This window comes from Vigna umbellata, chromosome 8, assembly GCF_029865625.1.
Source record: "Vigna umbellata cultivar VRB3 chromosome 8, Vumbellata_1.0, whole genome shotgun sequence".
In the NCBI taxonomy this organism is placed as follows: domain Eukaryota; kingdom Viridiplantae; phylum Streptophyta; class Magnoliopsida; order Fabales; family Fabaceae; genus Vigna; species Vigna umbellata.
The window spans coordinates 45,439,082-45,509,512 of record NC_142172.1 but is presented as its reverse complement, the minus strand read 5'-3'; the positions used below and the strand labels follow the sequence as shown (position 1 = coordinate 45,509,512).

General features: G+C 32.0%; 8 protein-coding genes and 1 non-coding gene across 14 annotated transcripts in view; 5 read left to right on the top strand and 4 right to left on the bottom strand.

The window, feature by feature from the left end:
* CYCD3;1 (CYCLIN D3;1) overlaps positions 1-353 on the top strand; it is a 2,211-nt gene extending 1,858 nt beyond the window's left edge. Inside the window, exon 4 of the mRNA XM_047317548.2 lies at positions 1-353. This exon is cut by the window's left edge and continues 290 nt beyond it. The gene's annotated coding sequence lies outside the window, so the exon portion shown is untranslated.
* A 10,536-nt stretch (positions 354-10,889) lies between these two features.
* Positions 10,890-15,096, bottom strand: LOC124841295 (cyclase-like protein 2). 3 transcript variants are annotated; one of them, XM_047317543.2, is made up of 7 exons: positions 14,631-15,096; positions 14,183-14,227; positions 13,986-14,058; positions 13,366-13,463; positions 12,943-13,013; positions 11,786-11,915; positions 10,890-11,300 (listed from the first exon to the last, which is right to left on the bottom strand). In XM_047317543.2, the coding sequence occupies exons 1-6, from the start codon at positions 14,980-14,982 to the stop codon at positions 11,787-11,789; spliced, it is 768 nt and encodes a 255-aa protein (XP_047173499.1). In that variant the 5' UTR covers positions 14,983-15,096; the 3' UTR covers positions 10,890-11,300; position 11,786. The 3 variants fall into 3 exon arrangements, with proteins under 3 accessions (XP_047173499.1, XP_047173497.1, XP_087952877.1); XM_047317541.2 differs by having other exon boundaries at positions 10,890-11,420; positions 14,631-15,095; XM_088096751.1 differs by lacking the exon at positions 14,183-14,227 and having other exon boundaries at positions 10,890-11,420.
* Positions 15,097-16,819: 1,723 nt separating this feature from the next.
* Positions 16,820-21,944, bottom strand: LOC124841297 (cyclase-like protein 2). Its single transcript, XM_088097614.1, has 7 exons — positions 21,454-21,944; positions 21,187-21,231; positions 20,515-20,587; positions 19,442-19,539; positions 18,097-18,167; positions 17,070-17,241; positions 16,820-16,990 (listed from the first exon to the last, which is right to left on the bottom strand). The coding sequence occupies exons 1-6, from the start codon at positions 21,872-21,874 to the stop codon at positions 17,116-17,118; spliced, it is 834 nt and encodes a 277-aa protein (XP_087953740.1). The 5' UTR covers positions 21,875-21,944; the 3' UTR covers positions 16,820-16,990; positions 17,070-17,115.
* Positions 21,945-31,856: 9,912 nt separating this feature from the next.
* Positions 31,857-33,539, top strand: LOC124841293 (Leucine-rich repeat (LRR) family protein). The gene has a single exon (XM_047317539.2). The coding sequence runs from the start codon at positions 32,218-32,220 to the stop codon at positions 33,418-33,420; it is 1,203 nt and encodes a 400-aa protein (XP_047173495.1). The 5' UTR covers positions 31,857-32,217; the 3' UTR covers positions 33,421-33,539.
* A 7,941-nt stretch (positions 33,540-41,480) lies between these two features.
* Positions 41,481-41,553, bottom strand: TRNAE-CUC (transfer RNA glutamic acid (anticodon CUC)). The gene has a single exon. It is a non-coding gene; the product is annotated as a tRNA-Glu (tRNA).
* A 704-nt stretch (positions 41,554-42,257) lies between these two features.
* LOC124841284 (ribosome biogenesis protein) lies at positions 42,258-44,406 on the top strand. The gene is made up of 5 exons (XM_088097434.1): positions 42,258-42,412; positions 42,505-42,557; positions 42,757-42,806; positions 43,626-43,774; positions 43,868-44,406. The coding sequence occupies exons 1-5, from the start codon at positions 42,399-42,401 to the stop codon at positions 44,064-44,066; spliced, it is 465 nt and encodes a 154-aa protein (XP_087953560.1). The 5' UTR covers positions 42,258-42,398; the 3' UTR covers positions 44,067-44,406.
* A 2,641-nt stretch (positions 44,407-47,047) lies between these two features.
* On the bottom strand, positions 47,048-49,399 carry LOC124841300 (stress enhanced protein 1). 2 transcript variants are annotated; one of them, XM_047317549.2, is made up of 4 exons: positions 49,241-49,399; positions 49,055-49,156; positions 47,929-48,104; positions 47,048-47,388 (listed from the first exon to the last, which is right to left on the bottom strand). In XM_047317549.2, exons 1-4 carry the CDS (start codon positions 49,284-49,286, stop codon positions 47,284-47,286), a joined length of 429 nt encoding a protein of 142 aa, XP_047173505.1. In that variant the 5' UTR covers positions 49,287-49,399; the 3' UTR covers positions 47,048-47,283. The 2 variants fall into 2 exon arrangements, with proteins under 2 accessions (XP_047173505.1, XP_087951845.1); XM_088095719.1 differs by having other exon boundaries at positions 49,244-49,301.
* A 5,985-nt stretch (positions 49,400-55,384) lies between these two features.
* On the top strand, positions 55,385-61,454 carry LOC124841294 (sodium/proton antiporter 2-like). Of its 3 annotated transcripts, none has more exons than XM_088096968.1 (11): positions 55,385-55,482; positions 55,566-55,834; positions 56,316-56,492; positions 56,628-56,756; positions 57,822-57,998; positions 58,516-58,622; positions 59,152-59,272; positions 59,406-59,467; positions 59,582-59,884; positions 60,402-60,696; positions 60,795-61,454. In XM_088096968.1, the coding sequence occupies exons 2-11, from the start codon at positions 55,592-55,594 to the stop codon at positions 60,909-60,911; spliced, it is 1,731 nt and encodes a 576-aa protein (XP_087953094.1). In that variant the 5' UTR covers positions 55,385-55,482; positions 55,566-55,591; the 3' UTR covers positions 60,912-61,454. The 3 variants fall into 3 exon arrangements, 1 of the variants encoding a protein (XP_087953094.1); XR_015781649.1 differs by having other exon boundaries at positions 55,421-55,834; positions 60,795-61,018; positions 61,179-61,454; XR_015781648.1 differs by having other exon boundaries at positions 55,421-55,834; positions 60,795-61,018; positions 61,145-61,454.
* A 1,385-nt stretch (positions 61,455-62,839) lies between these two features.
* LOC124841291 (lipase 1) lies at positions 62,840-68,304 on the top strand. Its single transcript, XM_047317537.2, has 9 exons — positions 62,840-63,132; positions 63,262-63,378; positions 64,112-64,252; positions 64,562-64,672; positions 64,762-64,905; positions 64,977-65,017; positions 65,109-65,185; positions 66,798-66,893; positions 67,800-68,304. Exons 1-9 carry the CDS (start codon positions 62,962-62,964, stop codon positions 68,120-68,122), a joined length of 1,221 nt encoding a protein of 406 aa, XP_047173493.2. The 5' UTR covers positions 62,840-62,961; the 3' UTR covers positions 68,123-68,304.
* The last annotated feature ends 2,127 nt before the right edge of the window (positions 68,305-70,431 follow it).

The window sequence follows — 70,431 nt, the reverse complement described above, 5'->3', positions numbered from 1 at the left end:
CCCCTTTTTCTCTCTTTCTTCCAAAACCAAAATAAAAGAATGTCTTATATTTATTTACTGTGGTAATTAATCTTTCCATTGATGTTGCTAAACTATAGTGCCTTCCCCTCTATGTACCTCTTCATTTCCAACAATGTTCCACATTTGTCTACATCTAGCGAAGAGGAAGAAGTGGTCTCAGAGGGAAGAAGAGGAGGACAAAGTTGGCAATGAAGGATGGTGACTATCATCGGCTCTCTATAATATATATTTCAAGCACTTTTTTTTAGTTCAATGGGTCTCATATAGACCATACCAAATTTGGACATATTTATATCATATTTTCTATAATAAATTGGGAACAATTTTGTTCATGTGTATATGCTCTTATTCATTTCCCTGTGTGCTTGAATTGAATGGTTACATTACACGATAGAAGGATGGATAAGATTCAGAAACGGTCCACCCTAAGTTTTTTACCATATGTTATATCTTTTCTTATTAAGTAGTTTTGTGAGGAAAAAACCAGTGAGACAGAACAAAATGAGAAGGGTTTTTGGGCAGATTAAGAAGAGGGTTTGTTTGCATGTGAAGGGAGAAGTAGTTTGTCGGCCAGTGGGGTTTTTGGTCATAGGGGAGGGGGCGGGTTTCTTGATTGGGGGATTCAGTCTTTTGACCTCGTAACAAGGGCCAAACCCTTGGTCTTATTATATTCAACTCGTCCTAATAATCTACTATAACCTAACCTACTTACTCAAAAACTTCTTCTACTGCTACTACTGTTCATTGTTCATCAGGCCTAGTAGCTATAGCTACAAGCACTTCGATAAGGGCCCTTGGTCTCATATGTCCCTACTTAATTATACATGTATTTTGTTGTCTTTGCATGTCTTTATTCAGTGGGTTATTAGAGTAAGATAGCATTAAATAAGCATTTTGTACGTTGGAAACTTCAAAGGAGTTGTCACTCTGCAACAATATTTATTGCATTCTCTTCCTTCTGCACAATCTTAGAGGCATGTAAGGCCGAACATGCTATCTTAATTTATTTTGGTTTACATGACTTATCGACTGTGGTCAGCTCCTGTGCATCTCTGCCAATCCAGCGCAATATAATTTAGATTGTAGCGTTGCTCTACTTTAATCAATTAAATTCAAATTCTCAAACGTGATCACCACTTCAAAATGTCTCGTTCTAACTCTAATTATAATATTACAACTTTTCACCGATTTCTTATTATGGTATCCAAGCTCGCTTTCTCTTTTTTGTCGAATAATATATATGCTCATTGATACACAACTCATGTCGATTTCATTCTGATGTGATCCATGTAAATAGATAGAATATCTTGATGATCTCAGTGATGTATAATTTGAAAACAAAGTCTGCATGCATTATATATATAAAGTTACAAAACTCACTTGGAATTAGTTTTGTTATTTTTAGCTGTGGTTATTAGTTGTCACACTATCTGATGTAATTGCACAACAACTTATGCATTATGCGGTCAATAGTAAGAGAGAATAGATTAATCATGTCGATTATAGCACTAATGACAAGAGAAGAACATAGCGAATAATATGGGGAAACACTTTTACAACTAATTCAAAGTAGTGGGATACACAGGATTAACTTTTCAACACTTATGCAAACCTTTGCTTTGTTAGTCGTTAGTTGGATTAGACTAACTATGATTAAGTGCACACACCCTTTTTACAGAAACAAGAAAGGTGACATACCCCATGTGGATAACATTCCGTAGACCTTCCCTTTCTCTAAGTTGCGTGGAGATTTTTTTTTTTTTTCTTTTCTGTTTTTCCTCCTACCCCTTTTTCTTTTATGAATGCAAAGATTCATAATGATCATTCTAGTGGATTCACTATAGTGCATGCTTCACCTTTAGGTTGTTCTCTTTGCAATTGTTTATTTTTAATTTTTGTCTTTGTTCTCGTGTGAAAACAAAAAATAAAGTTCATTCTGCTTTTTTCACGTGTATAACACAAATTATTTCTATAAAGTTGGTGTATGTAATAACGCTTGGTATGTGAAGATGATGGAATGGTTTAGTATTTTAGAACAGTTTTTCTTGGAGTAGTTTAAAGGCATAGAGAGCCATATTTGTTTGTCTCCATGAAATGGAGTGTGAGTGGTAAACAAGAAAAGGAGTACAGATATAATGGTTTTGGTTTCTTGGTGGCTTTGACAAAACACCCATTAATTGTAAGTTATGATCCAATTCATAAAGGTGGGGGATTTTATTATGGGGGGGACAAAATCTGATTTTGTAGGAAGATTGTCTCTGCTTCTGTTAATATTTTTCTCTACTTTAAGTTTAGCAGTTTAAAGATAGTACTAGATGGTAGTGATCATGACTTCATGAGACAGAGGGAGAAAAATTGAAGAGGGGGAAATGTTTTTCCAAAAGGAAACAGCCTTAGTTCTAAGGAAGAACCAAAGGTTATGAGATCAGTAACGTCTGCCCCCACCCCAATAATTGTAGAATAATATGATAGCTTCGTGATTTTGAACTTTCTCTTTTGACCTAGTCTCATCTGTGTTTGTCATTGCTTAATAAATTCAATTGAATACAGATTTTGGCTAAAACTCCTCTGTGTAATTTTCCTCTGGTCTTTTCATGCTTACAGCTGTAAAGTCTAAAAGAACAATACAAGAGGGTCATATATGCCTGTGGACCCCACAAACATTTTTCCTAGAGTACACAGAAACACACTGCTTAGGCTGCACAATAAAACATACTCTTCAATCTTTGATAAAATAGCCAATTCATAGCTACATACAGCCGTATCTACTTCTGGAAAGTTGAAACAGGTCACCATTCTTTCTGTAAACCATCCCAGAATGCTACAAATTATTAAACTCTAACCTTTAATAATTTCTCCACTCCCATTAATTATGGCAGCTGCTATTTGTTAGAAGCAAAACTAATGCTCATGTACAATTTATAGTTGATGGATAGCATTCTAACACATGCCATGCATGATACCACAAAATGATTACAATTGTGCACAATTGTGCATCATCATGAATTACTGTATTTTAGGTTTTTCACTGAAAAAATGATTTCAAAACTTGTTTTTTTTTTTCACCAAAGCATACGAAACAGGAAAGAGTTTGACTGTTCCACAACAAAGACAATTAGGGTAGGGAGAAGTAATCCACTCCATAATAAGGTAATATGTCACATCATTTTGCTATTAGTTTGTCTGTTATGTGCTAAATCAACCAAAAGAATTAAGTCAACAATTTAAAGAAGTATATTGCTCGACGATTAATTTGAAGTTTTGAAATTCATGTGTTTACCTGCCTCTCGATTGAAATTTCCACCAACTTTTTTGTTGACAGTATAATTATCTGCACACAATTCTGAAAGTTATTGCAATTGCCTTGTAAAATAATAAACAATTCATCACAAGTTTCCAGGTTTCAGCTTCAGGGTAAGGATGAGAAAGAAACTATGAGAACAAAATTATGACCAAAATACGAGTCTTGGATGAATACTTTATAGTTATTTTTTACCAGAGTAAGATTTACACGAATTTACTTAAAGACAAATTTGACACAAAATAATAAAAAGGACAAAATTGACATGGTACACTGTAAGCTGTCCTTTCCCTTTAATTATAGTATTCAAGGAATAGCCTAATTGGTGATTTATCCTAAAAATGAAGTTTTTATGGTAAGGTTTGAGCTGTTAGTTAATGGAGAGAGGTCAAAGATGGTGTTTTGTTGGATCTGAAAAGCAGAAAAGAATTCTGATTCCTTGAGTTTGACACCGTAATCTTTTCAACTTGGTGTAAAGTTGGCACAGACAAATTAACAGCCAACTACATTCTAAACGAAGGTGTTGATGTTTGCTTCTGAAACTCTGAAGGAACTATCCAAGATTCATATGGTCCCAAATACCAATGGATTCGAAGCAGGTGATGCATCACTGTTGTGAATGGCCCCCAAGGGATCAGAAATGTAGCCCCCAAACCTCTGTCAACTAGCATTTCCACACCTAATGCGTGAACCAAATTATTATCACAACGTTCCTTTTTTAATTGTTACAGTTAATGTTTGCTACCAGCAATCGGCATCCAATGTGCTAGGAAACGATCCTAATCTAACTGGCCACCATCACCCCAGGCAGAGACAAAAATGCCAACACTAGAAACATAATTAGATTTGGCCATGTTATCCTGAACTTGTACGAGTAAAATTCATTATGCCACACATATATAAATTTGTACAAACTTTGTGTACATAGCTATTTCTTATATTAAAATGAATCCCATATGCAGATCAGAACATTGTGGTCCAAACTCCAAACGTTTTAGATTAAGCTTTCTTAGCCTTTGCAACATATTAAGAGGGGAAAATCTTTGGCTTTTCAGCAGTTCTGAAAGCTACAAGCTTCCTGATTTTTTTTTCCTTTTTCATTTTGATAGCATTCTTGCAATCTAATAAGTTTGCATCCAGGATTGGTCTGAGGAAGAGCAACAGTGTGATGATGCCAATCCCTTCAGGAAATAGATAAACATGGGTTGATGAGTTGGAATAGGCTAATAAATAAGGGATTTTACCAAGAGTCCAAAATATTAAATGAACTGAGTTCAAGTTCTTTTATGAGTGTTTGGTTTGATTACCTACTTACAGTAACCAACTTCAGAAGATCAATAAATTGAGGAAAGGCTTTGAGGTTACTGCTTTACAACCTCATAGCAGGAAGCCGAAAATAATCTTCTTGGCGCCTTAAGGGGGTACCCCACCAAATTGATGCGATGTCTTATATGGAAAAGAAAACGTTTATAAAGGAGAAGTAGACAAGTAGCATTGAATGCCAAAACAAAAAGGCTGAAACAGTGAAGCGTTTAGGTGGTCCAATGCAAAGAAACAAGGTTAAATCTCTTTCCCTCTCTTCTAACAAAGCAAAATTTATTGTTAAGCAATGAGGATATGAATCCCTTCAAGGTCTCTCTCTTAGGTTCCTTTACAAAGTCAGAAGAAAAGGACAAGAGAAGTTTTTGATGTTTTAGGGGCCAGCTATGAACCCCAGCATGGCTTGTGTCCCAAATCTGTGAAACTTGGCTGCCATTCTGCAAGCATGTCTGCCTCATCAGACAAAGATTTGGGTATCTTGTGACAGGCAAGAGTGACCCTAGCACTATCACAAGTTAAGTTTTCAAAGCTTTAAACACTATCTAACAGTGAACATATGCTACTTGACAACTGAATGGTGATAAATGATGAACACCCTAAATATGGCCTTATATGGGGTAATCATCACCTTAAGTGTTTGTTCCTGGTACAAAACACTGTAGGTATAAAGCGACAAGTAGAGGACGCCAACAAATACACAAGACAAAACATGCAGCATGGGTTGTGTACGTAGATTATGAAAAGTCAAATCCCACCGTAGTAATTGTCACGCAGCAAACTATCTCCAACAGAGAAGATTGTTTCTATTCTTTTTTTTCTTCTTACATATGAGAAAAACTATGTGCAACAGCACTTTGGACAGATCAAGCAATTAGTCTTGTTTTGTATGTCTAAAATGTAATGCGTTTCATTTGTTTGGAAATCTAATCATTGATTTAAGCACAACCTGTTTGTTTGATATAGGAAAACACCCCCTCTTTAAATACAAGACTTCTGCTTTTGTTATTGTATAAGGCAACCAAGAACTTAGCAACAAAACTTCTTCTGTGTCTGCTGATAGTAAAAGTTTTCTTATTGTGTTTGAATATTACATGTTACAACGGGGGACAATCACATTATGTTAGTGTATGATTTGTGTAACGTGGTAGAAAGTCAAACGTAGATTCATCATCTACATCGAAGTAGAAAATCCTATGAGTAGTTTCCTTTTTTATATTCGAAAGACTCTAGATGCAAACCAAACAGTAAAACTGGTATACAGTAGAAACTTAACCAGACAGGCATTTTTGATCTGTGTAACATTTAAAACCAGATATTTGTATGATGAGAAGAGAATAGGAGAATGTGGATGAGTTAAGATATGGTCCAGTAAGTTATAAGGCATTTGCTTGGAGGTTGTCACTTCATATACTATCGCCTGCAGGTCGTGTTACTCGACCCACATGGCTCAATGCATCACAGAAAGATAGAACCCGTGACTCTTTTCATGGTACATTTTTAGCTGTTGTGCATCATGTATGTCAGCAGAAATCACAAATCCCAGCTGTGAAACAATTGGGTGAAAATAGGTGAACTCAATTTCATTTGTGTTCTATTTTTTCTTCCATCTTGGCATGTCAAGATTTCAAGGGAATGATGACACAAAAAGTGACTGCAGCAAGTTAGGAACGGACAAGCTATTTCAGAGTAGTAGGTAGAATAGTCCTGAATCGCTGCCAGAAACGAATTACGTATATAGAGTGATCATTTTTCATATTGACTTATGCTTTGTTACAACTTAAAATTCCATCTGTTTTTTCTTGTCCTTGCTATCTATTAATCTTTACATCCATTCAAACCATCAAACACCTTCCTTGGTCAAAATGCATTTCTGTTCCAACATTCCATAATAATTTTAGAAGAATCTCCAACAAATTCATAGCATTCCAGAGTTGCAGCAGTAAATTCAACTGTAAATATGAGCCTTTACATTGTCCACAAGTTCTCTAGTTCATGTACCACAACACAACCCAAGGAAATTCATTCCAAAAGATTATGGGATTGGTTGTTAGAAATTTCATTCATATTTAATAATTTATTTAAACAGAACAGATGGACTACTAAATCATCCATAATAGTGCACCACATAAAACTTTAAAAAAGAAAGAAACTGTAGAAATCTCTGGAAACAAAATCATATTCTTTTGACGTCAAAACGTGCAAGAAAGGCTGCACACGTAATGAGTGAATGAACAAAACAGTTAAACATGTTTTGAGAATCATTGGCCTCAATGTTTTATCACATAAGCGCAGTTTTTTTCAGCGACAAAGATTCAAGGAAATATAATCATCCCCCAAAAGAGAATCTGTAATAGGTTGAAAATGCATGCCAGATATGAAGATACAATAATGATCCTAAATACCTGTGAAAACTTTCTGTACACAGTAGATCAAGATCACTTCAAAAAAAGAAAAAAGTCACTTTTGCTGTCCAAGATTATTAACTCTAATAGAAACTTCTGTTTATAAAGCAAATCAATTAAAAACATAATCATTTTATCTCACACCCCACTTAATCCCCCACTTCAAAATAAAAACTTGATAAACATGCAATCTAACTGTTTTTTTTAAATTTCTCTATTTAGATTAAATATTGAGCAAGATACGAAATAGACAAAGTGTAATAGTAAATGCAGATAACAAAAGGAGTTATATTGAGTACTACATCTTTCTATGCAGATAACAAAAGGAGTTATAGTGAGTGTTACATCTTTCTGTGTGGATAACAAAAGGAGCCGTATTGAGTGACACATCTTTCCCTGACAGTTTTTTTTTTTTTCATTTTGTTTGCTACCATACTGGAAGAATCAAACTTAATTGCAAGACTTTATATATATATATATATATATATATATATATATATATATATATATATATATATATATATATATATATATATATATATATATTTATGACTGTGCTGCTCTCAAAAAAGATAAGACAGTGATTGAGGGATTTATAGAGTGCGAATTGATTGATTTGAATTACACATTGGTAGCCGTGGTAGTGGAATCCTTCAACAATAAGTATCATAGTGATCATAATTTGGCCATGCACCAATTACAACATTTTTTTCAATTATGCGGTTACAGCAGCTCATGCTGTCAAATAGAATTGAGATCCAAGCCCGTCTTTATCAACAACCAACTGAAACCAAGACATGGAGTTATTTTCTTTATTCTAAGTAATTAAAATACGATCTGTCTGCAAATGATTTATATACAAAGTTCTTTTCTTTTTCAAAATAACTCAATTGAATTGAAGTTCTTCGTTATAAGTGTATCTTACAGATATATAACTTTTTATTTATTTATTTATCTACTAAGATACGTCATTATAAGGAACACATTTCATGTCATTGGAATACAATTGGATTAAAAAAATTGAATTCATAGGAGTTAAAGTAGTAACAAACACTTATATCCTCCATGGTTTTATCTATTTTTGAGTCATAATTTATTTAATACATGATTACCGTGTTTTTTAATTATTGTTGCAATGATTGAATTTGTTATTACATTTGTTTATGTTATTATTAATGATCTTATGCTTTTAAAACATTAGGATTACTATTATTGGGCTAAGGACTATGATATATATTAATGAAATACACACAATTACAAAGTTCAATTATAGTATGTTTTATAAATTGACATTAGTGAAGTGTCTGAGTGAGAGATTGAAAAGAGAGAGTCCATGTTTGTCTTGGTGACCAAACGAGTTTAAGATAAAAATAAAGGATCTAACTCTTAATGGAAGAAACAAATATGGGATGATTCACATGAAAAAAAATGAAATGTAGGAAGAAAGATAGAAAGATTTAAGATTATAAAATAATTTTGTTGAGATAAACTTAAATCTATTAGCAATATCATTTGAGTCATAATTTTATTAGTACATGATTACCATGAAATACACATACTTACAAATTTCAATTGTATAGTGTCATCCTCTATTTTACAAAATAATGTATTCTCTCAAAAGCAAGACTTAACCTAACTTTTGTCAATGGTAAAAATCTGCATATTTGTCCTCCTTTCTGTACCGTATCATACCCATCTTCATAGTTGTCAATTTATCAGTTCCATGCCTAGCAGACAAAAGAGAACCAAATTCAATGCAATTCTAAGACTGAATCCCTCATGCTTTGCACATACATAAACATGACAGACAACAATATTTCCTTGTAATTTCAACATATTTTGTTGGCTATTGATTCCCTGAATAGAAGATCAACCCATTTAATAAACTAGTTACCTTTTGCTCTTACCGACAAATTAAGGTTAGCATAAGCACTTCATTCATATTCCCTAAACTAAATTATTTTGTTTTTCTTTAAAAATGTTTAAATCGGAAGATAGTCATAGTTGCTGATAAAAAAATAAAAAAAAAAAATCTTTGCCGTGATATTCGGTTAATCAACTTTCAAAAATATGGTGCTCTGTACCAACTATTCAAACAATAAGTGTGCTTGTTAGGAGTCAAGTCCAATGTCAGTGGGTTTACTTTGTGATGTACCCCACCAGGCCTATGTATAAAAAGCTTTGGTCTAGGAAATTAATAGAGTGAATATAGTGAACCGTAATTTGTTGATAAGTGCAAAAGGTCATTAATTTATCTTCTAAACATTGCGTTGCCGGAAATTATTAGAAACTAAACCTGAAATTTCTGAAGTTTAGAAAAAAAAATTCATTAGTTAGTTTCGTAAATCATTTAAAAGCTGAAAATCATAGAAGAACTAAACCTGGAAACTGAAAGAACATGTGACTTTATTTTACTAGTTATCCATTTTATATGATAGAATTTTGTCAACTTCTGTTCTTCGGTGTCTCGTCCCAAACGCATGAGAAGGAATCCTTTGTTACAGGAAATAGATTCTTTACTCTGGAATTCAAGTTCATGATCAACCTTTTATATTCGCTTGTTCTGCTGTTCCTGTTTTGCTCTCCAGACTGACTTCTTCGTTCCTCTAATTTGCACTTCACTGTGAATATGGTAACTTTTGCTGCTGTGAAAACTTAAAGATATCAAGTAAAACATTGCTGTAATATGGTAGATTACTTTAGAGTATAACCAGGATCTTTCACCTGATAATGATTAGATTGTTTATACATAGTTTATTTGACATCAAAGATTTTTACATAGACAACTTGACCATGATGAATGTGAAAATCATATGAAGATGATAATATCAAGAGTTAGGTCCGCTTTCTTTTATATTTCGAGTTGTTAATTTGCACCTTATGCTTAATTTCTGATTTTGTAACTTGAGAATTGTTGATGATATAACGTCAACCTTTTCTGTATAAGCTGAAGTGTTACAGAATTTTTTGTTCAATTCTAGCTTCCCACATGGAATGTCAAGTTTTCAAGACTGAGAAATGATGACACCTAAGGTGACTGCAGTGAGATAGGAAAACACAAGCTAATCCTGAACAGTAGGCACAGCATCCTGAATCACAGCTAGAATGAATTCCTAACATCAAGTGATCCTTCCTCTATTTGACTAAGGCTTTGTCAGAACTTATAATTCAATCTATTTTTTCTTTTCTTTTCATCTATTACTTTTAACATCCATTTGTTCAAATCTTGAGAGATCTTGGTTATGTTGCTACTCTCCACATCAATCTATACAAAATCTCCTGTAAATTCATAGGAGGCCATAATTGCAGAATCTTCTGTAGAGAAATAAAAACAGTTTTTTAGAATCATTGGGCTCAATGTTTCATCTCACTATCGCGGAGTGATCAGCTTCAAAAAAAGGAAAAACACTAGATGTACACAGTAGATCAAACCCAAATCATAAAAGAAAAAAAGGGTATTGCTTCCTACACCCAATCAAATTTCTGCCTCACCCCATCGAAAAGCTATCGGAAATTTTTTTTCCGTATGACAGGGAGAAGTGCTTGTTTTCCAGAAAATAAATTCCAGAAGTGACAGGGTGTGGGAAGAAATTTGATGGGTGTAGGAAGGAATACCCAAGGAAAAAAACATCGTTTGTCCGAAATAACATTAACTCTAACAGAAACATCTGAGAGATGATGGGGGTGGGAATTAATTGATATGAATTACGCATAGGTAGCCATGGTAGTTGAATCCTGCAACAATAAGTATCATGGTGAACATAATCTGGCTATGGACCAATTCCAGCAACATGCTTTCAATCGACTGGATACCCTGCTCTAGCCAAATATATGAGTTCATCATCAACATACAATAGCCTTTACTGTCAATTGAATTTGAGCCACAAACAGCCATTGCCAATAACAATCTGAGACCAAGTATTGCTCTGCCTAAATGATCTTTTCTTTTCTTTTTCAAAAAGATCTGTCAAATTGCAGTACTTGTCCATGGTTACAAATGTATACATTAGTCCCTAGAGTTCAAAAATATTATTGATACCATCTTGCTGTATAAAGATGCACACCACTGTGCCAATTTATTCTGTTCCAACATACGGGACAAGAGAAAACCATTTTAAGCATAATGCTATTATCTAAATATAACGTCTTATGCGTGTATCTAGTAACTGTGAACCTAAGCCACAAAACTCGATGTACAACACGGACATTACTATCTTGCTCCATAACCGCACCACTGTGAATTTATCAGTTCCAGCCTAACAGACAAAAGAACACCAAATTCAACATAACGCTAAGATTGTTGCATCCCTCTCACATTTCACATGATAAACCCATGATGATTTGCACCTCCCCTGCACTTGAGACAACACTGTTTCCTGCAGCAATTTCAACATGCTCTATTTGCTATTTATTCTCTGAATATTCAATTTTTTGTGTAGAAGAAAAAAAAAATATAATAGAACACCCAAACACTATTTGACACCTAGAAAGAAAAAAATATAAGAGAAAGAAATGTAAATTTAATAAGTGAATGAGGTGATAAGAAGAAAAGGATTAAGAGAAATAAAAAGTGTCAAATTGGTGTTTGTATTATGAAGTTATCTATATATCATTGTTGTGAGAATTCAATCAAAACCCAGAGAGCAAGCAAATAGTTATTAGATGCCCTTTTCAAACCCCTCTCCCCTAATGAAATAAAGATGCAAACCAAAGTTTGTACATCCCATTCTCTCACACGTACCTTAATTCTTAATCAGAATGCACCGAATTGGTGATCCCTCGGCACCAGACAACCTAAGAGGTAAGCAATGGACTGAATAAAATCCTGCAGGAACATCATCAAGCTTCAAGCCCTCAACAAGAATGACTTCCTGAAGCATATTCAGTTGTTAGGACCTGTTAACATTGATTCTATTTCATATGAAAGCAACAAATGAAACATATACAATCTGGTTCCTACAGAGGAATCTGAAGACACAACTACCAGTCCCATGTCAAAATACATTTTTACTGACTTGTTGGCAACTATCTTTCAAACTAAATAGTAAAATATTTTAACATGGGCGTACTTCAAATCAAATTTCAAATTGGGACTGACACGGATGGAGACATTGAACAAGCTAAGATGTTACATTGATAAAATACTAAAGATACTGAGTTAGCTGCTATAAAATGCTTCAAAATTAAAGACGACTTAAGTAACTGTTTAAAGTAACTGTTTAGAGCCCTCATCGACATGTACTATGTAAAACTATACTTATTAGGATGTCCTTTTCCAGGAACCTATACTGGTATATCCAAATATTAGAGTCAGAATGCAAATGAGCCTGATAAGTTTTAAACTAACTAAAACATTACCTGGAAAGAGTCTAGAAAGTCATCCAAATAAATCATTAGTTTTGCAGTAAAATTACAGTAAGGTAATTATGAGTTTTAGAATGAAACAAAGCCCTGATAAATTTCCATGTGGCACTATCTTTGAAATTTTTATTATACGTATTGATAAAATTACAGCAAAGAGAATATCAACACTGATGACTCAAACTTCCAACAATCTTTAAGAGGTCAGATTTCAAAGCCAAATACTTGCCAGTTAACAATTTGACAAGTGCACATTATAGCTATAACATAGAGAGAAAGATTAACTGGTATTATGATATACTAATAGGGGTGGAAAGACTAAATGATGTTCATAGTTAATCACAAGTAATAAAAGTCAAAGATTCCACTTCAGCCACAACAAACAAATACAGAGATTGAAAAATACTTAGTGGTACTTTGACCCTATAATCCCCAAGATAAGATTCACTCTCATTCAAAAAGGGCAGGGTATAATTAGTAAACAATGTTGAAACATAATAAACACAAACTCTCGCCACAAAAGGAATTTTTTCTTACCCGATCTTTTAAAAAAACAAGGTGAGATGGAATCAAGTAATCATAAGAAGCAACAGATAGGTAATCGATTCCTGCATTACACCACAGAAAATAAATGTCAGGCAACATAATTGAGTAGGGAAAAAATGCGGAAGAGTTGAACAAGAAAGAAAGGTTGGGGGAGATATGCTTAGCTGAAAACATGCAATGAAAAAAAAAAAACAGTGAATCACAGTTAGCAATCCAGAAGTGGGTTTGGATTTTTCAGAGATGACAAGAAAAGACAAACAAAGGAAAGTAAGAATACTTCGTCGTACTTATCGATTACAAACATAACATGTACAAAACTAGACCCAGCTATTAGGCCTGAGACAAATGACAGGAAAAATGACCATGGGAAATTGCAGCAAAATATTAAAAAAGTAAAACCGCCCATATACCTACCTACAAGTTTGATATCAGTGTTCTCCACAAGCCATTTTGCTCCATCCACTGCGAATCCTACATAGCTTGGGTCAAATTCCTTCTGAAACATAAGCCGCCTAATAATTCAAAATGCTTAGTTCAACATTTGATTTCAAATGAGCAATGAAATTCAAAAATTGTGAAAAAGATAACATAGCTTGGACAAATCTTATGCAAACATGTAAATCATAGTTAAATATTTCTTTTGTTTATGATCCACCTCTATTTTTTTAATCATGGAGAATATAGTCATTGACACAAGTACAACAAATAAAAATATAAATAGCTTCACTCAAGTCTCACTCATACAGAAATTAAAAAAAAAAGATAACAAATTGTTGACAAAGCATTAAAAAAACTATTATTATACTGAGGAAGTATATAAAAATAATAAGTTCCCTCAAACGAAAATTTAAAGTTACACAGACTTCGAAAACATATTTGAGGTAAACACATAACATAACTCCAAGAACACCACTAGTTATATTTCAAAGTTGTTTCCTCAAATCCAATAATCTTTAAGTACCACCATAGCAGCACTTTTGAATAGCCAAGTGTTAACAAATCATTGTAATACTTGCTTAGTCTTTAGACGTTACCTGTCTGTATTTAAAGTTCGGAAGAGAACGCGTATTACACCTCTTGGAATATGTAACGACTTCATAACTTCAGCTGAAAAAGGACAACACATTTCCATTGGATAATAGCATTACAGGAGCAAAAATAATTCTAAAACCATAAATTTGCCAATGTCGTCCAATCCTCATACGCCACATGAAGAAAAAAAAATGAATACCAGTTATATTACTATCTCGTGGAACATCTACTAATAGAGCAGGTCCTGCACACAAACAATGCATTTAGACAAAATGATGGTAAGAATATTACATGTATTCTAAACTTAAGTCTATTGCACAATTAGGATCTACACATTTCAGGTATTGTCCATTTGGAACCAGAAACCTCACAATTTTGTCCTTAAAAAGAGTATTTAGTCTAAAGTGCTGGGTTAAGAAAAAGAGTGTAATAAAATATTTCCTTCGTTATAGGATATCCAAAGAGGAGAATGATAACAAGTTTTATTCCAATCCATTCTTATTCATCTCATTCTATTATATTTGTATCCATTCCATTTCACTCTTAGACTCCACAACCAATCCAGTCATGATAACGTGACCCTTCTTTGATTATATGTGATCAAACAAAAGCATACGAAAAAGAAAGAATGATAAAAGAAAAGTGACCGTTGAGGATGTCCAAGTCTAGCGTGTCGACGTCGAAGCCAGCGTCGAAGTAGTGGTCGAAGACATGACCGGGAGCGTCGACGTGCGTGCCGGTGTGGGTTGGGAGCTTCATTTCGGAGTTGTTAGCGATGGAGCCGTTCTTCATGCTCTTCGGAAGCCACAGGAACTGCCCTATGCCGTCCTTCGATTCAAATTCCGGCATCTCGGGATGGTACTGGTGACTGATATCGAATATTCGGCCGTTGCCGTAAACTTCCCGGCGCGGTGGGACCAAGATGTCATCACCGTTCGCCGCCCAAATCGCCACCGTGAAGGCGCACGCAACCACTGAGAGCAAGGCTACACACTTCATCGTCAGATTTGTTCTCAATGTGGCCACAAAGATACAGTCACGCCAACAGTATCAGTTCATGTCCTATCCTCTTTAACTTCTATGAGATTTTTTTTCTTCCACAGATTTTACTTTCAGAGGGAAGAGCTTGTATTTTATTGATAGATGGAAAATAGTTTAAATATTATTTTTAATTTAGTTATTATTGCACAAAAAGAATTATTTTTCCTTTACTGTATGTATAATTTATTATTAAAAAACAGTGTAATAAGAATATTTCATTTTTTTTCTTTTTACTTTGGGAGAGAAACTTCTAGAGGAAGTTTTATAGAGGGAAAAAATACTTTATACTCGTTAAAATCATGATATCTCGGAATTATGAATCCTAATAATTATAATTGCATGACTAAATTTTGTTTACTTGGTAATATATACTCCTGAAAATACATTTTTAGTCAATTACCACATTAAAGGATTACAATTTAATAAAGTAATAATTTTATAGTAATTTTTTTCATTTTTTCAGGAAAGATAGTTTCTTGCTTATTTTTGAGCAAATACTTCAATAGAAAATTTGGCTCAACCAAAAATGTAACGTCCCGGCAAAACTTACAAGGAATACCGTTACCACGAGGTTTTTCAATGTGCTTTGTCCTCACTCGATACTTTCTGGACCTAGAAGGTCACCCAGTTCTTATGAGTTAGGGTACCGAAAAATAAATGCATTTTTGTGATATAAGTAGCCAAATCAATCCCTCTAAGTTATCCTTCAACTGTATAGTCTCATACCTACACAGTCTCTAGATCCCTCTCATTCCGATGTATGTTCGATTCATCATGTGTCCCTTCTACTGGAAGCCAGCCAGGAGCCGCTCCTTGTTTGTGTCCCTTGCACATCGTACCTCTTGCACCGACGATCACTCTCTGTCCTCGTCAGTGCCCGGGTGTCACAAAAAAGCTCTCATATTTATATACGTTAAAGCTAAGAGACGAAAAAAAGTAAGAGATGCATATACTTTAAAGATATTTCACCATAAAAATAAATTACTTTATTTTTTATATATGTTTGGTGTAAAGTGTAACGAAAAATTTTAAAATAATAATTACAAATGTTATAATTTTAGAATCAATGATTGAATGATAATGTAATATATTAGTGTGATAAAAATAATTCGTGCCAATAAAAAGTTAAAAATTCTTAAAGGAATTAAATAGAATTACACAATTAATGTATATTAAATTTTAATAATTTGAGATTTAAATATAATAATTTATATTAAATACATGAAGTCTACATTTTTTTTATAAATTTAAAATTGGTTGATGCTTTAAATAAATTGAATTTAACATACAGATTTAATTTATAGTTTTGATAGTTTTTATGTTAATTTTAAATATAAATATTTTTTATCAGATTAGTTTGTAACATTAATATATATATATATATATATATATATATATATATATATATATATATATATATTTTAAATTAATTTTATTTCTAATCAACGTAAACTTAAAAAAAAAAGTTTTGATATAATTCCTTAACCATTAGGACCACTTGTTAACATTCTTCTTGAGTTAATTTTTCCATTTTAAAGATTTTTAATGATGTTTAACCACATCATTTTTAGAAAAAGAGAAGTTTTACATTACAAAGAAATGAAAAGAAAAAGAATAAAAAACATGTTTGATTTGTTTTATTTTAGTTTCTAAAAATGGTCAAGAAAAACTGTTTTTGAGAACAAGAAAAAAACGTTTGCTTGATAATAGTGCAATTTGAAAATTGTTTAAGAGAAGCAAAATAGATCGAGAATGGAGTTTGTGAAACGCATAAGTTTATTTCAAGGAACCTAGGTAAATATTAAAAACATAAGTTTATTATTACAGTCCGCAACCGAAGTTTAATCACAATAATTGACGTAGTAAAAACTAGACAATTCAACGTACTACTATCATCGAACTGCTTTTTGTGGACCTAAGTGTATTCGGGCTAGGTTGCGTCAGCTTCACCCTTCAGCATCAGCATCTTGACAAAACAATAAGGATAAGGATAATGCACAGAAACAATATGGAAAATATGGCACATTCTCGTAATATAATAATACCGTGCAATTGAAAACCAGGTTTGACCACAAACTTGCATGAACCCCATCATGTGATCAGAATGCATCGTATTGGTGATGCCTCAGAGTGAACCAATCTAAGAGGCAAGCAACTGAGTGAATATACTCCTGCTGGGACATCATCAAGTTTCAGGCCTTCCACGAGAATGATCTCCTGATGCATTTGAAATTTGTCAGTGTATTGCTTATCCTTGCTCTAATCCAAGTCACAAATCACACAATTTTTAACTTTTCTTTCAAAGAAGGAAGTCAAGACACATCCTAACAATTTCTTTTGTTTACACAACTGCATCTTCCACATATTAAGCTACAAATATCTTTCCAAATAAACTAAAGATTTTTATCTAGATGTAAGAGCCTCAAAGATATGAATGCTAATGCACCATAAAATTGGATAACGTAAAGCTGGAACATTATGTAAAGATGAATCAGCTAAAGTAACCATTATGGATTAACAGAAAGGACAGATTAAGCAGTGGAAACTAAAAGTTCTCCGCTAGAGTGATAAACCCGACCAGCTTTAAATTTATACTAAGAATAATGAGTAGAAGAATTTAGCAGTAGTGATAGTGATCAAGTGATTCTTAAAGTTTATACAGAATCGAAAAATCTAGTTAGAAATAAAAGGTACACTAATTTGAGAAATACAATTAAAGAAGCAATCCAATAGAAATAGTTATTTTCCCTGAATAAGTCATCAAATGCTGCAGATAAATTAATATTGCCATAAACTTGCTGGAAAAAACTAAATCTAAATGAGATTCACTGACACCAAGAGTATCAAAATCAGAGTTTAGACATCCAATCCAACACACCGTTACCAAAACAAGTACAAAAATTTAACGAGGAAAATGATCCCAATGTCAGGCACTAACCAACATATTTAGAGTCTAGATCTTATTTGTAGTTTTCTAGTTTTTCAACACGATAGTGAGGAGAATGAGTAGCTTGTTATTAATAAGGAGTAATAAGCGCATAAATTTCAACCATAAGGCGGATAATTTCTTACCCTGCTTTCCAGAAAAGCAAGATGAGATTGGACCGAGTGATCATAAGCAGCAGCAGATAAGTAATCAATTCCTGCCATTTGCATAAAAAGGGAATTGAATTGTGCAGTAACAACTTTCACAAGAAAAAAAAAGGCATATAACTACTATAAATTGGAACAAACACTGAAGTTGTTCCCTTATCCAAGATATTCCCATTGAATTCAAAAATATGTAATGGATTTCAAAAGTGCATGCCAATTTGCAATTTTTATATCCTGAAATAAGGGCAGGGAGATATATATATATATATATATATATATATATATATATAGAGAGAGAGAGAGAGAGAGAGAGAGAGAGAGAGAGAGAGCAAGATAATGAAGAAAAGATGTGCTGTCATTATCAAATTTAACCGTAATTTTTATTTTTTTTTACTGGTCAGTCTGTATAGGAATACGAAAACAGAAAATATAAATAAAATAAGTTGTTTTCACTGGTTTTGATATAACTTTTGTAAATATGAATACAGTGAAAAATAAGGTGGCGTCTTCTAAAAATGAAAACAGAAAATGTTTTCTCAAACCAACCAGATCCAATTTTAGTTCAGTAGGACAAAAACCGGTTATGTACATAATGTAACCTCAATGAATAATACAGTTCAAGGTAATTCACAAGTTGAATAGATCAGAAAGAAATAACTTCTCTATGAAAAAAAGGGCTCTTTGTTGGCCAAGTTATGGACAAAGTGATGATACCACAACAAAGAATGTTTTCTGTCACTAGCTTGATATGAGGAATACAAGTACAACTGACAGCTGAACTAACCAATTAAGCGCAATGAATTTATAATAGATTGGTCTCATGAAAAAACCTGATCGAATAAAAAGTTCACATGTGAAATTTAAAGAAGTGAGTGATGACAAATACAAAATAATCACATGCACTTTGAACCTTGGGCGTCTTCAGCTATTTATTAATTCATAACCACAAAGAATGGAATAGAGTGACATCAACTCATCTTGATTCATTCCTAAATTGCAAATAAATACTAATAACTACCATGCACTCGTAAAGACAGTAAAAAGATAAAATGTATGCTTAAAAAGGACGTTATCTGAGTTGACAAAAAGTAAGATATAGTCCAGACAAATGAAATGACTAGAACAAAAAGTAAGTTAAAAAATGTGACAAGGAAACCTATATAACTAAATGACTCCACTTTATTAGAAGCAATTAGAATATCGATTTATAAGAGGAAAATAAAAATGCAGACTTGGGACCAGTCATGAGTGGAGCAAGAGTCAGAGGAAATGCTTTAGGCAGGAAATAAGTAGCCTAAATCTTAAGAATTCATCAATATCTCACCTACAAGTTTGATGTCAGTGTTCTGTATTAGCCATTTTGCACCATCCTCCTTGAATCCCACATAGCTTGTATCAAATTCTTTCTTAAACATGAGTCGCCTAACAATTCAGCAGTGATTAACTCGTGTAGTTTCTAATTAAGAGCTACAAATCAGTATATAGTTTAAGCAAAATGTTAAAATTGCAGGCTAAAATTACATTATTTATTAATCAATAAGATTAAGATACATGATCAAATAAACAAAAAAAAAAACTTAAATGTGTTTGGGTATAGGGAAGGGGAAGGCAGGCACTATAAACATTTTTATCATAATCATATTATTAAAAACCTTCTCATGCCTTGCATTTCCTCCATAGTCCTCCATAAAAACCATACAAAAGCTGTTAAAATGGTGTTCTTTCGTAATTCTTATTTACAGTTCATAGTAACTTACAAATATTCTTTTAACATAAATAGCCATGAAATCCGTTTTCACTTTACAGTTTTTCAAATTCCCATTAGGTCAATAAATCATTATGCATCATCGGTAATTAACCATTCTTATTACTTCCAGCTACCGGCCACTTCCTCTCCATTCTCTAAATACTAATACCCTATTCATAACAGACCATACACATAAATTGAAGGAAACTACAATTAAGGAAATACCTGTGTACAGGTTAACATATTAGATCCAGGGCCATCCAACAATGACGATAAAGGAGCAACCCAAAATTGAATTTGAACATGAAAAAGGTACCAAAAGACTGAAGTCGTAAATGATTGCAGTGCAACTTGTAAAATAAAATTGTTGTTCCCTCCATTTTCAAAACTATCAGCGACAATGTAACTTCAGGATTAATTTAGAACTCGTTTTTCATAACATTGCAAGTTAAAATCACAGAGGTAATTTCCAACATAAATATTGCAATAATCTATAAAAAAAACGACGCACAAAGCACGGTATTTCATGTATATGCGACAGCTATGAAGCCGCGTCAGAGAAACACTTTAAAAAGCAAGTCTGAAGAAACTTCATTAAATTAACAAAAAGAAAATCCTCTCGCAGTAGTCATGAAACATGTAGAACTCACCTGTCGGTATTTGAAGTTCTGAAAAGCACACGACGCACACCTTTAGGGATATTCAAGGACTTCATAACCTCAGCTAGAAAAAGGAGAAATTTTGTAATGCTTCAATTAAACGTCACAATTGATGACAAGAACAAGCTTGCATTTCATAACAGGTATTCAAAATAAATAAATAAATAAAAACTCAAAAAACAGTATGACTTCAGGCTAACCCGACTTCAGGCTTTAGAATAGCAAGGCTAAGAAAAGTACAACTTTCCAACAAATTTACTGTGTAGGAAGGTCTGGCGTTAAGACTTTGTTTGAATAGACTTCTTCACAAATATTTATAAGAATAAAAAAAGAAGATGAATGAACTGAGCAAAAAACTTATGCGTGTAAAATTTATAAAAGCTTTTTCATCTAGCTTCTCCAGGAACTAAGGTGCATAAGTTTATTTCAGCATGAAAAAAGTTCAATGTTTGTTGTTTTACTAGTTTATATTTGTCGCCCACAGATGTTTATGAAAAAGTTTATAAAAACAAGATTTCGTGTGTACAACAAATTGCGAGTTAATAAGAAAAAAAGAATATCCCACCCATTCAATACACAGAACGCAGGATGCAGGAGTTCAATAAAACAAAAAAAACAAAACAAAAGGCAGAAAAAACAAAATGAATCATTAGTAACATTTACCCGTTATGTTTTTATCCCGTGGAGTATCAACCAAAAGTGCAAGACCTATTAACAGAACAAGCGCTGTATCAGTTGTCCACGTCTAAAACTTATAGGTAATCAACAAACACAGTATTTAAAAAACGAAACCAACCAAAGGAGAACAACAGCAAATTAAAGATACAATAACATGAAGCAAAAAATTATTAAATTTTGTGAATATGAAATTGAGTTAAAGAAATTGAAAAATGATAAAAGTTCCATGGAGAGAGAGGATCGATACGCTACCGTTGAGAAGTTTTAGGTCGAGCGAGTCAACATCAAAGCCGGCGTCATAGTAATTGTCGTAAAAGTGACCGGGCGCGTCCACATGAGTGCCGGTGTGAGCACCGAGCTTGAATTCGGAGTTGTTAGCGCGCGACCCATTCTTAATGCTAGTTGTAAGCCACAGAAAGTCTTGCCCGAGCCCCTCCGACGATTCCCAAACCGGCAACTCAGGCGCGTACCTGTGGCTGATGTCGAAGATTTTCCCATTGTCATACACTTCTCGCCGCAGAGGAGTCAGAGCGTCGCCGCCCCCGCCTCGGAGGGGGCACCCTTCTTTGGCGTTCACGCCGGGGATGGGAGGATACGCAGCGAAGTTCGCAGAGATGGTGATGGAGTGCGCCGAAATTACGCAGAGGAAGGCAAAGAGTGATAGAGAGTTCATGGTTCAGTGTGTTGAATTGAACTAATGAATCATCTTGCAATCGGTGCCTGTATTTCTTCCATTGTAGTCCCCATTTTTGACAAAACTATTTTATTTTATTTTTTCATGACAACAACAAAATCATTTTATTTTCTTTCCTGATTTTAATCTATTGGTTAAAATCATTACTATTCTTTTCATCTGTCAGTCCTAATTCAGTCTTAGGTTTTCTTAAAATCTCTTTCTTAGGAGGTTTTCTTAAGTGAGATTAAAAAAAAATCACTCTCTTAAAACCTTTTTTTTAGTGATTAAAGTAAGTTTTTGGTGAATTTAACTCTATATAAAATTTTAATTAACTTTTAAAAATAATTTCATTTATATATATATATATATATATATATATATATTTTATTAAATAATTTAATATGATGTAATTTTATTATATTTAAACTAATATTTTTATATTATATTTATTATGTTATTAAATAAAACCTATAATATATAATTTAATATAGTTATTAATTATAATTTATTTATTAATTTTATCAATTTACCAGAAAAAAAAATTATATCATTTAATAAAACAATATGTTGATAAAGTTTTACACAAAAAACATGAAATCTAATAAAAAAATATGAAAATATTATATAATTTTTTTTAATAAAATTTGCGATAATTTTTTTTATAATTATTAAATATATATTTATTATATATATGAATTATTAAAAAAAATGGGTATAGTTTAAGTAAAAATTTAAGTCATACATTAAAAAAAATATATAATAAAAAATCCATAAACTTATTTTTCATAAATTTATTATCTTAAACTTTCAAATAGAAAATATCTCATTTAATTTTAATTTTAGATGAATTCTTCATAAAATTAAATAACTATTTTAAATATTTTAAAAATATGCTTAGCTAATAAAAATATATATATTTTTAATATGATTTCAAAGTTTTATACATAATTTTTTATATAAGTTTATTAAAAAAAATTATCGAATTTATGTTAATTTGATTAAAATGTTTATTTATAATTTTTTGATAAATTAAAAATAATTATATCTGTTCATTTAATTATATATATTTTATTTAAAATAAATATTTTTTCTAAAAAAATTCATGAGTTGGCATGATTTATCAAATTTTTGTGAATAATTTAACCTTAATAAACTTTTTCAATAAAAAACTTTTTGTTCTTGTAAATTTTTCTAGTTTTAACTCGTATGAATTAAAATCAAACTACTTGAAGAAAAACAAATTCACAGGTCTATCTACCCTATTATCATTAAATTTCACTTTCAATATGTTGACAATGTTAATAATTACGATTAACCTGTTATGATTTTTTTATTTGTACATTACAATTATTTAGTATTTAAAATTAACCATTTTGACATATTGTTAGTTGATCATGTCATAAGCTGACTTTAAACTGATACTTTATCGTTTCATGGTTGCCGGGGGGAACATGTGATTTGACTTTGATGTGCCAAAAGGATTTATAACTTAGAAAACAATAAAACTGAATTGAATTTTCTATTCAAAGCACGGACTGTTCAATTAGAATCTTCTATATCAACAAAAGACTATGGTTTAAGTGATGGAACGCAACAAAAAACTTTTAGATTCTTATTTCACACCCTTTTTTCCTATACACAACCCTTCTCTTATATTTTAATTTTAGTTAACTATTCTCATGCTCAAAAAATTCAAAGACCAAAATAAACCCAATTTGATTTTACTTTTCTCACCCCTTCCAAAATACTGTTTTTCACCAATCTAATTTAAACACAACACCGTCCTCCATAAAAATCTAAAACCAAGTCGTACAAATCACATATGTAGGACATGTTAATTAGATTAACTCGAAAACACAACATATCTTAAATTATTATTTTTAATTTATTATGCAAAATTATACTAAAACAACTCTTACAGTGTACACTTGCACTCATCATATACCATTTTAATATTATGCATAAAAACTAATTAAAAAAAAAGTTTCTAAACATGATTCATACAAGGGTAATTTTTCTATTAAATAATCATAATTAATTCTGTTTCAAGAAATAGGTTGTCAAATACATTATATTTATTTCTGAAATATTTGTTATATTTCGCCGTTGCTCACCCGAGTTTTTGTCAGTATCACCGTTGTATGAAAGAAACACGAGAAAAAAAAATAATCAGACAAAAGATTTACGAAAAACAAATGGGCAAAGATTATTCATAATTTATGATTTATTTATTGCAATATAGTTTACGATTATCACTTTTCTTAATAATTTACAGTAAAACACTACTTGTTCAAACATTCTCTGGCACAGGAATCCACCGCATTGTTCGTAAGATCTCGAACATCTGATATATAAAGACAACAAAAACACAATTAATTTAAATATAAAAAATGTTGTAAAAAACCTTAAAAAGGACAGAATCATGGTAAGAACATAATAATTACCAATATCGACATAGCCACAAGCTATGATGCAATTATCAACAGCACTGGGGGGACTTCCGAGACATTTGGCACGACATGTAAAAACACATACTAGATAAGCAACACCATTAGAAGGAGGTAATAGCAATGGTGCACATTCTAGTTCACATTTAGTAGCACAGTCGATTATACTAGCCTTAGATGGAGGACTCTGACTTGCTTTTGTTAATTCCACCATAACCATCATCGTAATCATAAGCACAATTTTCCTATTTTTCATCTCATTCTTTCTCATTTTATTCCCTAAGTCTACACAACCTATATCACTTTTATATAAATGTTTAAAGTCTTCTTCTTACATTCCAAACAATATTACAAAACGTCTTTTTATAGACACAAAGTGATGGTAATTATATTCTGTTGTATTAATACTTCAGTCAAACTTAATTATGTATTAAGATAATATATAGTATTTAAAGCCGACTTTTACGTAAATAGTTTACTTTTCAATATATCATATCATTAATATGTATAAACCCATTTTATTTCGTTCCAAATATTTTTCTTTTTCACTCTTCTCAAGTTTCATTTATTTTTTATAATTTATAAGTTATATATTATCTCGCAAATTATTTATCTTTTATAATAAGTAAAATAATAAAAAAGTATTATATAGCAATTTTGGTTTAATAAGATATGTACATAATGTCGAACAACCTTATATAGCAAGAAATGGACGGACGATTTAACTTAATAGATATTCAAGACGAAGTCAAAATGAACTTAAGATTCGTCCAGCCTGTAATGAGCAGAAGCCGGACGACTGACCTCAATAACATTTTTACCAAAGTGACATTAAGAAGTATTAATTAGTGTAATAGGCTGAGGTTTGGATTTTATGGTTAAAGTCATACTAATCTTAAATTGATTTTAGAAACTATAAATATAGATCAAAGGTAAGAGGTAGGTGAACGTATTTATTTATTATGTATTTAAGACTATTGTTCTGATCTCCGAACCAATTATTTATTATCGATTTGAACTAAGACATAGGATTAGATATATAATTACCCGAACATCTTTGAAAAAAAATTTGAAAGTATTTATAGAAGTTGTTTGACCTATACCCAAAACATAATAGAATATAAATAATAAAATATGCCTAAGAAGAAGGCATAGGTGGTAAATATAATATAAATAGTAACCGATTTTTAATGCATTCAAACATATATTTAATATGTAACGCAACAACAGGCGTTAAGAGTGAATATGTACGTTTTAACTATATTGCATCTCCTTGAAGTCATAACACAAATTGATCTAATTTGCAATAATGCATATATAATATATATATATATATATATATATATATATATATATATATATATATATATATATTAAAAAGGAAAATTCAATGTCCCTGATTAATATAATAGAATAATATAAAAAATTAAAGATAAAAATAATTTATTTTAAAGTTAATAATAATTTTATAATAACCTTTTAATTATATCTTTATAATTAATAATTTCAGATATTAAACTATTTTTAATATAATTTTTTTATTAAATTAACTATAAATTTTTTGTTAATTTTAATATTTATTAATTATTTTTAATCAGTGTCATTATAACACTCGTTAACAGGACCTGTTAAATATTATATTAAATACAATATATTAAACTCTACATTAAATACTGCGTTAAAATAATGTATTGCTCTCTTGGATTTTGTGTACACTTTATTGTTCCTTTTTTACACCCATAACGATAATAAACTTATTGTTTTGAATAAAATAATTATGAAATTTCCAATTTATCTTTTTTTTTAACGTAACAATAATTTCATGGGTATAAATAATTAAAAGCAAAGAGTTATATATAATTGTTGTAACATATCAAAACTTTAGCTTGTTATAACTGAAAAGACATTATAAAATTGATAAAACAAAATAAATATATAGCATTAATACATTATTAAAATTAAATAATAATAATAAAATAAATCTAAAAGAATTAAGATCACTATTATATGATAAAAAAAAAATTATCTGACATTACCTTCTTTTACTATAGATGCATCTATATTTACCTTTCATGTGTGTCCATATAAATAAGGTGATCATCGTAAAAGAAACAAATAAACATACAATAAACACAAAAAAGAAAATGGTAATTTAATGTGCAAAATAGTTATTCCAAAACAATAAAATTATATCAAATATAAGATAAATATTAATGAGATACAACAACTCAAATAAATGCATATAAATATATAATACTAAACGCAATCATCCTGCTACATGCATTTGACATAGGATTTCAGTGTAGACATGCATTTGTATAATATTTATGTTATGTGAGTTATCATCCTATTACTCGTAAGGTTAGTCTCCTTCGTGTTTAGGACTAAAGTCTAGCGATTAAAATCTCTTGTCATTCTCTCCCTGATCATTCCTCTTTACACGAGTTGAATGATTATCAATATATCATAATGTCTACTTTATGAACTCCTCTGAGTTAATGCATACTCTACACATCACCACCATACAAGATTTCTCTTTGAAATTCTCTCAATAACAATACCACATGTATCCACAACCATAATCAACACCACATATGTTAATAAACAATACAAAAAATATACATCAATTCTATTCCAAATTTGTATCAAACCACATAAGAAGAAAATATCAAACATACATATTCGCACTTAGAGATGGTGTCCAACACCATACTACTTGCAAAAAGGTGACGCTCGGCGTCCTATAGTTAAAATGCTTCAGACCTACAGTACAAGGATGACGTTCAACAATACTCTAGTGTCACTCAACTGCAAACCATTTGCATAATTGGACACTCAATATCACCCTGACCCCTTTCAACATTATCTCATTTATATCATAGGACGCTTATTGTTACCCTAATGTCATTCAATACTATAATAAATATCAAACCTATATATTGTATTATTTAAAAAAGCTTACACCCTTTTGAATGATCAAATTAATAAATATTTATTTTCTCAATAAATTGGTTTAAAATAATTTTAAATATGAAAACTTATATCACTTAATTGCTCATATTATAACTCTTACAACCACAAAATCAAATCCAAACCAAATATTTCATCTAATATTATTTTTCTTTTGTTATACACAACTCATATAGTCTTACATTAAATAATATTAATACAATTTTGTTATTTTGTTTTAATAAGTATAAATATTATCAAAACACAAACAAACCATAAAACAAATTTCAAACACATGCTCGTAAATGTGTGTCGCTTAACTCTAATCATATAACATTATTATACTCAAATATAATGAAATATTTTGTTCTATTAGATTCGGTTCTTGATTTCAATTTGAAATCTGAATCAAATTGTTTAGTTTAGAAAAAAAAGTAAATATAGAGAAAATAGAAGAACATATGGGTTTGATTAATTTTCACTTTTTTTATTGAATCTCTGTTAATTTTTCAGGCTATTCAATTTTAAACACCTAGAGCACCCGACATTATGAATTGTCTATTGAAAAAAAATAACTATTTTTAGTTCTATTGGCAGGAACTGAGCACACATTTCATACACGCTTTAGATTCAATGAAATAGACCTTCATTTTATAAATTACTTTTATTTTGAGTCCTTCTATGTGTTTGTATGCGATTTGTAAACGGTAATGAGAACACGAGGTTTGCTGTTTTTATATGATTTGTAAATTTACTAAACTTTAATGGTCCCATTCTACAAAAAATATTGATATAATATATAATCACAATTAATATTAACTACATAATCAGTTGATAATAATTTGATTAATTATTTATAAAAGCATAGTTCATTTATTTAAATATTATTAATATATTTTTGAGAATGAGATTAATTTGTTTCATATGAAAAAATGGTTTAAGAAAAGACAAGTATGAATATTTTATTACTTAAGTTAAAAAGCTTATAAATAAACAAAAAATTATTCAAACTCTATACTATAAAATCGTCATCTTTCCAAAATATTATTTTCTGTTTTTTTTTTATATTTTCAAATAATTATTCATCATATCATAAATTTTAGTTCACATGGTGAAAAGTAAAATAATTTTATTTAGTCTAGAAGATGTTTTTTTAATTTTTCTTTTTCTTTTATTTTCTTAGGTACTTTTATGAAAAATGATGCATGTCTAAAATTAAATATTTTTATGTGAAGTTTATATATAAAGATAAATATTTGTTAGTACAAAATAGGTCATTATGTGTTTAGATTGTTGATAATAATATTTTATAAGTGAAGTTGAAAGTTTAAAATTGATTAAGTTATAAAGATTAATAAAGCTAGTTATAATTTTGATAATATATTATGATTAGGATATAAGATTTGGACTATGGACGAACGTGATCAAAAAATTTTGCGTAGTGATTGTGTTTTATTTGAGAATATTGACAATTTTTTTAGGCCAAATTCATTAAGTGAAGAAGTGAAATATTTATTAGTTAAATGATTATTTTGCTTTCTGGATGAGCATAACCTTTGGTTGAGTGAGAGAAACTGTAATAAATAAATTTAGACATGTATTTAATTCACTAAGCAAACATAACGGTGATCAAACAAAATGTTTTATAAACTTTAAAAAATATGTTTTTAAAATATCTCTAAAATGCTAAAAATGTTTATTTTTTGTTATTTTTTTATATTTTATCAATATATTATATTTGAACAGAATTCTAATGTGGTGAAATAATAAATTGAAATTTGATATTTAAATTGAATCAAAATGTATATAAAGATAAATATATGATGTTAATTAGTTGCAACACAATGTGTTATAGGCGAATAAGAAAATATTGTATTAAATATTTATGTTATGTATTGAATTTGATATTTTGGAAGACATATTTTAACTCTACTAATATTAAAGTCACAAAGAAAAATATGAGATCCTGAGAGTAAAAAAGAGTCTGTGTAATTTAGTTTTAAGTGTGTGAATATGTCATGTATCCTTAATAATTCATTGGAATTTACTTTATTACACATGTGAATGTATTCGTATTATGTAAATTTATTGTATTTTATGAGTCACTTTAATAAAGGACATGTCGATGTATTCGTGCTATATAAATATATTGTATTTTGTGAGTCACTTTAATAAAGGAGGTAATGTAAAATGTGTTTGTTATAATTCAACATGTTGTCTTTAAAAAAAAATACAGTTAATTATATGTGATAATAATGTAAGAAACTTCTAACATGAAATGTAATAAATGAATTAAGGGTTTTTACTTGATTTTTCTACATATTTTATGAATGAATTAGATGTGTGTATGGAAGAATATATGAATTTTTAGAATATGTGTATATGATTTGATATATACAATTTTTTTTTGGTGAAATTTTAAAACATTATCATATACTGTTTTACATCCTTTGTATATTGTTTTTAACTGGGATGATTGTATATTACGTGAGATCAACAAAAAAAAAATATATATATATATATATATATATATATATATATTTATTTAGTATATTTTTCTTATATATATTATTAGTAATGAGTTAACTGTTAATAAATGTTAAGGTTATTTTTATAAAAAAAACTGCCTATCTTAAGTATATTAAAAGTTACTAAAAATGCAAGGATACATTGATAATCAATATTAATTGCATAATTTGTTGAAAATGATTTATCTTATTAATTATTAAAACATTATTAATTGATTTAGATGTTATTCTCTGTATTATTATAAAAAATATATTTCTATACCTACAAGAGGATACATATTTTTAGTGTATATTTTTACTTTTTTCTATTTCATTTTTAATAATATAATTATTAGACAATGTATACAACTGTCATTAGTTTTAATTTTATTCTTTTTTATCAATTTATTCAATTGATTTTTATATTTTAAATTTGGATTAACTTTTTTACTAAATATTACTTATATATTATTTGGTAATATTTTGCAGTTTGTTATATTTTAAAATTTAGATTAAAAATTTTACTAAAAATTATTTATATTTTATTTAGTAATACTTTATTGTTTGTTGTACTTTTAAATTTAAGTTAAAATATTTATTAAAATTTATTTATATTTTATTTGATAATATTTACGTAACTTACAAATAATTTAGTTACTTTTATTAATTTAAAAATTTTAATGTACATTGTTTTGTGCTTATAATTTTATAATTCCAAAATTTTGTTTTTTTTATAATTTCATTAACTATTTATTATTCTAAAATATTTTTGTTTCGAATAGTGGGTCAAGAGTTATTTCTTCACATTTTTACTCTTCAAATCCGGTACTTGTCAAAGATAATGTTCAAATTAATTAATTATACGGTTATTACAGTGAAGTTAAATGTTTAATAAATGTAATCACTAATCTCTTTATTTTGTCTTTGTATTTATACATTACAGAATGAGTTTTTGATTAAAATTGACCTAATTATGACTTAATGTCTCTTAAGTACATTTTATATTGTTAATATTTTTAGTTTATGTTAGTGATTTTAATATACAAAGTACCAGTTTCAGCGAAAATTGCTCGACCAACGAAATTTAGAATATTTTTAGTGAAAGTTGATCGATCGATTCCTTTGAAAATGCACCAATCAAACTGTCTATGCTATACAATTTTTAACATCTCATTTTACTTGCACAAATTAATGAATTTGAAAAAATTACACTAACAAAATATTTAAAAATTTGGTTTAATAGCCAATTTAGTCCTCACTTTGGTTGAAAAATCTCAATTTAGTCCCTCGTTATAAAAGTGTTTTGAATTAGTCCTAACTTTTAAAATAGTGGGTCAGATTGGTCCTTTCTGTTAAATATAAGTTAACAAAATTAATGGATGATGATGTGACACAACTTAAAGCTAACGAGGGACCAATCTAACACATCAGCTTTAAGCTGTGTCACATCATCATCCATTAATTTCGTTAACTTATATTTAACGAAAGGGACCAATCTGACCCACTATTTTAAAAGTTAAGACTAATGTAAAACACTTTTATAACGAGGGACTAAATTGAGATTTTTCAACCAAAGTGGGGACTAAATTGGCTATTAAACCTAAAAATTTATACCTGACGGATAAGGTACGTGTACTCTTAGTTATTATATAAAGAAAGTTACTTTTTTTTTTATTTTCACATATTTTTTCAATTACAAGTGTTTTTATTTTATTTTATACCATTATTTTATTTTTTATGTATACATTTTTTTTTAATTTCATCCTTTAATAAATAATATTTTTTAACTAAGATAATCATCTCACAAATCATACCCTTGAAAGCGACTTCTTTTAAATTTAACAGAATTTTATTGTTAATTTGATCGCTTTTATTGAATTTAACCACTTTTAAACTAAACTACTTATTTACAATAAAAATATTACTTACAAAATAAGTAGAAAGTATTTTTTTTTCTAAAAAATATTTATATTTTATTTTTACAACTAAAATTTTATTATTTTTATCATCATAACAAAAATAAACACCCTTACACATATTCCATGTATTTATAAAATTATTTATCTGATTAATTGTCATAACATTATTAATTGATTGAGATGTTATTATTAGTGTATTGTTATAAAAGAGTTATTTTATATATATATATATCCTCTTAAACCTCCCGTTCTGGAAGATGGCACCTTTCTCCCCTCTCACTGTCTTTCCCTCCTTTCATGTCCATCTGCAGCATCTACTTTTACTTTTCCTGAGCACTGAAAACAACAGACATTGTACCTCAACCATGGCCCTTCCCTCCTAAATTTCCCCAATCATTCAAAAACACAACCACACACCAACCCCACCACAACACAACACAAACCAACTCCTCAAAAATTAACATCAAACCACCACATCTTAACCATCTCTTTGTCAGACACCACGCACTAAATCCAATATGCAAATCCTCTACCTCGCCATCATTTCCATCTCTCTCCTTCTCTTTCACAACACAAACACCATCGTCCTAGTCCGAGCCCTCACCTCACCCTCAGACATTGCAGCCCTCAGAGCCTTCAAGGCCTCCATCAAACCATCATCCATCGCACCCTGGTCTTGCCTTGCCTCATGGAACTTCACCACCGACCCCTGCTCACTCCCTCGCCGCACCAGCTTCATCTGCGGCCTCACCTGCACCCCTGATTCTAAAACAATCAACCAAATCACTCTCGACCCTGCAGGGTACTCAGGCACACTCACCCCCCTAATCTCTCGACTCACACAACTCACCACACTTGACCTCTCAGACAACAACTTCTTCGGCTCAATCCCCTCTTCAATCTCCTCCCTCTCCAACCTCCAAACCTTAACCCTCCGATCCAATTTCTTCTCAGGCCCAATCCCTTCCTCCATAACTACCCTCAAATCACTCCAATCTCTCGACTTTTCACACAATTATCTTTCTGGGTATCTACAAAACTCCATGAACTCCCTCGCCAAACTCCGCAGACTCGATCTCAGCTTCAACAATCTAACGGGTTCAATCCCAAAACTCCCACCCAACTTGCTCGAACTTGCGATCAAGGCCAATTCTCTATCTGGGTCTCTCCAAAAACAGAGTTTTGAAGGGATGAACCAGTTAGAAGTGGTGGAGCTAAGCGATAACGCCCTCACCGGTACCGTGGAATCGTGGTTCTTCTCTCTACCGTCCCTGCAGCAGGTAAATTTGGCCAACAACACCTTCACAGCGGCGCAGATCTCAGGACCACACCCGGACCGTGGGGGAATCACCAGCCGCAGTAACCTCGTGGCACTCGACCTTGGGTTTAACAGAATCCAAGGCTACGCACCCGCGAATCTCGCTTCGTTTCCCACACTGTCATTCCTGTCGCTTCGGTACAACGCCTTACGTGGCACGATCCCTCTGGAGTACGGCCAAATCAAGTCCATAAGGAGGCTCTTCCTCGACGGAAACTTCCTCTTCGGAAAGCCACCACCCGGGCTTGTCGCTTCCGGCACGGAGGTTACCGGAAGTCTGGGGGACAATTGTCTGCAGGAGTGCCCAACCTCGTCGCAGCTGTGCTCGCCCGCGCAGAAACCAATCTCAGTTTGCAAGCGAGCCTACAGTGGTAGACCAACATCGATACCTGTTGTCGGTTAAAATAAATTAAAAATTAAATATAAATAGATAGGTTTGTACCTGTTTTTTTAAAAAGGTATATTGTTGAAATGCGTTACTACTGAATAAAAGATGATGGTAGAAGTGAAATAGTGTTCATACTTTCCCTGTTCTTGCTAAAGATGACATTGACATTTTGAATTTTTAAATAATTTAGATTACAGCTATCCCACACAAATGAGAACACATGTGTCTGATATAGTGCTGTGTATTGATTTAGTTTGAAAGGTTTAGATATGAAGTTTGTGATGGGCCCAGCAGCGTCCACCATGAGAGACCCATATCTGTTGTGGAGTTGAAGGAAGCTCCGTCCCTTCCACCGACTAGCCGTCAAAAAGTCTTCTTGTATACATATGATCTAATGAATCAAAAACAAAACTATAAATAATGACACTCCCTCCCTTTATTGGCTTTCTTATCACACGTGTTTTAAGAAAAGTCATGTATTAATGCATAATCTTATTTTGGTTAATTGAAATTTGATTCAAATCAACTCGTACTTGAGTGAGACCTACTTTGTGACCTCTTCACATCTTAGCTATTATATATGTTATATTATTCTTATAGAGCTACCTGGATTTATTATGTGCAATTACAAAATATTATGCTACATTTTTTAACTATTTTGTGACTATTAGTTATTTTTTAATTTTAATATTTTAAGTTTGGTTATAGGATTAAATAGTTAATATTATTGTAAGGAAAATGTTTGTGTCGGAGAAAAAAAAAACTGTTTGAAATGATTAGGAATGTGTTTTTCAAAGCGTAATAAACCACCTGTTAAATTATTTAACTAATTTATAAATTAGTTTAACCAACAAATATTTATAAATTATTTTTTAAGTATTTTAATTTATTTATTATTATTTTTATGTTTTATATAAAATTTTAATTCTAATTGTTAAGAATTTAACGAGAATTTGAAGTTTTATATTAAGTAAAATATACAACTAGAAGATCCACAATCTTAATGTTTTAAGGTTTTTGAATTAAAAATGATGTTTAATATCTTATATAGTTTTGTTCATCATTTTCTAGTAGCAAATCTCATCAGTGTTTCTCATAAAAAAATGTTATCATTGATATATGTGAAGTCTTAGACTTATGTTAAGAGTAGAAAATTATTTTAAATTTTATTATTAAAATGTCAAAGTTATAAATATATTTTCATTTAAATGGATTTTATTTTATATAAACATTAATCTCTAAAAAAAATTTCTTTAAAACTCGAATATCTTCTTCCTATGATTATAATACATTTTTCATCTTGAAGATATGAGTACATCTTAAAATTCTTTATATTAAAAACAACAAATTTATTTTAAAAAAATTGTTTATAGAGTAATTTTTTATTTATTTATTAATTATATAAAAGTGTGTTCATATAGATAACCTAAGTTTATGTGTAGTAAGAGTTATTTAAGAATTTTTGGTCTTTGGGATATTTGTGAGTGAGGGAAAATTTTCACTAAAATCACATAAGAAAATAATTTTTTAAAATTAGCTTATGAGTAATTTAAGTTTGAAAACACATGTGAAAAATCTCGTGTTTCAATGATTTTAAAATATTTTTCTAAAACATGCTGAAAAAGTCATTTTTTAAAACACGCATTTTATGTACATTAATTTATTGTACTAGCTAGCATACACGACTAAGATTATATTTTTAAAATGAGATTGTATTTGTATCTTTGACTTCAATTAAATATGTAGTTCTGTTTACATGACTCTAATATATTTTTAACTAATGCATAGAACTGGTGTTTGGATATAGCGTTTCCCTTTGCTTTTATTCTACTTTTTTTTGGCATTATTAGGTGTATAATATTTTTAGTACCAATATAAGTTTAGTTTGATATCATAATTTTTTTTTAATAAATAACGTAATTTGTTGAGAACAAAAGCTGTTTAACACCACAATAAAAAAAATGCTACCTTGTTCACTAGCAATATATATATTCCTAAAAACTGTGAAAATTTCAAGGTTTCATTACAATAAAATCTGCAGAATAATTTTGTAATGTCCTCCAACATGTAGGAGCTTGTTTCTCAGTCACAATTATGGAATGTTAAACACTTATTGTTTTTCTTTTGGTTTGTTTCACGATTTAAATAATAGTTGGGTGGCAACAGTTATGAAATTGACAAGAGAATGATGATGATGTTAAAGATATGTATATTAGATTTCAAACCAATACTCATAGATGTTTAAGTTTGAACTAAACAATAATAATGACCTAGTTAGTAGGAGTTGTTTATTTTCTTTGCATAAAAAAGATGATAATCATATCATAAGGCCTTATAAGATATGCTTTATACTGATTGATTGATGATTGGTTTAGGCTAATAAGGAAATTACAAATAAAACTTAAAGAAACCATATAAAATTAAATATAATTCATGCTTATATCATAAATATATAACTCTAAATACCCACTATTGAGTGAAATTTTTAATAACTGCTATTCCTTTTATTAAATTATCCAATTATATATATATATATATATTTAGTATGTTTGTTTGAAATTAGTATATTTAAATTCAATTTATCTCAATTTAAATTACGTATTTCGAATTTGACTCCTAAAGAAGTTTATAGCTGCTAATAATAATGAAAAAATTAGGATGAAAACTCTAATGACGATACCGACATCAATATTTTTGAACGCATTAGCTTTTAATTTGTATATATTATATATTACACTATATTATCAATTGGAATTATTATTGTAGCAACGCATTTAGCAAGTTTATAAATTTATGACGGGATAAATTTATTTTACGATGTGTAAAGTATGTATTTATCCCATTGGCTCCATCCATTACTATATATTATAATGCCCGTTCATAAAATTTTTTCATTATAATTTAAATATTTAACATCGTATATTCATTACGGTGTATTTTATTTAGGCTAGATATTCCTGTCTGGTCGTGTGTTTATAAATTTTTTTACCATATATTAATCATTTTTTTTATCTATACCAAATGAGCGATTTCAATTTATATTTGATTTCCTGAAATTTTTTTAATTTTAGTTCTAAGAAATTTGGATTTCTTTGTCAAATATTTAACTGTCCTTGTATTTTTTTTTATTAAATAGACCTAATGTATGAAACTAACACAATATAATTAAGTTTAATTTTTTATTTCTTTTTATTTAAGTTTTATACAGTTAGTGTATCTTTATAGTTTAGTCTATGAAAACATGTTATTGCCATCACTGAGCTTTTGAGGCTAGAAAAAAAAAATTAACTTCATTGACTTAAATGAAGTTTTCAAAAATATATAAAAATAACTGTTCTTTTTAATTAAGAACTAAAACTATTCATTCGGTGTACAAATCAATAAATTTTAATAGATTATTTTTTATAATAGTAGACTAGACATGTAAGGTCCTGGAAACTATATGGGTTATTGGACCTTATTTTCTGAGGCAGCCAGACCCAAAGGGCCAAAGGCACCATAACCTTAGAAGGAGTTCCTTCATTTTTCCAAGCTCTAAACTAATTTTCAGTCACTCTTTCTCTCTCTAAACTCAGTTTCATTTTCCTCCTCCTTGCTCTGTCTTCTCTCTACCCTAACACTCATTTGAACCGTTGAAAATTTCAAATAGGTAGTGTGCTTTCGTTCACGGAGTTGAGAGCTTCCCTTTCATCCGATTGAAATTATGATTTGGACGGGTAAGTCAATTTCTTCACTCTTCTTGACCCTAGGGCTTGTTACTTTACTGGTTGTATGCAATTAGCGGTGCTCCATTTTGATTCTCTGTCTATTCTAGCTCTAAGAGCTGTTTTCATCACCATTTAGGTGGTTGTAGGGCACTGTTGGATTCTCACTGTGAGGGGCACGGTTGGATTCTCATTGTGAGGGGCACGGTTAGGGCACTCTAGTTGTAAGGGGAGCTAATTATTTTTGTATGAATTTATTTTATAAAAATATATGCATAGGAATGTTGAACTGGTGTGCTCTTGTGAAATTGTTTTATGACTTTTATTGTATTGGGTGTTATAATTGAAACTGTGAAATTGTGCATGTTGTGATGTGATGAATTTAATTTGTTTTGAATGAGTTTGTTGGTTGAAATTGATTTTGTTGGAAGGTCGGGAGTAAGGGTTCTGTAATACCATGTATATGGGTATTAAATAGATGTACAGTACTGTTTGAGATTGCTGTGAGAGGAAGTAAAAATATTAAAATTAGGCATTTCAGATTTAGAGCATAAGAGAACATGGTAGATAATTTAAATAAATTAATTGTTAATTATTGAGAGCCTTTCTTTGTTGGTAGGACAGAGGAACCTTAAAAACCTGGGTTGGCACATCCCTGATCATAGAGCAGTCCTGGCCTGGTCCAGTCAGTTGTGACTAGTCATATGTGCTGGCGTCGAAGGTGAGTTTGATGCGTTCAGACATCTGGGTTCTCTCCGATAACCAATTTGGGTAAAGAAAGATCTCTATTAGAATGAAAATAAAATAAAACAAGTTAATTGTAGATGCATAAAGTTATCATATGTTAATTTCTAGTCAATTATAATTTTAGAAAATCAGTTACTGTGTATTTGAAATTCAAAGTAAGGATCCATATATATATATATATTTAATATATATATATATATATATATATATATATATATATATATATATATATATTAGTTACGTATATATTTAATATAATATATATTAGTTTAATATAATGTAAATATATATATTTATAAGATAATGTAAATATATAAGATAATGTATATATATATATTTATAATATAATGTAAATATACATTATCTTATAAATATATATATTTACATTATATTAAACTAATATATATTATATTAAGTATATACGTAATTAATATATATATATATATATATATATATATATATATATATATATATATATATATATATATATATAAAATAAAGTAAGGATAGTTGTTTCTTATATTGAAACGTGAGTGTTAATCAATAATTATATTACTTGTAGGTATGTATAAATTGATGCATTTTATGAGCTGTTATAGGTTAGTTGGAGTTGTTTGGTTCTTGGTATTGATTAACTTAGATTCAATTGTGGATATGTTATTTTTAATAATTTGTGAGTGGTGAGTAATGTATATTGTTGAGATTGTGTATATGTTGATTGTGGCAGAAAGTAAATGATTACAAAGTGATGAAAGTATGATCCAAGATGTAAATCAAGTTCCATCTGTGTAGGATCTCTTGGTGAGATCCTTAGTGTAGAATGATTGCATGGTAGCTCACTCTTGGGGGTTTTTCTGACGCTCCAATGGTCTTTCATTCTCAAGTAGATAGGATTGATCCATGTGGTGAGGAGTAGCAGGAGGTCCTAGTCTTGGAGGCTTCCAGTATGTTCCAGGGCGTGGAACGGATTAACCTCATGAGTGTGGTAGGGTGTAACCCATTGGCAACGACTTTGCAAAGCAGTAGAGGCCACCACGAGTGCATAACCCGCCATAGCTCGGCAATCATTCTGGTCCGGACGTGTCGATCTATAAAGCAATGAGTCTTGTGATGTCAATGTACCATGTTTGAGTGACTTTTGCATGTCGTGTGTGATTGAATAACATGATTTTTATATCTAGCTCACCCTTGCGTGTTTGTATTGCTTGTGGATGTTTCTTCTTGCGATGATCATCCATTTGGATGGAGCAGATGGTGAGGAGGTTCCTTTGGAGACAGCTTTGGAAGTTGAGGACAATGCTGCTGCCTAGTCTCCTAGGATGTTATTGGTTGATCTTGTAGTATGAAATATTATTTCCCTTTTAGCTTACATTTTAGATATCTTTGGGGTTTAAGCTTATATTCTGAAGTACTTTGAGGATGACTGTAATTCTATTTACTCTCAACTGCTTTCCTATATTATCCATGTGACGTCTTTATTATATATGCTTTCTATATAATTGGGATGTCACAAGACAAATATCTCAATATTTTAAATTAGGCATGACAAATTTTTATAAACAAGGTATATTTAGAGTATATAAATTAAATGACAAAATTCAGTTTGTAAATTAAGTTATGTTTAAAGTTTATATAGTCATTTAAAACTTATTTTAATGTCATCTGTTATTGAATTTATATTGAACCATCATCTATGCTTAATTACACATTATATACTTATATGAGTGATGAGAAGATATGTTATTAAAAATTAATGTAAAGTGGGCAAACTTGCATACTTGCAATAAAAAAGTGTGAGAACGAACTGAGTATTTTAATTTGGTAAACATATCCTATAGAAGTCAATAATAGACTATTTTGTATTTGGTTCACATGATTCGTATTAACTTAAATTCCTAGAATGCAACAATACTAGCATAATCTGTTGCATTACACTTGTTCATTCACCTTTTTCTTCAATCTATTAAAAAATAGTTTATTCATTCACTTTTAGTTAATAAAAAAATAACTCTATCATGTATGTTTATTTCTTAGTATAGTTCAAAGTCATTTTTATTATCAACAAACCTGTAAAAATTATGAAATTAAAAATACTACTTATTTTGCGAAATAAACTTATAAATTTAATTATTTCTACTAATTTAGTTAAATAAAAATAATGTTATTATAATTCTTCGTCATAATATTTTACAAAAAAAAATTATAAAACAAATAATTTATTATACTAATTGGATCAAATGTTAGATGACAAGCCAAAAAGATTAATTCTTATTTTTCATATAAATGAATCAATTCTATTATATTTTTTGCAAGTCTAATATAAGATGGACTAAAATAGAACATGACATTCCAAAATATTATGCTTACTAAAAGTAAAATAAATTTAAATTATATAAATAAATATATTATTTTATAAGTGAATTTTCTGAGTCAAATTTATAAAACAAAATTTTCGTAACTATTTTTATTATTTAACATTTTCAAAAATATATAATTAGTTACCAATTTACCTTTATCACATAGATGGAGAGCGGAATTACAGTTTACTAACTAACTAACTAAATGTATCTAAAAAAAGTAATTATATTTATTTTTATTTATACAACAATTATTCTTAAATTCACACTATATATTACTGTTACCCTATTTAAACGTATAGTTGTTTACCCTATAGCAAGGAATTATAACACATATTATATACACAGCGAAATACATTTTATTTTACACTTTTTTTTACATGTATAATCTGTGCAATCATTACAGAAAGAATAGTTATTCATATGATTTTTTAAGTCTTAGTGTAAAATTTCATTAAAATTGGATAATTTGTAGAAATTTGATGGTGTAAAAATTCTTATGCAATCAGTTTATACAAATTAAAAATATTTTAGATAACTTTTTTTCAAATCAAGAAACTCAAATTTTCAAAACAAAGATCTCTGAAATAAATGCTCAATATATCGAGGAGAAAAAAAAACTCAAGATCTAAGAGATTAAATCTAAACTATATTTCAACTAATAATGCATTTTAATGTATTTAAAAATACTGGCACAAATATTGTTAGAGTAATGTATAATTATTTAGAAAGCAAAAAATTGGTCCACTTACAATTCACTCCCAATTTCATTCTTAAATTTGAAATTCGTTATATTCATAACCTATTTCTTTTTTATTATTTATTTGCCTGTCTTACATAAAACATGTAATTATCTATTGATCTTTATAATTTTTTTTGGCATAGAGGTGAACTAACACTTTATAAAATAAGTATGATGTTAATATACATTTATCCCACAGTAACAGTAACAGAAGGAAGGATAGAGGAATTTAAATATTGTTATGTTTCTTAACAAGTACATACATTAATAAAAATATTAACTTTATAATTTTTAATCTCTTCGTAATAATATCATGATAATTTTAACATTTTAAAAAAAATGACAAGCAATATCTATTTTACAATAAAGTATAATTTGTTTTTATTTTCATGAAATAGCTTATGTTTTATATCATAAGTAACATTACTAAAACAATAAAAGATATGATTTAAAATTTTATATAAAACTAGAATGTAAATAAAAAGCCAAAAGTAAGTTACTGTCAAAAGAGTGCAAAAAATTAAATTCCGTTGCCGGGACTTGAACCCGGGTCTCTCGGGTGAGAGCCGAGTATCCTAACCAACTAGACTACAACGGAATCCTGATTTTCTTTTTCTCTACTTTTTATTTGATTGTGTCATTCATTAGATGCAGACTAAGAAAACGAAGAATGCAGCAAATTATGTCCTATTTCCAAATCACACTCCAATTAAACAACAGTTAAACTAAGCACTAGAAATTTCACCACGCAGTAATAATTGTGCAGTTGGATTCATCAAATTGGTGTAAGTACCAATAAGGTGTATATGTAAATATGCTGGCTTTATATAAATGGTTTGATGCTGATTATGCAATTTTTTTAACACTCAATGATTGATAACAAAAATGTTCATATTGAATATTGGTGAATAAAAATTTATCATAAAATGGTTGATATATGTAAATATCTACTGTGACATATAACAAATATTTTAATATTATAAATTGATTGGATATGAGTATTATAGGTAAATATTTGTTATTTTAATTAAAATTTAATTTATATTTTATTGAATTAAATGAAATTAAAATTTAATTATATTTTATTAAATTAAATTAAATTAACATTAAAATTTTGTTTAAATTATATTTTATATATTTTTAGTTTTATTTTAAAATTATATATATTTTTTTATCAATATCTAGAAGTTTTTAAAATTTGCATATTTTTTAAATAAAGATCCTACACGAGTAACAGATTAAACTTTTTTTAGTCAGGTAATGAATAGCATCTCACTCGACCCGACCCGGTTTCCATAGGATAGTGATGCTGAAGTAATTGCTATTTGAAGTGCATTTTGCAGTGGTGAGATCATTTGGGGCCTCTAGGGGAGAGTTGAGTTGAGATCATTCACCGGAGAGAGACCCTAAACACCAAAACTACACCGTCTTATCTGTTTTGCAATGGGCAAGAAAAAGTTAATACCTTTCCTCTTCGTCCCTTTCTTCCAGTTCCCTCCCCCCTTTTTTTTTCAGTTTCAGTTTCTAATAACTGTTCTTCCATGTACAGGTCTGATTCAAAGTCCGACCACAGCTTCGAGAAGAAGCTTCAATTTTATTCCAGTATGTTCCCGGATTAATTTCTGAATGCATTTTCTACTTATTTTTTTTTAACAATACAGCAAAAACTATTTAATAAGTTTATTGAGAAAATTAAATAAAATGCTGGGTATTGTTGTATCTGTTTTATTTGCTGTTGTTAGGTGTCAATTTCTGTTCTAAGTTTCAACTCTTTCTGATCGAATCCCATTTGTTATTGCAGAGGTGAAAGATGCCGTTGCCTCCTTGAGTGCCCAAAAGTCTATTTTGAAGGTGAGAATTTTATTTCAACTCTATTATTATGGTCTCAAGTTGGATTGATTGAACAGTGAAAGGACTTCAATTGCTTTGTTATAGGTTTTAATGTAATGGCTTAATAACTGTATTGTGCTGTACAAATAACCGGACACTCTTTCCTCTCTCTGTCACTCATAATTAAGTATTCTTTTAATTTTGCTGAAAGAAATATTCATAGGATATCAAAATATTGTTTGGTGTGCAGTTAACACCTATGTGATTTGACAAGAAGTCACAGAACTCAAATAACATTGAGAGGAGTTCCATACATTGCTTGTAATGTTGATTAAAATAAAAAATGATGAAACAGGAGGGCACTATATGTATTGCTAAGAGTGTAATGGAAACCAACTGAGTAATATCAACTAATATAACTAACAATTAGTAACCGGAGTTTCTTAGTTTCATTTTTTAGAAATCATTTGTACTCTTTGAAAGTATGTGGTGATAATGTTGTTTTACAAGGCACTGAATGCATTGGTTACATGTCTAATATTGATTTACAAGGCACTGTTTATATTTGATATCAATAGAATTTTATAAAAGCATAATATTTTTCATGTTTTCTCTGTTTAAAAGAAGACTTTATACACTTCTATGTTCCAAGGTGATATCTCTTATGATATATCTTTTTTGAACTATCTTGAACTAATGATCCATCTCTTATGTTCTGAAGATATGATTGCTGCGCTGTTGTACCAACTGAATCATGTTTTTTGAGAGATACATGCTCCAGTACTTTTATCGATTTTATTAATGTTGTTGATTTTATGAAATATTGTGGTCTTCTATCAGAAAAAGAGCAAACAACAAAGACGGCAAAATAAATTGAAGGCATATAACCTATCTTCACTTTTAGAGTCCCTTCCTGAAGTGAGGGCATCAAAGAAACCAGGTCGTGAGAATGACTCCAAACTTAATTGTAAATCAAGGCAGACGTTGGTGTGAGTGTTTCTCGTCATCATTCAATATTGTATTGCCAACTTCTCATTTGATATGTATAATTGTATTTGTAACCCATTGTGCTTGCTCATTAGGTTGAGGGAAAGAGATCGAGTTTCTGCTGTTCTTAAGGATCCTAGCTTTCAAGCAGATCCCCTGTCCGCCATTCAGCATTACTTACAGAAGACACAACCAGTTGTAGAGGAACAGCCTAAGAAAAAAGTGAACAAAAATGGATCCAAGAAGAAGAAGAAATCAAAGGCTTCAACTGGACTACAATCTATGGAAATTTAGTCCTTGTGTGGCTGCTATAATTATCTGCTTTTTGGGAAGGTCTTTCCATAATCATATTACTTATGTAAAACATCAAGTACTCGAATTATGAATGCAAAATCAATGGCTATTCTAATTAGTCACTATTTTGATATTAGTGTTGGGAGATATTGGAGAGATTTGGGACATATAAACTTATAAACAAATTTATATAATGAATCATGACATTCTTCAGTCTAAAATAGTGAAATAGGTTTTAGGTATTTTCTCTGAGTATGTAATCCTTCTTGTGTACTTTTATCTAATATAGGACTTTAACTCATAATAAACTTCTTCTCAATTGTGAATCCTTTTCACATCATTTATACTCTCGCTTAAGTAGAAACATTCCTCACCCAATCCATTTTAGGACTCATGAGTTGGTCACCAAAATCAACTACTCTCACATCAATTCATTGATTTTTCTATGAGAAATTGTTTGAGTAGAAGGCACGCTTTACTTGTATGAAAATTAATGTATTTATATCACATGAGTAAAATAGAAAAATGTATCGAAAGTTATCATATAATAACTAATAAAAATAATGCTTAAATAACAGGATTATTTTTATTCCTAATGATTAACATACTTTTATTTAGCATAAAATAACAAATAAATATAATATATTCTGGTTGTTAATTAGTTTCAAACACTCTTTGATTTTGGAACCATAAACTTTAAGTTTTTGTCTCATGTGTTTGGATTTAGCTTTTAGAAGAACTTTGGTTAAAATGTTAGTACTTTGATTATTTGTTTTTGCAGTATAGTAATTTCACTTCTTATTTTTGAAATTCTCTTAGGACAAAAAGTTCTATCTTAAAATGTTTAATTTTTTCATGAAATACGGGATCATTGACAATTGAAGTTGCAGCTTGATTATCCACGAAAATTTGTTAATGTCAATCTGACATGATTTTTTATTCAAAAAGTCTGATTCACTGCAGTAGTAGCAACAACTACATATTTTGTTTTTATACTTGATTGAGCTATAACATCTTTCTACCTAGGACATAAAGAAAAAACTCGAAAACCAAAAGAAAAACAACAACCACACGTGCTTCTCATGTCATTAACACAACTTGCCCAGCCACTATGAAAGTATTCATGAAGTTTAAACTTAAGAAAATAAGAGGCATCGATGTTCACACACTGTCTTCTTGTTCATTAACTGTAAATCCTTCCGGTTGCTTTACAAATATCTCTTCCTACAAATAACCATTTACACTTTGCATTTAAACGTAGATATTCCATCATTTTTGTGCGTGCAAAAGAAACAACATTCTGATTGTATCAAGGTTTGTAACAGGAGAAAATGTTTCTAAAGAATCTATCCCAAACACTTGAGCAAATCCTTTGACTGTGCCTTATATTGTTTATAGAACCATTTGCATAAACCCGTTTAAATCCTATAGGTTGTTTGTGTTGAGGGTTTTCCACCATCTCCCATGTATCATTTTTCAATCATTTTAAGCTCTTCCTACGTAGCTTTATTTCACTGTTATCCTTCACAACTTTCATTAAATTCTACATGTTTTAAGATAACCTCATTGCAGTTTATCTTAGATAAAAATATTATACCTCTGACAGGAATGTCATCATCATCATCAAGAAACCTTGAGATTTCTTGTCTCCATATTATTTCTTTCCATTTTCATTTTTTATCTTCCATGAATTTGACATCTCTACTTACAAGGGGTTTTGCATTATGTGATTGGAAAATTCTGCAAGCTTTGGCAGTGATGTTCTGTCGAATGAAAACTTTGAATTCAGCCTGTTTGTCAAATTTGTTTCTTTTAACCCGTGGAACAAAAAGGAAACAAATACAGCTAAAGATTTTCAAATATTTAAAGGTTTGAACCCAAATTACTTTTAAATCGAGTTTTTTGTATTCAAAACTCTGGTTCACAACCTATTCAACAAAAGTACAACAGTATTTGTAGCCTCTCTATCCACAACGTCTTTGGCGAATCTTTCTCATATAGATTGTCATCTCCATAATACTTCTATTTTTCTCCCACTTAGATAATTTGTTGTGGTGTGAAAGACACATTAAGTTAATGTTTAAAGATTAAACAACAAACAAACCGTTTGACCAATGATGACAAACTTTTCAAAGTCTTTGACGAAACCAACATTTTCAAAGTAAAAATTGGCAATGAATGAATAAATCCATATAAAGAACTATGTACCACATTCAATTTAAAATCATAAAATAATAAATTTGTGAGTTTTTTTTTTCATATGTGTTGTTCTCTTGCATATTTGTAACTAACGTGGGACTCAAATTCACATTCCAATAATTAACCGTGGTGAGTGACTTGTTTCTGGGATTAGGAACAGATGAAACTTCTCACATATTGAAGTTTCCTAAAAAGAAGAGAAAAACTGTTTCAAATTGAGATTGGGACTATCGCTCGATAACTAATGCATCTAACGTTTCAAATTCATTTTTCGCCACCACCTTTGACTAGTGAGGATTTTAAAAATTGTTCAGAACAGTATTTTCTTTTCTGGTATTAGATAATGTTTGTTTAAAACTAGGAAGGCCATCTGTGGGTGGGAGTTAATAATGTGCATAACTATGGTTAATATTTGTTAAAGGAAATATGACCACGATCATGTCAGGCTTCCTTGTTCGAAAAATTGTTGAATAGCCAATCAATTCAATGCTCCTTTTCTATTTTCTTTACTCAACAAATTAAAACCTGATCCATCACAGAACACATTATCACTGGTATTCAATGTCAGGGAAGTCTAAAGGAGACCCTGCTATCTTTCCCACTCCTCTTTTATAAGTCAGATATCGTATTTGACAGCTTTGTTTTCCCCACTTTTAGGTTCTACGGAATTGTTTTCATCCCTGAGATGAATGAAGACCTACTAAATCCTCCATTCACACTCGTGTAAGAACCTCTTTGCCAGTCGGGGATATGTTCTTACCGATGGAACTGTGCAAGCAAAGTGGACCTGAAGAAAGAGAATTTTTATACTTTGATCTATATGTATGGTGAGAAAGTTCATCTGATAGACACATCTAAGTGGATTGTCATACTTTGACAGTTGTGACTTTTCATGCTTCAATGCCAATTAATTTTTTCATCAAATAATACAGAAAAAGAATGATGAAATTTTATCTCCAACAAACGAAACCTCTGAGCTTCATAATTTACAACAAGTACGACGAGTCTAAATATGTGATCAATTCTTCGAGGCTGACTGGAAGATAAAAACTGCTGTCAAGACACCCACAAGTGCTGTTACTGCGAGGGCAACTGTAGGAAGGGGCGTTGCTAGTCCAAAGTTCTGCATAATCAAGGTACAAAAATACTTTTATTCTTTTTGCAACAGATGTGTCATAATATTATTTTAGAATGGGTGGAGAGGTAGAAAGAGGAGTAAGAAGCATTGAGCTCTGTAAACTTATGTAAGTTTTTAGTGAGTTGCATTCACTTTGAAGCTCAAAACATTAAATAATTCTATTTCGTTTAAGATTCACAGAAATGTATGTGAACTCACAACCATGATTGTGAGTTTGAATGTTTTAAAACATCATGAACTGTTGTCAACATTAGATTATTAATTTATTTCCAAACACTTCAGCTGAATTTACTGGATGTCATAAATACAATAAATTTAGAGAAAAAGAGAGATAAAAATTAGGCATATTACAGTAAGAACATCAAAGTAAACTTTTGACAGGTGTGGAGGTTATAAAAAGGGTTAATCATTTGATGAAAATGATAAATTGGATCATGACTCAAAGATGTAGACAAGTGCTAGCGGTCCAAGTCATGCCTGAAGTAATAATCCACCAGTTACTACATAGAGTATACTGTATCATACCTCTAGGAGTCCCTTCCCTGTGGCAATTTCAACAGTGATGGCTACTGCAAAGCCAACCATGGCTAGCCGGCCTAGCCACACATCCAAACTGTTCCCTTGCTGGGTGCTTTGCTCACATCGTATAGAAACAGGCATTGCTTTGCATGTGGGCTTCCTTCCATGATTCCTTCGAATCACTAGATGCAAGTCAAACAATACTTAGCCATGTAATAGGGACCTTATTTTATTTCAACGTTACTTTAGTTTCATTCTCTCCCCAAACCCATTAAAGGAAGAAAATAACATAATTTGCGTCGTAAACACATGGAGGAAACTACACATCCAAAAAGCTTCCAGTTTTAAAAGAGTTTTAGGACAATTTAAGAACTGACCATAAGAAAGTGGCAAAACCAAAAGGAAAATAAAGGCAACAATCCTCAACGAATGCATCAACAGTTTCACGTAGCATTTGTACCACTACCATCTTTTACAGCTGCTTCAAATAAGCTAGTTCACAGGCTTAACTCATACAGTCTATCTAAAATAAGAAGCTTTACAGATGTGCAACAATGTTGCAAGTTTATAACAAATAAAAAATAAAAATAAAAAGCAATAGTTTCAGATAGCATTTGTGCATTAGCATTACCATCTTCCACTGTTGCTTCAAATTAGCTATTTCACAGGCTTAACTAATGCGATCTTCAAAATATAGAAAATACCAGATTTCGCAGTATAACGAACTCAACGGCTAAAATTAAGTCTAGGGTCCAAAAAATATGTTAAGTATTAACAAAGGAAGCAGTGGCATTTAGTAACCCTCCTACTGCAAAATTTTATGAGCATGTTTTCGTCCAATTCGCAGCCCGCATACTATGAAACTAAGATAGACTACCCCACAAAGTGTTCTAATTTATTCTGAATCTCAACAAACTGATGCAAAGAAAAAAAAGATCCTTTGGTTGGAATAACATCTGAAAAAAGGAAGGAAGAAACAAAGATCGCCAAGTTACCGGAGCACTCAATTTTGAAGTCAAGGGAAGTAATTATCGTAAAGGGTTTCAGTCACACGGGCATAATTGAATGCAGTTTTCACATTATAAAGTAAGCAGATATTATAGAGAGAAACCGCGGGAAGTAGAACACTTACAGAGTGGGGAACCAGCGATGAATGATGCTCGAGTTGTAATCAAATTCGTATGAGGAAAGTGAGCGGTGGGAGGGTATTTTGGTGCAGTGAAAAGACATGCATCTGCGACACATTTTAACCGAGTGTTAAAAAAATGAACTTGATACTGCTTCTGATTAAAGGAAAAAGTGACGAGAGAGAGATTACCACGAACGGAGAGAGTAAGAGAAGCAGAGGGTTGAACAAGTGCCATGGTGGTGAATTGCAACTATCGCAATTGTGCGGTGCTTGCGGAGTTTAATGTTTATCTCTTGCTTTTGTTTGAAGATGTGTCAGTGGCTCATACTTGTTCCACGCCATAACCATTCATTCACACTCCTTTAAGTCCCACGTGGCCTCTTTAATAATTTTCTTTTTCTTGGTATATATATAATTGAATTTTGATTTACACATTTTCTTACTATTTTAATTTTATAATTCTTTTGCATTATTTAAGTGTTTTTAATTTCAAAATACAATTAGATTTATAAATTTTATATCCTAATAAAATAGCTGCTCATAATAAATAATAATTACCTTGATAAAAAATGCAAAATTTTTCCTTTATGCAATTATAGTATTATAAAAATTAATAAAATATTAATTTTCTGTATTTCTTTTGTAAATTTAATACAATTTTTTTTTTCATTTTAACAATTAATTTCGTAATCATATTTTTTATTATTTATTATTATAAAAAAGTAGACACAAACTCTCGTGTGTGTCTATATATATATAAAAGAAAATGTAAAAGACGAATTTCAAAATATTTAAAAATGAATTAGTTAAAAAGTAATCGGTGTAATAAAATGTAAAGAAGATAATTCTATTTTTTGAAATATCACGTTTAGATATCGCAACAAATCGGGTTAGCATATCTACAATTCAATTCGACAAAAAAAATCTACCCACTACTAGATCTATTATTTATACAGATATTCGCTTAAAAAATATCAGCGAATATTTTAAAACCCACGAGTATTTGTGGATATATGCAGATATCCGTAAATATTTAAAAAATATATTTTTATAAGTTATTACAATAAAATTATAAAAAATATATAAAACAAAGTATAAATTAAAATTTAATTTTAATTAAATTTAATTTTATAAAATATAAATTAATGTTAGTTTTTATTAAATATAACTTGTAAGAACCTGAAAAATAATGAGAAAGTTAATGGGCTAGTTAAGTTAGTGAAACTAGAAACTTTGCATTTTAAAAGCCCCTTTTCAGACATCCTGGTTCATTAACCCAACTCCACACTCTCTCTAAAAGCTCATCTCTTCTTTTTCTCTGCCTTCTCTCTACAACCTCTCCTCCTTCTCTCTTCAATCTCTTTACATTAAACCAATGGATTCCTGTTTAGGTGGTGCTCAAACGTCAGCGACGTAGAGGGCTTCAAAACCATCCGATCAGTTTTGGGTTCTAAGTTGGTAAGTCCCTCCATGCAAGCTCTTCTCTATCCTTGAACTAGCACATGCAATCTCTGTAGTTGCATGTGAATTGTGCTTTCATTTTCTTCAGTTTTTCCACTTAGTTTTAGCTCTAAGAGTTGTTTTCTACCATCAATGTGGTGGTTTGTAGGGTTTGGTCGGGTCATTGTTGTGTGAGGCACTGTTAGAGCATTCTAGCGGGTTGTACTGCTCAACTCCAAGGTAAGGGGAACTGGATCTTGCTTTCTGTTCTGTAAATTAGGGTGTGCATGAGATAAATTGTTGTTTGATGTGGGGAAATAACGTATGTATGGATTGTTATGTATGGGTGTTGTTCGTACTGGAATTGGAAATTTTGTATGTGAACTCGATTGCTCAAATGCCTATCTAATAGTGAAACTGTGGAATTGTACGTATGAATTGGTATGGATAAGGTTTGAGGCTGATATTGAATGGTTGAATGAAGTGAAGTCTGTTAAATAGGTGATCAGAACAACACTTAAGTGAATTAGGGTGTTTAGGGTGGTCTTATTAAAGGAACTGAGGTGGTCAAATTGAGCATTGGGTATTACAAATTATTTTGGTCAGTTTAGGTGGCTTAGACAAGTCAATTGGGAACTAATTGGACCCCTAAAATGGTCAAAATTAGACTCAAGGTGGTAGAATTAGATTTAGGCCCTTAGGTTGAGAGATTTTCAGTTTTCAAGTATAAATCAATGCATAAACACTTTAAAAAGATGTTAGAGGGTTAGAATCAGTTAGACATGTTTAATTCAATATATACTTCGAGTTGGGGGTGTTAAAAGTTCACCAAAATGGTTATAATGAGTTTTGAGTGGTTAAGTTGTGCAAATCTGCAGAATTTCATTCTGCAGAATTTGCAGACTCGTAGAGTGAAGCCTTTTGCTCAGGGAGTCGCCTTAGCGAGGTGTTCTCTATCAGGGCATTCACATAACGACTCTGTGGGGTGATGCGAATTATAACAGAGGGTTGCTTTCTGTTTGGTGAGTCACGTAGCGAATGAAGTCGCTTTGCGACTTTTGCTAGCCTGGAAAATTAGCCAAATAAATAGAATAGCGAAGAATGGCGCATAGCGATAATTTTAGGGGGTTGGTCTCTGTCTAGGCTCTCGCATAGCGACTTGGGTGTGTTATGCGAGAGGTTGAAAGTATGATTCATGCTGTGTGTTAATTCGCATGGTGAATTAGGGGGGTGCGCTGTGCGAGACCATCCTGTCTCGCCTTGCGAATAGGGTGCATTGTACAAACCCTTTGGGTTCAGTTTTCTCTTTTGCTCTTGTCTCAAATGAATTAAGCGTGTGGAATGATTGAGATTCATATGATGATGGTAGTAATATTATTGAACTGATGGTATGTGGATGTATGAGACATGTTTGGTGATTGAAAGTATGTGGTTTTAAAAGTATGGTTAATGGACGTAATTCCATGGATCTCAAAGGGAGGTTACATGGTGGTGCCCTATAGTGTTGGACGTAATTCCATGATCTTCAAGGAGAAGATTCATGGTGGTTATAACATCCCAAATTCTCACACTTGATATGTCATAATTAATATGAAATCTATAACATTTCTACAGTCATTTATTTGGAAATATAAAATATTTCACATTAATTACATATTTTAAACTCAGATTTCAACTTAAAGCCTGAGTTTTTCTTAACTATCCTTCCTCCTCCATCTTCACTTGTACTGGATTAGACGACACTCCCTCATCTGCTCCCGTATAACAAAAACATTATACGATCATCGCAAAAATATGGGTTTTCCGGTACATGCACAAATAAGTAAGGGTGAGCTACCATGCAACAAACTATTAAAATAATGCATGATACTACTACTACACCTAACTCATATTTATGAAAATGATCTTTTTGCTAGACTTAATTATCCGGATCTAACGTTGATGGGAGTCTCGGATGGTCGTGCACTTGTGATGACCTCCACTCCTCATACTAAAATCATGGCCAGATACAACTTGTCAACCACATGGTTAGTCCGTTAACACTATGTCCAAAATTGGGACATAGACAAGGACCTCCTGCCCCTCTCACCACATAGCTCATCCTTCTCTACTTGAGATTGGAGAGTTATTAGAGTATCCAGGATGACCTTCCATACAGGACCCTCAACATCAATGTGTACACAATACCATGCTACTACAAAATCTCTCCGCGAGACTCATATCATGTTCATATTTATCAACTCATACCATACCATTACAAAATCTTCCCATAATGCTCATATCATGTTCATATGCATAATTTCATATCAACATCATAAAATACATTCATCACATAAATCATACAAAATAAATATATTACAAACAAATTAACAATAATAAAATATTACTATAAATGGGCACCGGAGAAGAATCAAATGTTTGAAAATCATTAAAATAATCTTAATAAAATTTCTTGGGGAAACAAGAAGTTGAATCTGGCAGAGCCGGTTAGACAACTTCTCATTCTTTCAGGAAGATTCAATAAAAATTAAATAGAACAATAAAAGTTCTGGGGAAACAAGAAGTTGAATCTGGCAGAGCCGGTTAGATAACTTCTCATCCTTTCAGGAATACAATGTAATTAAATAATAAGAACAATAACAGGTCTGGGGAAATAAGAAGTTGAATCTGGCAGAGCCGGTTAGACAACTTCTAATCCTTCCAAAAATAAAAACGAATAAGGAAAACAATAAAAAGTATGGGGAAACAAGAAGTTGAATCTGGCGGTTAGACAACTTGTAATCCTTCCAAAAATGTAATAAAAATAAATACGGAAAGAAATAAAAAGTTTGCGAAAACAATAAGTTGAATCTGGCAGCCGGTTAGGCAACTTCTAATCCATCCAAAAATACAAAAATAAACAACTAATTACATACAAATGACATAACATAATCAACATCACATTTTACAACTATCACACTTGGATCTAAACATAAAAGCATGTTCTCATTCAAAATTCAAAATCATACAGAAACAAAATACTTCATATTTAAGATTTAAGATCAAACAAAAGCAACATATGCAATACTCAAGATAATACAAAACAAAAATGTAACTCCCCTTACCTCTATTTCAGGCTTAATCTCCTCCTCTGAAACCGTTCTCCGAAAACTTCCAGAATTTCCCCTCCACAACTAGAATTTCCTCCAACTCTCTTCTCTCACAAATTTTTCTAGAATTTTGGTGTAAGTTTCAGCCTTCCCTCCCTTGCTATTTATAGCCAAAAAATTTTACTATTCATTTTTTACTATTCATTTTTTTACTATTTATTTTTACTATTCATTTACTATTACAAAAATATTATTTTAATCACCATTTGCTAAATTCTTATCTCTGATGATTCAATTCTACGTGGAGTGTTTATCTCTTCCAAATTTTTTTTTACTATTCACTTTTTACTATTCACTATTCACTATTCACTTTTTACTATTCAATTTTCTTAAAAATCCTAAATTAGTTATCAAAAATTTGAACCTCTCCTTCTAGAATTACTATAATTTTATATCCAAAATTTACATTTTTCTATCCATTAAAATTATTATTACTAATAAAATGCTAAAATTTATTATTATAAATATTTTTCATGGGCAGTGGTGTCCTTAGTGTTTAGACTGATTTGCATGGTAGCTCAGTCTTGGGGGTTTTCCTTACGCTCCAATGGTTTTTCATTCTCAAGTAGAGAGGATTGATCCATGTGGTGAGGAGTAACAGGAGGTCCTAGTCTTGGGTGCTTCCAATATGACCCAAGGTGAGTGATAACCGACTAACCTCGTGAGTGTGGTAGGGTGAAATCCATTGGCAATGGCCTTGCAAAGCAGTGGAGGCCACCACAAGTGCATAACCCGCCATACCTCGGTAATCATTCTAAGTCCGGATGAGTGAAGTTTAAGTGCAACAAGTCATGTTTGTGTAATGTAGTGTATCTGTCTTTACTTGCACGTTGTCTGTGACTGCTATAACATGATTTTTATATCTAGCTCACCCTTGCTTGTGTGTTTGTGTTTATTTGGGTATTCTTTTCTTTTGCAATGATCATCCACTTGGATGTGAGTAGAGATGGATGAGGTGCCTCTAGAGCAAGCTTTGGAGGAAGATGATGTTGTTGCTTAGTTTCCTTAGGATTCTTATGGTTATTTCTTGTATTTTGAATTACTCTAGTATGTTTAAGTTTTTAAATTATGACTCATTTTGGGATGATTGTAAGCTTAACTACCTTATTTACAATCTACAATAATTGTTCTCTTTTATTTAAATGTGAACTTACTATATTACATGTTTCTATATAATTTAGGATGTTACATAACTTAATAAAATATTAATTAAATTTTTATTTTTATTTTTTGCAGGTAAAGGATATCTGTGGGTACAGATAGTATAATACCCGTACCCAATCCGTTTATAAGCAGATATTAAAATATCTGCTACCCACAATCTGTGTATAATAAATATTTGTAGATATCAACTATCTGTCGCAAATTTTATGTGCAAATATCTATGGATGATTTATTTTTGTCATCCTGATCATGATGTAAAAATGCTAAAAGTAGTTTATTCATAATTGGTTTCCAAATGAAACTAGACACTTTTAATTAAAGAGTTGAAAAGTGTAACTGAACTCTTAAATTGTCAATTAAGTTTATTAACTCACATTCTTTTTATGATATATTGTTTCAGTTGAGCAAAATTAGACTTTTGAGTTTTTAAGTAGTGTTGTCGATTTGAATATGGAAAATACATAATAGAAAAAAGGAGATAAACTTATGATATTAAAAGTTGGTAATTAACAATAATTCTGTAACCATAAAAATTGTACTTTTTGAAATTTAAAAATTAATATCTGGCATTGCGACCGAGCAATGCTAAGGCGCATAGAATATGTTAAAATCATGGTTCTTGTTCTTGGAATGAAAAAAGGTTACAAACAAGTTGAAGGAAAAACAAAACATAATCAGGTAATAATGTTGTTTTTGGTACTCATGAAACTCCATTGACCAACCCTCACTCTGTTGCCTTGTAATCTCATTTTGTGAGGAAGAACACCCATTTGGTTGTGTTGCTCGAATGGCGACGTTTTCAATTGGGACACACTTGTCCATGTTCCAGAATTTGCGCAACTCCAAACTTCCCCTCCATGGTCTGAGCACTGTTGAACCTTCACCCTTCTTTGGCTCTTCTTCTGGCAGAATCAGATTCACGGGTACAATTCCCACTTTGCTCCGTCACAATGTATTGGCACGTGCTGAAGATAAGGCCAGGGACCCTACATCTTCTTCGTTTCAGACTCAACAAAGTCCACAGTCACAGGTTCAGGCTTCTTTTCTGTATGACTGAGTAACCAAGTTTCTAGCAGTACCCTTTTAGTCACTGTTTTTATAGTCTACGATATTGGATATCTGATGCTGGGGTGCATAATCTGGGTCAAGGGTGCCTCACTTTTCCATGAAAGATCGAAATTTGCAGTAGATTGATTGAATATTCAATTCCAACAGTCTTTATTTAGAATTAGTTTCTTTCATGTGATGACTTTTTTTTTATCAAGGAGATAACTTCACCACTGCAGTGTTTAATGGATTGACCAGTTCTTTCAAAAAGTATAAATAAAAATGGTGGTGGGGTGAACTTAAAAGAGAAAGTAAATGTAAAATCAAACGGTTAATTTTGGTGATTCAGTCAGTTTACATGTGCATCTGGAAAGAGTGCACATTAGTTCTGTTACAAGGTTAGAGAAACTGCTTCTATATGTTAATAATGCTCACACTGCTCTTCACTTAAAAAATGGTATCAGAACTTGACACCGGAATCTGGAAGTTGCGATCCCCTCTGTTCACTCGACGAAACAAGCTCGCAAGAGTTTGAAGAAAGCTACCAGCCTAAGACTGATTCGCTCAAAGCTGTAGCAATATTAGGAGCAGCTGCAACTGGGGCAGTGGCAATTAACCATTCTTGGGTGGCCACCAATCAGGTTCATCAATGTCCTCTCTTGGTTTATCTTAATTTTTATGCTGCTCATTGCACAATGAAGTACACGCTTTTGGGAAAACGTTTCTAAATATGCATATTGAAATCGTTATTCGTTTCCTATGACATTGGACTGCAGGATCTTGCTATGGCTTTGCTATTTGCACTAGGATATGCAGGGATCATTTTTGAAGAATCTCTAGCCTTCAATAAAAGTGGCGTGGGACTTGTGATGGCTGTAGGCTTATGGGTGATACGGAGTCTAGGGGTAAATGTCCACATTTCTTTTGTTTTTACTTTTGAGTTAGTCTGGATTTAATGTGTCCATTGTCATACTTTTGAGATTTAGATTGCTGTTTGTTTCATAATGTGTAGGGCACTAAACAGCGTGAATTCACTTGATGCATCTACTCCCGTATATGCATGTGTAAATCAAAATTGAAAAAAATTTCAAGTGTCTGGTCCATATGCCCATACACACTTTTTTTCTTAGTGATTGTTTAGTGTTCATTTAGTCATCTCTGGAAAAGATAAGGAGTCACTAACAAGGATTAAAACAAGGACAATTTCTATGCATGTGGCACCAGTACCATTATGTTCAAAAGTATGACCCTTCCATATTCCGCCTTTATGTAGAAGCACGGATTCAATTGTGAACTAAAGGATGTTATGTTTTCATATTGCTTTTGAACCTAAATTGCTTTTCTCATCTCATCCAGTATATTTTGATACAAAATAAGGAGTTTCTCTCCTCCCATCTCCTAACCTTAGCAATAATTTTAAGCTAGAATTTGGTAAATGGGGACAATCTCCCTCTTCCTCTTAACTTTTCACACGTAAAAAAAGGGTCTAACTTTGGTTATCCAAACACAATAGTCTCTGAAAATATTTTAACATTCAGGGGGACTTCCTTGACCTAAGGAATGTAAGTTGGTTTGATTCAAACTACACAATAGATTTTACCTTGAAGTTTTTTCATATGGGGATTACATTTTTTTGGTAGTTATTGATGCACATAATATGTTGTAGAAAAAATGTAACTTCCAGACCCTATAGTTGCGCTCTCCTTAGTGATGGTATCCCAGAATACAGCCACTTCATAAATGGTAGTTTGTCCGCTGATCTGTTAGCTATAGACACTTGTGACTTGACAATATTTGCTCGCCTCAATCATATCCCAATACCCCTTTACTTGCTGAACTTCAACTGTCCAGATCCTGATCTGTTTATATGTATATGTTTTGAAGTCGGTTTTTATCTTCCTCTTTCTTTCTTTTTACCGATTGGATTTTCCACTGCTATTTTCTATTTAATTGTATGAATTTGTATATAGGCTCCTTCAACTGATATAGCTGTTTCAGAGCTTACACATGCATCTGCGGAAGTCAGTGAAATAGTATTTTTCTTGCTTGGTGCAATGACCATTGTTGAGATTGTTGATTCTCATCAAGGATTTAAGCTGGTTACTGACAATATAACAACCCGAAATCCGCGCCTCCTCCTCTGGGTGGTGAGTTCTTTCGCTACTTTGTGCCTGCATGGCCATTCCTACTAAAAAGGCTTCCTACAGATTCTTTGCAAATTGAGAGTACGTGGAAATATGATTACGTTAGTTGTTGAACACTACAGTTTGTGGTCAAATTTGGATGATACACATAGAAGGAAAGGACTCAGATTGAAGAGCTCCTTTTCACAGAAAGATGTTGTACCAATTAGGCTGCATAATATTAACAATTTTTCAAGTTTTGATCCTTTTAAATGTTGGCATTTTAAAAGAATAAAAGACATCACAAACAAAAAATAGTCAAAGGCTTGGTGCACGTTTGCTACTTGATTGCCTTTGGAAAATAATTGTTCGTTTAAAGCTCTCAAAAGTTTATTAATGAACCAATTATTTTTTAAAATAAACTGAACCAGACAAGCTCCAAATCCCCTTCCCCAACTCTAACTTCTAAATCTTCTGTATTTGTAATATGTAATTATTCTGTCTCAACAACGAAATTTGACGCATTAAGTTCAATTTGCAGATTGGATTTGTTACGTTTTTTCTCAGTTCAGTTCTAGACAACCTTACATCTACCATAGTTATGGTTTCCCTATTGCGGAAATTAGTACCTCCATCTGAATACCGAAAGTAAGTGTGTTATTTTGTTAACTTCTAGTATAATGTTCAAGCCATGAGGTGAAGTATTAAAGGTGACCATATTTTCTAAAATACAACAGTATTGATAGACTGGGAAGGTTCATCGTGCATTGCCTAAGGTTTCAATCACTAGATTTATAAACTTGACAGCTCTGCTCCTTCCTGGGGAATTTTATACTGCAACACTCTTGCTTCTTTTTTTTTTCATTGTCTTAAAAATTATCAATTCTCATTTGAGGGATCTGGACAATTTTTCATCCTGGAACGAATCTTAAGCTTTTTACTTTATTAGTTCCTCCTAGTGCTTGTGATTCATAGATGATATGAAATGGTGTTAGCCTTGTATAAATTTGCAATCTGTATTTAGTGATATTTTAGAAGAAGAAAAGTTTTTGAGGGCATAAGGTTTAGAGAGTGAATGAATCTTCTAAGTTTGCAATTTCTGGAATTCTCCAACTATTCCGTGGTTTGGCTACACTTTATCAAATCATCAGGCTGTTGATTTGGATTCTGTTGGCAGGATTCTTGGAGCTGTTGTTGTAATAGCAGCAAATGCTGGGGGTGCATGGACTCCTATCGGTGATGTTACAACTACTATGCTGTGGATACATGGCCAAATATCTACAGTTCAAACAATGAAGGTTATCTGTTGTATATTTGTTCCCGTGTGATTTTTTGTTACTGATCTTTGATTTCGTGAAGAACACTTGGATTCAACTAAGTGCAATGCAGAATGAACGAGTGTATATAAAATTGCATTTTCTTTACTTGTAGGGTTTATTTGTACCTTCAGCAATTTCTCTGGCTGTTCCACTGGCTCTAATGTCTCTGACTAGGTACTCTATTTACACAACAAAAAGCCATCCATAAAGGTCGATTATTTTGAATAGTGAGATTTAGCTCTGACATATTACAGTTCAGATAATGTTAGTTTTTCTTCTTTTGCTCAGCGAAGTTAACGGGAAGGGACAAAATTCTCCCAATGTCTTGGCATCTGAACAAATTGCTCCTCGAGGACAGCTTGTTTTCTCAGTGGGTTTCGGAGTTTTGGTTTTTGTCCCAGTCTTCAAGGCTCTAACAGGTTTGCCTCCTTACATGGGAATGCTGCTGGGACTCGGTGTGCTTTGGATCCTTACAGATGCAATCCATTACGGTGAATCTGAAAGGCAGAAGCTAAAAGTACCACAGGCTCTCTCAAGGATAGACTCTCAAGGAATACTATTCTTCCTGGGAATTCTATTGTCCGTTAGCAGGTAATGAGGAAATGTATTTTAATCTTTCTGGTGTGGTAAGTTTTGGACCATTTCCGAGTGTTCATGCGTATAAATCAATGAAAAAAATGTCAGCATGTCCCTGTCAATAGAAGAGGACTTGCTGTGACTTTGGATAAATTTATCCAGAATGTAGAAAAAAATAAAATAAACTTCTCCCTTAAACCAATTTTTAAAAGCTATCGAATATAGCCTTTTCAAAAACTGATTTTAACTTGTAAAAGATAAACTTGTTTACTTTTTCTCTTCTTGTTTGCTTCTTATACAAGTGTTCACAGAAAAACTTAATCAAACATAACTTTGAAACCCCAAAAGTATAGTTGGAATTCCCAACAGTAGTCCTTCTGGAAAGAGGATATATTGCCCGGTTTACCTTCTATTGCTGTGAACTGGAAAGACTTTATTTTGCATGAACCGTGATTACTTGACATCTTGAAATTTCTAATTTATTAATGTTAACTGGTTTTATTTTACCAATTTTACCCGTCGTGTTTGTCAGCCTGGAGGCAGCAGGGATTCTTCGAAAAATAGCAAACTACCTTGATGCACATGTTGCTAGCATTGAACTGATTGCAAGTGCTATTGGTGTCATATCTGCAGTAATAGACAATGTTCCATTGGTTGCGGCAACAATGGGAATGTATGATGTCGTCTCTTTCCCTCAAGATTCTGAGTTCTGGCAATTGATTGCATTTTGTGCCGGAACTGGAGGTTCCATGTTAATTATTGGCTCAGCTGCTGGAGTTGCGTTCATGGGGATGGAAAAGGTGGACTTCTTTTGGTACTTACGAAAGGTATTTCCCACTGTACACATCAGACATCATGGTAATTTGACATGATAAAATGTTTGTGTGTAGTTCATAACAGAAGTTATTTATCTACTTTTTTGCAGATTAGTGGCTTTGCTTTTGCAGGTTATGCCGCTGGTATTGTTGCCTATCTAGCACTTTATAAACTCAACATCTCCCTACCAACTCTAGCAGAGGTTCCTTTCCTCTCTGGTTCATAAATAGAAAAGTTCAGAACTCATTTTATTCGGTTTTCATGGCATCAAAAGCAGCAGTTCCAAAATTAAGATTTTGGTAGACAAGAAGTTATTTAGAGGGAGCATATTAGGTAACTCCAGAGGAAATAAGAAAGTTAATCTTGACTAATCGTAGTTGATTGAATTTCATGGTTTAGATTAAGTTTGCTTAAACTTTCATGCTCTTGATGCATCATGTATGTATATATTTTCTTTAGGAACCTCAAGTGCCTAAAATATTTACATCACCAGGATTCAACATATGGTTCAGTAATCTCATATTACCAGACACAGATAGTTTGCATTTTCTTGGGGACAGGTTTGGGTGCAATAACCAGATAGATGCCTTGTGATCTGGAGGTCACATCTTCAAATATTGATTTTCTTTTTTAAATTTAATGTGGTTGTTCAGATACCTCCAAGATTGTATATTGTTTTAAATTTAATGAGGATGTTCTAAATGTGTATCCATACAAAGGATCAATAACTGATTCTATCATTTGGCCAGTTAAATGTTTTTATTTTCAATATCTCAGTCCTGAATTTGAAAACGATGCTGTATAGTATTTTTAATAAATAATTATTTAATATAATTGAAAATCATCCAGGTACATAATTATTGATCAATAAATTTCTGCAATTTGTTTGTAGTTATGGATCAGTAGTCTCGAATTAGCTAGTCTTTTATAATTTTATTCTGAAAAGACAACTCAGATAAGTTGAAGAAAGAAAACATTTATAAATTGCATTTTTATTAATAATGTTAATATCAATATGATGTGTCAACCTAATACATAATATAAAGTTTTACATCACTTATGTAATAATATGTTTAAAAAGAAAAATGATTGAAAACAATAAAAAAAATTAAAACTATTGTTTCTTATACGGGAATGGTGAAAATTTAATAATGTTTTCTAAAAAGATTTCATATCTTCACAACTTTTTTTATGGAAAAGGTGAATTTATTTAAGTTAAAAAAATATTAATATAGTAAAAATATCACATTAATTTTATACCATAATTTAATATAATAAACAATTAACATTTACAATAAATATATTCTCAAAAAGTTATATAAATATTATTAAATATTTAACATCAACTTTGCACAATTCCATGAAAAAGAATTCTCTTTCCCTCCCAGGACATTTTTATGCTCACCCAAAAAAATGAGACTGAGAAAAAGAAGGAAGAAGATTTTTTTTTTATTTATTATTCTAAAAGAAATAAAAATAGGACCTAAATTTTTTCTGAAGCGGGTCCACAAGTAAAACACATGGACCAATAAAAGAGAGTCCTTTGTATACACTTCACAGACTTCACTTATTGACGCTTAATAATTTATTATAATATTAACAAATGAAGACAAATATGGATAAGATAATTGGATAACATTTTTAATCCTTCTTCACTGCTTTCAAGTGCGCGTGGATTATGGTAAATGGTAATTTTGTTGGCTGCCCAAAACCTTTCTTTCTTAGTACATTTTTCCATTCCATGAAACTTCCCTAATCAATATGCTTCCACAATTGCAACCAACGGAAACTCCCAACACCTAATTTCTTATCTGTACAGTTATATGTTCTGAAGTATACCAAAGTTCTTAATATTAAAAAAAATTAATATTGTATGATGTTTACATCATTTAATGAAAATTTATTTTAGATATATAGGTAATTATTTTAGTTTTACCAATTTAAACTGTACAGGCTAAAACATAATGTTTTCAAAATAAAGAAATTAAACTGAATATATTTTAAATATAAAAAACAATATTTTAACTGTAAAAAATAAGAAATGAAGATATAGAGCGAATGATACGTTAACCCTGTGGCACGTATCAGTGAGACAGACTGATAAACAGTTATGATTCTGAATTGAGAGCTGCGATGTTTCTTACAGTTTACCTGCAAGTTCTGAGAAAAACGCGCTGGGAGGGGCGCGTGGTAGATTGTGAATGGTCGAACCCAGAAGCAATATATGAGTGAGAGTTGCAGCAGAGCAGAGGATCACAGGTGGATGCATTTGGGGGATGATGGGGATTCAGAGGTTCTTCCTCACTCTCGCCATAACACTCTCCATACTCTTCGGAAATGGAAAGCCCGTTCTCAGCTTCGACGGCGGTGGTAGCCACCAAAAACAGCAACCCACGCTGTGCCAAGAGCTCATTATCCCCTCCGGTTACCCCTGTTCCGAATATACGGTACCTACAATCTTTCTCTTCTGAATAAACTTCTTCTGACTTTCCATCGTAATAGCATATTCCTTTTTCTCTTTTCATTTAATCTGAAAATTGAATGACCAACTCCTTTGCTTGTTTTGTTACTCTTAGACTCAAACGAAGGACGGCTTCTTGTTAGGTCTTCAGCGCGTATCTTCTTCTTCTCTTCGTCTTGGGAACCGTGGAGAACGAGGTCCTCCGGTTCTGCTTCTGCATGGCTTATTCATGGTCACTTTCTAATTTTACTCTTCGCTTTCCACGCAAAAAAATGCGTTGACTCAACTGCAATATGATGCTTGCTTGCTTGCTTCTGTCGATCACATCCAATTTCATTTTTTGGTTTTTAATTTCTCCATTCTGTTTCTCATATTGATTCGATTGGCTTTTGACTCAAGGATTTCACGGTCTGTTATAAGTCTCCACTGTTTTTTTTCTCTTTTACCGCTGAAGATCCACAAGGCTCGGTGGTTGATTTGATTTTAGGAAGTTTCCAAATGGTTATGTAACTGCAGTTCAGTTCTATATTTGCACAGTTCTTGGGCTGTGCGTGGGATAGTTGTAAACATTTCTTCTTTACAACCAAATTTGAAATGACTAAACGCTCAATTTAATCTTAGATTATTACCCACTCTCCTACGGGGTTCTTTTATGGTAAAAAAGAATTATGCAAGTAGTTCATTGACTCCTGCAAATCATTCTAAGTAGGCTCCCAAGTATCTAAAGTTAGTAAAATATATCAGTTTAGGAACTGAAACGATTGATGTTCAATGCTTGAGAGCTAACTTATATCATTATTACCTTGAGGACTACTTAGGATATATTCAGGTCGAGACATTTGTATCACGTTTTAACCTTTGACTTTTTTAAGAGGAGGGTTCTCTAACACTTGATGGTGAGGAACTCATTTTTTAGTTTGAAAATGTTTGATTGAATCTAAGCAGTGATTTGTCGATGCGATCAGGCTGGTGACGCATGGTTTCTAAACACTCCCGACCAATCACTTGGCTTCATACTTGCAGATCATGGTTTTGATGTTTGGGTAGGAAATGTGCGTGGGACACGTTGGAGCCATGGGCATATATCTTTGTCGGAGAAGAATAAGGTGCATAGTTTATCTCATCCTTCGTGTTATAAAATTCATTGAGTGTCAGTTATTTGTTTGTGATAATTTTTTTGTTTTATTATTTTCATCAAATGGAGCCGACGTTTTTTTTAAATGTAAACCATTGGAGAAACATTAAGATGAAAGGAGGGCACTCTTCTTTTCTATATAGAGTGACAAAGGATGTATTTGATAAAACAGAAAATTTAGAATTGGAAGTTCGGTACTGAAATATTTAGTTAAGTTTGTAATACATTTCACCTTGTCTGTGATGTGTGACCAATTCAACTTGGGTTGATTCCTTTGTAGAAATTCTGGGATTGGAGCTGGCAGGAATTAGCCCTGTATGATGTTGCAGAAATGATCAATTACATCAATTCAGTAACAAACTCAAAGATATTTGTAGTTGGGCATTCGCAGGTACTTATTATTGTTGACATTGCCCTTTTCACCTGTTATTTAGGGGTTGTTATATAGCATACGTTTTTTATGTTTCCTATGCTTCATAGGGGACAATTATATCTTTTGCTGCCTTCACTCAACCGGAGATAGTAGAAAAGGTTGAGGCAGCAGCTCTTCTATCTCCAATATCATACTTGGATCATATCAGTGCACCTCTTGTACTTAGAATGGTTAAAATGCACGTTGATAAGGTATTTCTTGCTTTGTTCTATTAAGTTTCACTGTAGAAATGGTCCTTGATATGATTACTGCTTTTTCTCAGATGATTCTTTCCATGGGTATTCATCAACTAAACTTCAAAAGGTTTTACATTTTTCTCCTTTTCTTTTTCTTGTGTTCATAAATTTTAGTTTAGCAAATGTTCAATTTATTGTTTTTCCCATTTCTTTTTCAGCGAATGGGGGGCCAATCTCTTGGTTTCCTTATGCGATACCCGCCTAAGTTGCAATAACATGCTCTCATCCATAACAGGTTCATGTCTTTCACACTGGCTCAGTCTATGATTCTTAATTTCAGAGAAGTATTTGATTCAGAGTTCACGAGCAAGGCTGTGAACTTTTATGCTGAATTTAGCTGTTTGTTGAGAATATTATTGCCTTATTCAATTATGACAACTCCACTCTATTGTGTCTTTGATAGAGCTAAACCGTCTGTTCTATCCAAATAATATTCTCTATATCGTGGAGTTCTCTGTTACCATTGTCGGTGGGAGGACTAAAAGTAAAACGGATTGATTTCTTTGTTTTCTGTTAGATCTGTCATACGTTTGTCTAGTTATCCATTAGTGGAGCTGAGTCATCTTGTCTCTCTGATTCATAAATAGACGAGTGTATATGACATAGAAAGACAAAGACAATTGCTTTCTTTATGCATCTTGAAAGGATTTCTCAATCTTTTTTCCGCCCATACCTCATTAAAGTGTCAGCACTTAGTTAAAATAAGTTGATTTGTCACAGCAACCATGATACTTCCTATGTCCAAGTGTCAGGAACTTATAGTTTGAAACACTTCTGAGTTTGCGAGGGAGTTCAACTTGGTCCAAATAAAAGATTTGCAAATTTCTGAATTCGTAAACTCTGTCTGCCTACTCAGTTTAAATTGATGGATCATTGAGTTGGATGTTATGAGAAATCTGTATCCTCTAGTCTAGAGCATGAAGGGGGTGAGCCCTCTCTGTTAGGACAGAAGGGATGCGACGAATAGTCGGGGAGAGTTTTTCAGAAGATATCTGTTTGTAAAATAGTGGGAATGAGGATGGAAGGATTCATCCAAAGCATATTACGAAGATTGTGTGGAAGAGGAAACTCTGTGTCGAAGGAAAACTCTTCTAAGACAATTTTTTCTCCTATTTTCATGCCATTTGTAGAATGAAGTTTGTTTCTATCAATTTCTCATTTGCTTTTCTGTTTCATAATGCTCTAAATTATTATATTTATCTTGTTTTGTCAATATTGTGTAGCAAGAGACATGCTTTGCCGGAGAGTCAGAGTGTGAAAGTTTACAACTATCTAATTTTTTATTTTTACTAATCACAAAATTATCAGTATGGTAATTGAAAGTTGGAATTATTAAATTATTGTCATGTATGAATTTGAATTTTGTATCTCAGTGTATTGCGTTTGGATTTTGTGTGGGAATCCTTATGTGTTATGCCATTATCTGTTATTGAGATGCACCAAAATCATATAATCAGGATAGGGAAAGTTTTCAAGGATAAGATATCAGAGTAAAATGACCCAATTAAGTGTCTTTATTCTATTGTTGTATCAGCTTGAAAACTATCTTCGCTTAAAAATAATTCGTGCCACTGCTCTTGGTTCTCTGAATTTACCTGAAAATCGATATGGTGATTAAACTGTTCAGATCTGGTTACATTGATGGCCTTGTGAAAGCATATTCTCTCTCTATTTGAGCTAATAGATGTAGTCTGCTAACATATTAACTATTTCGTTAACTCATTTTGACCAATTTAGTGAGAAGTTGCTCTTTTGGGTCATTCAACAAGTTTGAATAGTTTTGCTGTGTTTTTTTCCTTTCTTTTTTGACAAATACTTCTACTCAAGACACTTTGATGAAATGACAGGGAAGAATTGTTGCTTCAACGAGTCACGTGTGGAGTTTTATCTTGAACAAGAACCTCATCCATCATCCACCAAAAACTTGAACCACCTTTTCCAGAGTATGCTTCATTATCTTCATTTGAGCCTTTAATGACACTTTCTTTCTGTCCCAATTCCCAAGTATGTGTTAATGTTGTTGTTCTTACTTATGTATACAAGTATTTCTTATCATCAGAGACTACCCTCTGATCCTGTCTAATAATAATCATAGCATTTGCATGATGCCAAATAGCTAAACTGGCCTTTATAGGGATGGAATACGAAATATTGGAAAATAAGTCTGAACTGTGGAAACAAGGTTTTGTTGTGTACATTAGCCAGGGAAATGAATTTGATAATTAGTCTAAAAGTCAATCATAATTTTTGTTGGTTTATTTTTTTGTTTGATAGTATTGTTTACCTCTTGGTGAATAGTATTGATCACCTTCGTAATACTGGGCAATATGCGTCAAAGTAGTGCTTGTTATTTACAAACTTACTAGTAGATTAGCTATGCAAGTTCTGCTATATTTTCTTCTTTTGGTTATCTATATTCCGTTACGAGCATGGGATACACGCTTATGATGTTGTTGACATTCTTAATCTTGCCAAAGACCATACCTGTACAAAAATTCTCACTGACTAGCCACTGCCATCTCTTCCTTCTTAACTGCTGGTGAACCAGCAGATGAGTGCACTGAAATTCTTTTATCACATGTTTAATTATTAGGGTATCTCATGGCCCGTGTAACCGGTCCTGCTAAGTGGGAAAAAGGCTTAGGTGATGTTATTAAATATCTGATGATATTCCAAGAACATGTCGTTTGAACTTCTAGTTAGAAATTTCTGTATTGACGTTTCAATTGTTTACCTACTTTCACCCTGGCTTTTTAATACATTTTTTTGTTGGTCTAGAAATCAATATTCATTTTATGTGCCATTGTTCTTCTTAATGATTGTCTCTGATGACCTCGTTTGTTCACCAGTGATCCGCAAGGGAACCTTTTCCAAATATGATTATGGACAGCTAAAAAACATGATAGAGTACGGCAAGTTCAAACCACCAAAGTTCGATCTTAGCCGTATACCCAAATCATTGCCTCTGTGGATGGCTTACGGTGGAAACGATGCTTTAGCAGATATAGCTGATTTCCAGCACACACTCAAGGAATTGCGATCCACACCGGAGGTGATTTATCTTGAAAACTACGGTCATGTTGACTTCATTTTAAGCTTGCAAGCAAAACAAGATCTTTATGACCCTATGATTAGTTTTTTCAAGTCAACCGGAAAATTTACTAGCATGTAAAGTTTGCTTCCTTCCGGCACGATGGATGTAATACAATAGTCTGTGGGTTCATAAAGTATTAGACTTTCTGTATAGTCAAAATGTTAATATTGTGTGGGTGGAGTCCACTCCACTCCACCCCACCTGTATTCTCTGTGTAAAGAATTTACAGATCCATGAAAATTGGCATTGCGTGGTCACAATTTGCCATTGGATGTTTCCTGCACCCCCATCAGATTTCTTCCAACACCCTATCAAACTGGATTTTGCTTTCCCTCCGAAACACACTAAACTAATTCCGGAAATACGGAAGACACTATCTCACCCAGATTAAAATTTCCAGAAACCTGTGATGGGATACGAGATGAAATTTGATGGGGTGTAGGAAGAAACACCCTTTGCCATTTAGGTCTGCCTTCCGCCCGTTGATAAAGCGAACGACGTTCATAATAGCAAATATATAAGTACTATATATAAATACTATGACAAGTTAACAACTTTTTTTTTTTAACAATTTTTTCACAATAGAGTGTGTAATTGGTATGTATATTTGAAATGAACTAAAGTTATCACAGCTTGTAAAAAAAAGTTGTCAAAAAAAGTTTTTAAAAAAATATTTTTCAATATATAAAGATTGAAAACATTAAGTGAAAAAAAGTTGAGACCAGTTTTTATAAAGTATATATTAGGTTTAATGTCTCGGTAGGTCTCTATTTTCGGCGTGAATTTCAAATAGGTCCCTTTTCTTTTCGGCATCTCAATTGGGTTCTTTTTTGTGTAAAATTGGAGCAATTAGGGGTCTGTCGTCAAATTACACAAACGGCCGTTTAAGTTTGCCTACGTGTTATTAAATATGATTTTGAATTAATTTTTGTATTAAAAAATGGATTTGTTCTTCAAGGGCAAAAAAGGCAACAGTCCTTTCACAAGTTCCTTTCTCTCTCTTTCTATCTCTCTGTGTTTTTCGTTTCCAGGTTCTTGATATTTCTTTCACTTGGAGCGAAACGTGCGAACACCTTCGTTCAAGGTTTCGAGATTATTGCTTTGGTCGCTCGCGCATTGCTGGAAAATGAGAAACAACAGAACGAATTAATCCACGTGTTAGAGATGCTATCAGATATGGGTGCGATTTTTCTAATCTTAGGTTTGTTAATTGTGTAGATCCTTTTCATGAGGTGAAGAGCAAGCGGGAAAAGAAAAAAGAGGTGGACGATTTTTTTTGTTGGTTTCAGCTGTTCAGGATTGATTCCATGATATCTTAAAAACAAGAAGAAAGAATCTGTCTTTGATATTCAGATAATCAAATTATCAATTCGGTTATTCCTCCAGCACGCGCATCACAGAACCTCATTCTCCCACCCAACTTCAACTTCATCTTCCAACTATCAAAAACCCCAAAGCCATCTTCGTTTTTTTCCACACAGAGACAGAAAAATATTGGATAATCATCTTTCACACTGTTTCCTCTCTATTCTCACAACAGCCATTTCTCACCCGCACAGAAAAACACCTTCCTCAGTATCAATTCATCTTTCATTCTCTCCTCCATCATGTTCAACACCTGAAAAACAGAGAGGAACTCACTCGGTTCCTAACCTCAACCATGTTTCCCATCACATACATTCATCCCAACACCCCCAACACCCAAAACAGAAAATAGATATGGGAACAATTGTTGACAGCAAATTCTAGCGAAGGAGGGCAATTGTCGGAGCTAGATTAATGGCAGTGTCGTGTGAAAAATGAAGGGGAAAGGGAGTTCCTCCTTGCCAGCAAAGAAGAGAACGTCGGAGAGAGAGGAGTGCACCGTCGGCGACGGTGGCTGGGAATTGCATCACTGGCACGACCTTGGCTCACGGCTCGCGGTGGATGGCCTCATCGAGGGCGGCATCGGCGTGGCACAGAGAGGGATCGGAGAAAGCGCTGGCGGACTCTGCTCGGGCTGACGAGGGCTCCGGCGGCACAAGCGGTGGTCGGTCTGGCAGAAGCGGCAGTGTGCGCGCAGTGGTGGCTGGAAGCAGTGGTGATGGCCTCCAGGACGCGGCGGCCTGTGTGCGTGAGCCGGCGGACGGGACGAACCCCTCCCTGGGGTTGCCAATTTCAAAGGGAGACGGGAGATAGGGAAGGTGGTGGCGCGGTGGCCGGTTTCGCGGCACGCAGGGAAGACGCCCCTTCATCGGAGTTCTGGGCTGGGAGAGGAGTCAAGAGATGGCGTGGTGGCTGGATTCCAAGAAAAGAAGAACCGCGCTTCCAATCGAAGAAGAAAAGGGTTTTCCCCAGTTTGCCTTTTTTCGCCCTTGAAGAACAAATCCATTTTTTAATACAAAAAT

What these genes read in the sequence shown, in the direction of transcription:
- LOC124841295 (XM_047317543.2), bottom strand. Translation starts at nt 14,982, where the DNA reads ATGAAGTGTGTAGCCTTGCTCTCAGTGGTTGCGTGCGCCTTCACGGTG. An exon ending in CACTGATATCAAACTTGTAG is followed by an intron (nt 13,014 to 13,365) that starts GTAGGTATATGG and finishes GGTGTAATGCAG; the next exon opens with GAATCGATTACCTATCTGTT. An exon ending in TTGTTTTTTTAAAAGATCGG is followed by an intron (nt 11,916 to 12,942) that starts GTAAGAAAAAAT and finishes AATATGCTTCAG; the next exon opens with GAAGTCATTCTTGTTGAGGG.
- LOC124841297 (XM_088097614.1), bottom strand. Translation starts at nt 21,874, where the DNA reads ATGAACTCTCTATCACTCTTTGCCTTCCTCTGCGTAATTTCGGCGCAC. An exon ending in CGACCTAAAACTTCTCAACG is followed by an intron (nt 21,232 to 21,453) that starts GTAGCGTATCGA and finishes TTCTGTTAATAG; the next exon opens with GTCTTGCACTTTTGGTTGAT. An exon ending in AGAACTTCAAATACCGACAG is followed by an intron (nt 19,540 to 20,514) that starts GTGAGTTCTACA and finishes CTGAATTGTTAG; the next exon opens with GCGACTCATGTTTAAGAAAG.
- LOC124841293 (XM_047317539.2), top strand. Translation starts at nt 32,218, where the DNA reads ATGCAAATCCTCTACCTCGCCATCATTTCCATCTCTCTCCTTCTCTTT.
- LOC124841284 (XM_088097434.1), top strand. An exon ending in CCCAAAAGTCTATTTTGAAG is followed by an intron (nt 42,807 to 43,625) that starts GTGAGAATTTTA and finishes GTCTTCTATCAG; the next exon opens with AAAAAGAGCAAACAACAAAG. An exon ending in AAATCAAGGCAGACGTTGGT is followed by an intron (nt 43,775 to 43,867) that starts GTGAGTGTTTCT and finishes CTTGCTCATTAG; the next exon opens with GTTGAGGGAAAGAGATCGAG.
- LOC124841300 (XM_047317549.2), bottom strand. Translation starts at nt 49,286, where the DNA reads ATGGCACTTGTTCAACCCTCTGCTTCTCTTACTCTCTCCGTTCGTG. An exon ending in TCTTACTCTCTCCGTTCGTG is followed by an intron (nt 49,157 to 49,240) that starts GTAATCTCTCTC and finishes AATGTGTCGCAG; the next exon opens with ATGCATGTCTTTTCACTGCA. An exon ending in CATCGCTGGTTCCCCACTCT is followed by an intron (nt 48,105 to 49,054) that starts GTAAGTGTTCTA and finishes ACTTGCATCTAG; the next exon opens with TGATTCGAAGGAATCATGGA.
- LOC124841294 (XM_088096968.1), top strand. Translation starts at nt 55,592, where the DNA reads ATGGCGACGTTTTCAATTGGGACACACTTGTCCATGTTCCAGAATTTG. An exon ending in CTTGGGTGGCCACCAATCAG is followed by an intron (nt 56,493 to 56,627) that starts GTTCATCAATGT and finishes ATTGGACTGCAG; the next exon opens with GATCTTGCTATGGCTTTGCT. An exon ending in GGGTGATACGGAGTCTAGGG is followed by an intron (nt 56,757 to 57,821) that starts GTAAATGTCCAC and finishes ATTTGTATATAG; the next exon opens with GCTCCTTCAACTGATATAGC.
- LOC124841291 (XM_047317537.2), top strand. Translation starts at nt 62,962, where the DNA reads ATGATGGGGATTCAGAGGTTCTTCCTCACTCTCGCCATAACACTCTCC. An exon ending in ACCCCTGTTCCGAATATACG is followed by an intron (nt 63,133 to 63,261) that starts GTACCTACAATC and finishes TGTTACTCTTAG; the next exon opens with ACTCAAACGAAGGACGGCTT. An exon ending in TTAAAATGCACGTTGATAAG is followed by an intron (nt 64,906 to 64,976) that starts GTATTTCTTGCT and finishes GCTTTTTCTCAG; the next exon opens with ATGATTCTTTCCATGGGTAT.